Consider the following 72089-nt stretch of genomic DNA (forward strand, 5'->3'; position numbering starts at 1 on the left):
CCTTTTGTTTATCTCTATTATTGCAGATTCCAGTCTTTGGAGATTGAAATGGAGCAGGAAATCAAGCAGGAAGAGGATTTAAGTGAAGACCTATTTCGATAAACAAGTAAGTCATGTTAAAACTTTAATAGAGAAAGATAGTATGCATTGTCCCGTTTGTTCTAGATTTGATTTGTAACTCTAAGGAGATCTCTCTTGTCTGCAAGAGTGATTTTCCCACCAAACCCCAGGTCATATATTGTGTTATTATGGCTACGAGTGATTGTATTTTCATTTGTTCTCTATTTTTTGCATTTTCTATATTACATGCATAAAAATAGTAACTTGATAAATCTAAAGTCTAAGGAAAATAACCCTCATTATAGATTTAATATTTTTAGTACAAATTTATTAGATTATTATCACGAGATATCTAGTGGAATGTCCACAATAGTTTACAGATCAAATATTCAAGGGGATGGGGGGTAGACATTTACATAGTGAATTTGGGATATGAATATTATTATTTTTCTAATGCCCTTTTCCTTGTTCAAGGTTGTGATCCCAAATCTAGCACTCCAATGGGCTTCCTAAGACAAACATATTTTGTTGGATATTGGCTCATAAAAAAAACACTCATGATGGAAAGTATGGCCAAAAGAGGAATACAAGGACCCTTAAGGTGTTCCCTTAGTCAAAATAATAATGAAACCATTTTACATATTTTCGTAGAATGTCAATACACCAATAAAATATGGGTACAAGCTCTGTAAGGGATGTTGCCCCACGTTCAATGGCCTAAATCACCTCTCCAATTTTTTAAGCTTAGGACCAATACTATCTAAGTTCATTCAAATGTAAACATTTGTTAAAAATATTGTGAGTGGAAAAGCTGAAATATATTTGTTGGAATATTTGGTTATGCAACATAGTAGTATTTCAAAATATCTAAACCAATCTAGAAATGGTAGTAGAAAGAGCTAAATCCTTTCCTACAAAATATATTCGTAACAAAGGTCCTAAGACACATAGGCTTCACATGATGGACTCCAATGAAGCAAGATGGGTGGGTCAATTCAACATCCAACTTCAAAACTTCGCCTTACCTCCATGGAATAGTCATTATAAACTATCTCTAACTATTGAAAGGTTTCAAAAATGGTTATTAACTTAGGATTCTTTCATCCTTCATTTTGAAGGTACCTAAAAACAAAACCTATGGGTGGTAGGTGTGGGGGTGATATTAGCCCTAGAGGACAAATTGAATTATTGTATTCCTTGATCTTGGGCATAGCATCAAATAATCCAACAAAATTATATGCCTTTCTAACAAGTATAAAGTTAGATAAGTATCTCCTAATTCACAGGTTAATCATAATTGATGACTCTAATAATATCATAAGGCACCAAAATATGGCAACTAATCCTTAGATTTGAAGATACAATTAATCTATAGGAGGATCAAATTTAGCTTATGCTCTATCCCAAAGTTCAAATATATTAATTTCCTTTAAGAGATATATTAATTAGTTGATTCAACAAAAAATTATGCCACTTTGCACCCCCTTTGAACATCGTGGGTGAGTGGTTCCACCTAGATTAAACTAGTGCCTGTTGGCATTATGATACATGTGTTGTCCTTGATGGAAACTGTTAACACCCAGGTTGTTCCCTATGACTCCCAAGGGAATACGGCCGGGGTAACCACTAACCAATCTTTGGATCACAGTTTCTAGCCAAACTGTAATCAGAGAGGGCTCTCTCTTTATGATTTGTCTCTGTTATGATGGTGTTTTAGGCTAGCTATTATGCTCAGGTTTTGGTTTATGTTTTGGTTGAAGGATTTCTTTCAGGTCTTATGATATACTGTTTAGAGAGTAAAATATCATTGGGCAATGGAGTCTGGAGTTATGAAGTGCTTAGAAACGAAATATTGCTGGTGCTTAAACTGCAGGGCCAATTTTGTATTTCAGACAAACAAATTTAGTTTAAATAGTGATGTATGTCAACCAATAGAAAGCAATTAAGAATTTTCTATTAAGCTGGTGAGGTGAAAGTGTAACACGCTGCACAGGAGCAAACTTGAATTCCTGTGACAAAGGCTACTGTGAAAGATGTATTCTGAAAGTGCAGCAATTAAGAATTACACTTATCAAGATTGCATCCGAAGAAAACATTCATTAACAACGCAGATTGAACTCAGGGTATTCATCGAATAAATCCTGAAAGTTATTCTTTTTCCTTGTTGCTAGATATTTAAAGTGAGATAACATATGGATTTTAACAAACAAAATACATAACAGAGAGAGTTACAGAGACTTATTGTATGGCGAAATACACAGGAATCCAACAGTTTCCAACAGACACCAGTACGCATTCAACACTCAAGAAATCCGAGAAATTCCATCACTTTCTTTATTAACTTCTGAAAGGATTACAGCATAAGAACTTCTTCAGGAGAAATCAACAACAACCCTTGCAAGCTCATGCGAAGGGGACTTTATAGAAATGTTTATACAAAATATCTCAGGCATTGAGTCATCTGAGAGAGAAAATATCTTCATAGATTCGTACAGAAAGTAGAAAAGAAGTTATTACAAATTTGAATGCAACATAAATGCTCTTTATGTCTGTCAGAGGATAATTTGACCTTTGGAGGTCATTGAGTCGGTTGAGCCGCTTTGCTTTAATGCTGAATAACGCGTCTTTATTTCTTGCTGCGCTGTATTTTCTCGGGTTTGCCATCTGTGACTGTGATTGCTGCTGTGGCGACCGAATAGCCCTGCTGAGTTGGCTCAGCCTTTCATCTTTTCTCTGTATGCTTATCTATCAAAATTCTGCCTGTGTATGACTTACTTATAAACTGGAAAAAATTAACATTTACAGGTTCTGGCTTGATAATATTATCTGTGTCAAATTCTTCCAGACTTCCTGTGTGGGCAATTGGTGCTTCACAATTGCCTCTATGGTTTCATCTGCTTCTGTATACTTAAAAAAATTTGGAGGCACATCAAACAGATGATTGATCTCATTCATAATAAAAAATAGGTTGTCCACCCTATTGTATAAAGTTTGCCCTGATGCTGGCCCTGATTCTGCTGAAGTGTTGGGCTGTCTTGCAATTTGTCCTGCAGCATAGGCATCAACCCTCTTAGTGTAGTTTTCCAGGGTAAGCAGTCTTCCTACACTGCTTAATATGCTGGGGAGGCCTCTGTTCTGTAATGCCTGAAATCTGTCCATGAACTTGTTGATTTCAGTCTGCATATCCTGGGTTCTTCTTTCCAATGTTCCAATCAGGTTTCGTAGTGTCAGGACCCTTTTAACCATTGAGATTGTCTCAGTCCTGTGAGCAATTCCCATGGTGGCCAGTTGAGAGCTTGTCCTGTTATTTAAAATATTGATCATTCTGGTGGCAGCATCAGGCATGTTGCCAAGGCTTGCTCTAGCTCTGTGTATTTCCCTGTTTGCCTTTGCAATGAGTACTGGTTGTTCATCTATAGTCTCAATGTACTGCCATTGATTGGTGATAGACCGGCCAATATTGGCCCAAAGGACTGCTTTTAGCTCTGCGGTCACCTTTTCTAGTGTGAGCTCCTTCTCAAGCTCAGTTATCCTCTTCTTTAGAGCTTTTATTTCTCGTTCCTTTTCAGCTGCATTCTGTTTGCTCTTATCATATCTCTCATTTACTTTAGCCAAATATTCTTTGGCTGAATTGAGCTCCAACATTTGAGCTTCCAGGACTTGAATTTCATTTTGGAGCTTCTGCATATCCAGACTATGAGTCTGCTCTGTTGTTGGTGCAGTTGTTGATGTAGTTGGTGTTGTAGGCCCTGTTTGCTGAGGAGGAGGGGCAGTTGTTGGAGGAGCTTCCTCAAGATTGATTATTTCAGGAGGAGGCTGGGAGGTTTGACCCTCTTCTCTTTGCTTCAATGCTGCCTGTAGTGCTGCCTTTGCAGCCTCAGATTCTCCTAGTTTGTCTTGAGTCTGGATTAGCTCCTTGTATAGAGATATCAACAGGGTCATGGCCTCTTGATCATGCCTTTGCTGGGCCACCTCATCTGTTTGAGGGTGGATTGTGGCAGGGAGTTTGATCTTTCTCCTCAAGGCTGCCATGTCAGCATCCCTCAACTTCAATACCTCTTGTATCCCTTTGATATCTTTGGGATCATGTCCAATCTCAATGATTATGTCTTCCAAGGACCTTATTCTGTTGTCCTTTGCCTGGGATGATGCCCTCTCCAATTCCAGTTGAGAGGCTGTATTGTTAAGGCTATTTTGTAGCCTATAGTTATCCAAGGTTTGGTCTGCCAGGGAAGCATAGACCATCTCACCCGTTTGCTTGTGCAGTTCTATCTTGTCCATTGGGTGGATATCCTTGGCAAGGACTTGCAAGTTAGTCCTCAAATAATCAGAGGCAGATTGGGGCTGTACTGCTGTTGGCATGAAATGACTCATGATCATTTTGCCTTCCTGCACATCATATGCAGACATGAGTCTTTGCTGATTGGTGGGAGCCAAGTTTAGCAGATGATTGTACAGCTGTCTCTTGATGGGCTCATTTCTCATCTTAATATCGATGAACTGTTCTTTAATACTAGGCCCACTTTCCCTTTGCTGCCTAGAGGAACTCACTTCTCCTCCCATTGCTCTATCCTGTTCCTGTTGAAAGGAACTTGCTGATGTTTCCCCGCTGGGTGGGACCATACCTAGAGGCTGCCTTATTGGCATCTCTTCCTCTGAAAGAGGATTGATTCTCTGCCTCTTCTCCCCATGAGTTGCTGATGTTGTAAGGGGAGTTTCTCTGTCCCTTTTCCTTCTTGTGTCCTCCTTTTGTGGAGTCTGGAGTATTGTTGCATCAGGTGAAACTTCTTGCCTTGGAGGCTCAGTTTGTTTAGTGGATTTAGGGGCTTCCACTGTTTGCTTTTGCTGGGCAGGCTGTTCCTGCCTTTGTTCTTGTTGTTGTTGCTGCTCCTCTTGCTGCTGCCCTTCTCCCTGCTGCTCCATCTCTTCTTGTTGCTGCATTAGGGTTTCCATTTGCTCTTCGGTCATAGGAGGTGGCTGTTCCACCTGCTTTTCTTTGCCTTTGTTGACTGTCTGTGGAGGATTGATGGCAGCTTGATGGTGCATTGTTGAGGACGAGGCAACTGCTCCAAGTTGTTTTTTGTATGAGAGGGGAACCTGTCCACAAGTTTCTAAGTCAGCTTTCTTTTGAATATTTCTAGCCTCTCTCTCTAGCAGCTCCTCACTAGTAATTTCTTCTTCTAGGGTACCTTCTTCCCAGCTTAATTTATTGGCATACTGCTCAATCTCAGGCTGCCTTACGTGTGAATAGCTGCCCAATTTGTATCTTATCCTCCTGAGGGAGACAAAGTGATTAGGATCATAGGGTATCCATTCAAAGCTAGTTTGCAGTTTGAGGGCCTCTAGGATACTGTTTGCCTCTTTCCACCCATCCTCTTTTCTGTTGTATAGGAAAGGGCCCAGCTGGCTACTTACCTTCAACTGTGCCTTCTTGTTCTTGCGTTGAAAGTGGAGGTATTCGGCATTCCCAAATTGCCTGAAATATTCTAAGGCAAAAAGCCTCATGGGGACATACCTTGGCAACCTAAAAGGCTTCAACTCACAGCCATATACTCTGATGACTGTGTGGTCTTGGTAGAGGTACCAATTACCAATGCTGTAGGTTTTGTTCAGGTGGAGAATTCTCCTCATGTCATCAGTTAACCTTGGAGGAGGAACACCATCCAATACTGTCATGGCTGGATGAATGAATAAGTCTATGAACTCAGAGTATGTGTATGGTGATACAGAGGCACAATGAAAAACAGAGGTCCAAAACACAACTGACCTTGGATTCCCCTGGGTATTGACTTGTTTCAAGGGAATAGAGAAGCTGGCTGGCTGATAAAACAAGAATAGGTGGTATATGTATGAAGTATACCTGAACAGTCTTTCCCTCTTCAAGTTCATGAACTGGTCATGGATCTTATCTGAAATGTATGTGGCATAATCATAATGTACAGCTGGGGGTTTTCCAGGAGAGAATATAGACAGTATTGCCATTATGATTTCATCCACCTCCTCCATTCCCTTGAAGCCTAGGACATAGCTGATCAAATCCACTAGCATTCTGCCCAATTCATTCAAGTAATGATATCCAATAGGAGGAGTTCTGATGGCTTCAGACCCTGGTTGTACAAACAGCTGGTTGATTTTGATGGTCTGGTCATTTGACAACTTATTCCCCTTCTTTATCAAGTCCTGCATGTGGAGGGGGGTCAATGGCTCGCATTTATGCTTTCTGGGGTGATATGAAACAGAATTGCGCCTGTAGGGCTGAGGACAGCTTTTTGGCCTGGATCATAGCACTCCTGGCATCTGTAGATCAACTCTGGCATAGGATTTACCTGGGGGAGGTTGTAGATGGGCAAGTTTGAGTCCCAAACCCCTAGGATGTCAGCTCCACTAAGGTGCTGGGCTCTCAACTCATTCAGCATCTGGATATTATATTTGGAGCCTAATGGAAACCAGTCTAGCATTTGATAATCCATATCTCCCAGGGCTTTCCATTCTAATTCCTGGTGAGGGGCATTGAGAGGCTTGATGTTCAGTGCAATTGGAGTCTCCATGGTCTATTCAGTTTCTGTCTTGCAGGTGAATTAGTTCAAGTGAGTAGTACAGCACAGAAGTGACTTTTTGCAATGCAACTGTGAATTACAGGGACCAGAGGGTGGAGAGGACACGCAGCAATTGAAATACTGCTCGAATTATGAATAAGACCAATGCCTGGTCTCCCTCTGTCTTCTTTGGTAGGTTTAAATAGCTTGACCATCTGTCTCACGTTTGCGCGAGCAGTTTACAGTTTTTTACCAAAACTCGGGAAATGAAGGCTCAACTGGTGGTTTTAAGGTTGCAGTTGTAATTTAGAAGTGTTGCAGAGGAAAACTGTCGGTGAAATAGTGAGTTTCAGTGTTCCTTAAGCGTTCTGAGCAATTTACAGTGAATTTAGGCGTATGGAGGATGAACTATGAGAAATACCTGGCTAACCGCAAACAAAGGTCGTAACTGTGGGTGGAATTGGTGCTCTGGAGGTCTTTAGGTCGTTTCCCGCAGGTGGCGCAGTTCAGGACGTGAAATAGCATGCAGAGGAAATAATAGCAAATGAGCGAAAAGTATGAAAAAAACGCGTTTTTTGGCTAAAATATGGACCTTTTGCAATTTGGCGCTTTTTCTGTGATGACGTCCGCATGACGTCATAGGGTGAGGTCAGCGTCGGATGACGTCAGCATGACATCATCGGACGAGATGGCGGGCAGCCATTGGTCCACGGGGTAATGAGGTGGCAGGCACGTTGGCACAGATGCGGACAAAAGTGTGATGCGGTGGCAGGCACGGTGATGTCGTGGGGATGGCGCTGGACCCGAAAACCGGGCGGTGAATGACCTAACGGTTACGGTTTAGCCCTAACAGTTGCGGTTTCTTGGGGCGGTTATGATACGGCCCCGCACTTGTCAGAGATTGCTCCGAGAGCCCTCAACGGGCGACGCGTGGCCGCGCCCTGACGTAACGCAACGTCACTTTCTCGGGCGCTAAACCTCTGTCGCGGGGACCGCTCCGACATCCATAAGGACCGTCGGATCTCTTGGATCTGATCCGACGGTGGACGGGATGATGACATGATAGGTGGATACGGCCACGGGCGGAGGAATAAATATATATTTTTTAATGTCTTTTCAATATATTCCGAAAAATTGAATATATGCGCAAACTTTGGTTTAAGCAGCGGAAAGTGGGTTTTTCGGGGTTTTTTGGTAGTTTCAAAGGGGTTTCATGGATAAAGGGGTTTTGTAAGGTTTTCCGATGCGCAATAAGACAGCCCCAATACTTTGGATAAGAGAACAAAGTGGGTATTTTGGGTTATTTTTGCAAATGAAGCGGGTATGGGTAAAACAAGGTCATTTATGAGGCTCTTTTGGCAAATGAAGTTTTCTAAGGGGCCAAATGACTTCAGAAGAGGGGAGGGGGTTGGACTTAGGTTCATCAAGATGACCAGGTGTCATTTTATCCCTGACACAGAACTTATTGGCTATAATGCCAAGGGGAGGGGTATTTATACAAAATTTGGGGTTTATACACCATGGTGTTAATACTAGTAGGGGAAAGGTAATGTAGGGGATTTACATAGTAAAGTTAGAGTTAATATGGGGGGAATGAGTGAAGGGAGAAAACACTAAGTTTGTTTGAGACTAACTTAGTTTAAGGAGTAGATCAAAATGAAAAGATTTTTACATAGGAAATGTGGCTTTTAGAGTCATAAGAACCATCATAACACTTCAGATTTTTCATAACTCTCCATGGATGAAGGGATATTAGTAATAGGAGTGGAAGGGGATTTGGGGAATTAGACATGCTCCTTTGCCTTGTTTTCTTATCTGAACCAGCAAGATTCACCCTGGAAATGAATATCACTTCTGCAACCCCATCTACTTACCCAGCTACTTTGCCTAGCATTTTTTATTCCTTCTTGGAGGGTGCATTTGGACTTGCAGACCCTTGCTTGCCTTTTCTTTTCTTTGGCTTTTTTTCTTTTGTTTTCTATCTACTTCTGCCCTTATTTCTTCCAAGGTCCCAGATTAAGTTGTTGGGAGCCTTATTTTCTCTACCTGAACTACTTTGTCTGCCAAGATTAGACAGTTTGGACAGACTTCTTTCTCTATTCTACAACTGGAAATTTAAACCATGGAATGATCCAGATTAGACTGTTGGACCATCCATCAAAATTGAGACACATTAAGCTATTTACACACCTTGTACTCCTTTGGAAATATGGGATCTTTGCATAATCAAAGCAGAGCATATTTGGAACTTCTATAGCCATCATGAAATATGAAACCTATTGGTATAGGTAGCTAACAGTGGCTCCACATGGGGATGGTTTTTCATTCGAAAGACCAAGAACAGCAGGTCAGATTGCCTTGGCCCTTAACATGTTTTATCCAAAACTTGCCGTATGCTGCTTTGAAATGCCAAAATTGTGCTTTTCCTTCTTGGTTTATCTCTGATTCTATGTGCCTTCTGCTGATAGTCAATAATCTTCAAAAAACTGCATTTTTACAATCTAAACAGAAAATAATATATACATCTGCATATATACAAGGGAACCTCAGGCTGTACTCATGGGTAATAGTCAAAATAATGCTTCAGCATCCTGCCATTCACAGGACCTTCATCCAAGTCAGTTTCAATTAGACTTTTAAGGAAATAGGTATTGTTACCTTGCACTGCTTGGACAGTAAATGGTCCTCTCCATAAGGAATCAAATTTTCCATGCTTTCCCTTCTCTTCTCTCCTTGCATCCCACTTGAGGACTTTATCACCAACATTAAAATCTTCTGCCTTAGTTCTTCTGTCAAAGGCCTTCTTCAGTTTTTCTTGTAATACCTGAACTCTGCTGCAAACTTGATCTCTGGTTTGCTGCAGACATATGATTTGATTTATCCTTCTTTGCATGTCATTTGGTTCAGCTTGGCTTTCTTGGAGAAGCTTCATAACAGGCACTCCTAAGGATGAGGGGAACTTGGCCTCTAATCCATAAACCAACTCATATGGGCTGGTCCCAATTGATCTTTTGGTTGTTAGTCTATCTGCCCATAGGGCATTCACAAGCTTCTTGTGCCAATTCTTTTTATTTTCTTCCAACACCTTCTTTATGATGTTCACCAGGCTTTTGTTTGATGATTCAGAAAGGCCATTTCCTTGGGGATAGTATGCAGTAGAATGGCCCAAGGTAATATGAAATTTATGGCAGAAATTCACCATCTTTTTAGATCTGAAAGCAGCAGCATTGTCTGTAATTATTTTGTCAGGGCAGCCAAATCTAGCCAATATGTTGTTCTCCAAGAACTGAATAATTATTGAATCATTGGCTTGTCTGCATGGGGCAGCTTCAATCCACTTAGTGAAGTAGTCTGTGGCTGTTAAGATCCATCTGTGTTGGCCTGAAGATGAGGGATGAATTTCCCCAATGAAGTCCAATCCCCATTGTTGAAAAGGTCTCTCTGTTGCAATAGGCCTTAAAGGAAGTGGCAACAACTGTCTCTTTCCTTCAAACACTTGACATTTATGACATGAGGTGATGAATTTCTTGACATCAGAGAACATGGTGGGCCAGTAGTATCCAGCCCTTAGTATCTTATCCACAGTGGACTTCCAGTACAAGTGTCCACCACAGTCACCTGCATGAAATTCTTTGATGATATTGTCAGCTTCATTTTCAATTAAACAGTGCAGCAATATACCTTCATGGTTTTTCCAAAGCAGATTGCCATCCATCACACAAAATCTTGATGTTTTCATTTTCAAGAACCTACACTTAGTTTTGGACAGTCCTGGGGGAGCACACAGGTTTTGCAAGACATAACAGATATCAGAGTACCAAGGAGATTGTTCAAAGGCTACATTGATCTTTGGAGTCGCCAGCTCCGGTTCACTGTCCAGCTGATTGATGTCTAAGGCTTGAAAATTTGTATCTGTCATTAATTTGGCCAAGCCTTGCCCTTTTATTAGTTTTGTAGGTTTTATCTCAATGTCAAATTCCAAGATGTTGGCAATCCATTTTCCTCTTCTGCCTTCTAAGTTTTCTTGAGTGAGAATGTCTTTGACAATTGGACTTGGCACATATGCTATAACATGGGAATAAAGGATGTAAATCCTAAAGTCTTTAATTGCTTTGACTAAAGCATAAGCTTGCTTTTCCATGATTTGATACTTTAAAGGTGCATCTCTAAGAGCTCTGCTAAAGAAAGCAATTGGCTTTTCATTTCCTTGGTCATCTTTTTGTAATAGAACAACAGCAATAGTGTGTTGGGAGGCAAAAGAGAAAATGATAAATTCTCTGTCAAACTGAGGATTGGTCAAGACTGGAGTTTGGGTAAGGGCCAATTTTATACCTTCAAAGGCTTGATTGGCTTCAACAGTCCATTTGACTTTTGAATCCTTTTTTAGCATGTTATTCAATAATCTGATTAGTTCTGCTAGGTTTGGGATAAACCTTCTTAAGAAATTGATTTTTCCCAAGAATCCTTGCAACTCTTTGACATTTATTGGGTGAGGCATTTGTAGGATAGCTTGTATCCTATCTGGGTCAATTCTAATGCCATCTTTAGAAATGATATGGCCCAATAGTTTACCTTCCTCTAAACCAAACAGGGATTTCTTAGGATTCAAGGAGATTCCATATTTTCTGCATTTTAGGAAGATCTGTCTCAGATGTCTTATATGTTCTTGGTCTGACTTTGAGAATGGTGTAAGGTCATCTAGGTAAATGACTAAAAAGTCATGAATCTCCTTTGCAAAAGCAATATCCATTGCTCTTTGAAATGTTGCCCCTGCATTTTTCAATCCAAAAGGCATCTTTACATATTTGAAAGTTCCCCATGGGGTTGTAAATGCTGTTTTGTCCTGATCATCAGGGTGCACTAGGATTTGATTGAAGCCTGAAAATCCATCAAGTAGAGAAATTCTGGAAGCCCCCACTACTCTCTGCAAAATGTGATCCATCTTGGGTAAGGGGTAATTGTCTTTAAGGGATACTTGGTTCAGATTCCTCAAATCCACACACAGCCTAATTTCACCGGTCTTTTTTCTTGTAGGGACTAAGTTGGAGATCCAGTCAGAGAATCTGATTGGTGCTATGATGCCTGCCTTAAACATTTTCTGTACTTCTTGTTCCATTGCTGGGAGAAGCATAGGATTTATTCTCCTCAGTTTTTGTTTAAAGGGCTTTTGATCAGGTTTGAGAGGGATAGTGTGCTGGATTACAGAGGTATCATAGGACTTTAGGTCCTCATATCTCCATGCAAAAACATCCTGGAACTCTTTAAAGAGGTCAATGTATTTGGGCTTTTGATCAGGAGGTAAGGAAGCAGATAATTTAATTATCTTGGGTTTGTCAATTGTACCTATGTTACATTCTTCAATGGCCGCATTCAAGGGCTGCATTTTTGGTTTTCTGGGAATATCATTTGAGTCAAAGATGTCTTCTAGAGGAGTTAGGCCTGTTGGTAGGAAATTGTCTTTCAGCTCTATGATTTCAGTTTCAGCATTGGCCACCTCTTCATAGTTGATTTGTTGAATTTGCTGAATGTTTTCTATGTTGAAAATAGTTGGATTTAGTATTTGCTTTGCTGTTCTGGGTGATATTGGCTGAGTAGTCTGTTGAAACTGTATTTGTGATGGACTTGCTCCATCAAATATTTGTGATTGACTTGTTGTCTCAAGTATTTGTGATTGACTTGCTCTGTCATTGTCAATATTTAGTCCTGAAAATTCTTGCTGCATAGTTAAAAAATGATTTATTTGCTTGTCATCCTCAAATACTTGCCAATCATTGATATTGTTTGGAATGGAGGGTCTGTGTTTTATCTCAGTTGTAAAACAATGATGGGGCTCAAAAGGCAGCTTGCAGGTACTTGCAAAGGTGGCTAAACTATGAGCATGTAGATTGTGGGTCCTAGAAATCTTGGTGATTTGGAATTCAAAGAAGGAGTTTAGTACCTCAGCAACAGCAGACCTATAAGTCCTTAGTCTTTTGTCATTGGTGACAAAGTTTCCCTTCACTTGTTGAATAACTAAATCTGAATCACCCATGATTGAAACCCTGGCAGCTTTTAAGAACTTTACTAACTTGAGGCCTAGTAAAAGAGCTTCATATTCTGCCATGTTATTAGTACATCTGAAATTCAATCTATAGGCTCTACCTTCTGCATAGCTACTTTCTTTATTATGTACCCAAACTCCAGCTCCTGCTCCTAATTTGTTAACTGCACCATCAAATTCAAGGAACCATAGAATGTCCTGTTGGGAAGGAGATTTGATGATATGTTCATGGGCTGGTAATGTGAGTAGCAATTGTGGTTTTTTCTCTAGCTTGTCTTCTAGGACAGTCTCATCATTTGTGTTATCACAAAATCAGTACTAAGGGCTGCTACCTAGCAAGATCTCATGTAACTATTTCAACCAGGCTTTAGACTAAGGCTTAGCCTCCTTAGTCAGAGAGGGCTCTCTCACAAATTTTTGATAAGATTTAATTACAAGAACAGATGGCTAACTCTTCATACAGTTCATGAAAATAAAGCTGGTTGGAACAACAAAATAACACTTCTTCCATTGGGCTCATGGAGTCAAACACCTCTGCAGTAAACTATTAACTACTCAATCATGGAAGCCAAGGCATATAATGTTTAAACACTCAGAACATTTCTCAAAAGGAACCTCAACTCATAAATATACACAGGAAGTCTGAGCACTAGGTGAATTCAGAGTGATTGCATATTTAGTGAGCTATAAAACATAAAAGGATAAAGACAAAGCCACATATATTCTGAGCATTGAACACGTGATGAATCTTGGGAAGAAAAAGTAATCTTTATATTACTGTCAAAGTCTTTTACATGAGCTGATAAAAACTCTGTTTTTTTCATAAATCTCCAACCCTACTTACATCAGAGTTTTCACTATATATAGGAAAACCAAAACTAAACTACCTTGAGTCTCCTCCTCAAGCATGAGGGGAGAGCTCGATGATCATTAACTAACCTTATCTACTTTCAAACAAACTTATTAAATACATAAGGTATTGTGCTGTAAATACACAGAGTCGTAATTACATTGAAAATCCAATTCTATCTCCTCGTATGCATGATGCCTTTCTCGGATCCTTGACAGCTGTACATTTTCTGTTGTGGCTGAGATATGTTGGAGGAACATTCACTGAACGAGCTGGTCTCGGGTGCTAGCTGTGCAGATGACTCATTAACTAGTAAAGATGAGTACCCTATCTTCACGGTCCCTGTCTTCCATTCTTCTTCACTTATTTAAAGACCACGCTCCAAGCTCTTTAATCCTTCAATAACAACGCATAACACCATATGCCTCATGATCTGGATGCCTTATGGACTGAACAGGTGTACAAAACAAAAATCCCGGTAACCCTACCAGAACCCTAGTAATTCGGTCATAAAGTGCCTTTAGGAAGACTTTAGCAAAAAACCAAAATATTTCACTTTTTCTTCAAAACTTACACCTGTCACTATTTGCATTGTTTATGATAGCCTTGTATGATTTCCCTCCTGTCCTCGAGGCATTCCTTTCAAAATTCGCTGACCTCATCATCAAATTTCATTGTTTTCTTATAAAACAGCATCTACAGTAGTTTCGTAGCGCGCTACGAAACTACTGTTTTTGTCAAAACAAAACATACTTATCTTGCAGCGCTTTCTGCTTAAACTCATGATTTCTTCAAACATTTTATCCAGGTGTTAGGGACCTAAATAACTTCAAAATGATGGAAGTTGAACCAAAATTTATCAAAACTTTGAAAAGTACTTTTCCTCTTAAGTCAGTGAGCTAGTTTACCTAGCTTCTTCTTCAAACTGCTAACCTCTTCCTTCAAAGCCTTATTTTCTGATCTCAGACACATGTTCAGCTTTCTTACGTGTTTTGCTTGCTTAAGTGCTGGTACCATCCACGAAAATACATCAGACCCTGAGCCAGCTTGCCTCAGTAGACTTGTGCTGCCTTTTAATACAGCCCTTCTATAACTAGCATATCTCATTGCACGTTCTCTAGAAAAACTTTTTATCTGAGCCACCTCTTCCTGGGTTTTTCCTGCCTGGTTCTTGATAGCTATGACATTCCCTCCTTGGCTAATAATAACCTTTTTACTCTTGTCTTTATTCTTGGCTACATGCACTGCTTTAGTCAAAACTTCAAGAAACTCTGTACTAGGCATTTTTACAGCTGCCTCCTCTTTATGCACTTTCTCGGCCTCTTTCATTTGTCTTCTTGTAATTGGCCTCCGTGGCTTGAACACATATTCTTCACTTGGCTCCTCAAACCGTAACCTTTTCGAAGCCTTTGATTTCTTCATGCTCTCTGGTGAGGATTGGGTTAAGTCAATGTGCATTGGTTGCACTGGCTGGTCCTGCTCAAGCTCCATTGGCTCAATCTGCACTGACTGATCTTGTTCAAGTTCAATTGCTTCAAGTAAATCAGTTAGACTAGCTTTTGACACAGGACTTTCTTCCACAGCAATTGACTTACCCTTCTCCTTGCTTAACTGACCTCTGGTTTTTACTCTTGATACCCTTTCAACTCCACTTGATGCAGGTGCATCCTTCTTCTGTTTGATATTCTCTTTTGATGATGATTGAGGTGTCTCCTTGATCACCAAAGGCTTCACTGGTTTCTTCAACTTGGTTTTGGACTTCTTCTGATCTTTCACCTCCTTTCTGAGCTCAGCAAGAGTAGGCTCTTCAATTGCTTTTTCTCTTTCCTTAACAGGCAATGGAGTAAGGCCTGTCTTGCTCTGAAAGCCAGCCATAAAAATAAAGGAGTCCAATCCTTACCAATCTTCTGCAAACCATCTAACACTAACAACTTCACCAAACCATGATGGAACAGTGATGTTTCACAGTCATCTTTTTTCAGCTGAATTTTATCACACATTTTACTTAGGCTTCTGAACAAGTAGAAAGGGATATCTATTGATGCTTTGCCTGTGAAATGTAACAAAAGTTTAAAATGATATGAGTAAACTTTGTTATACCTCCCTTCGCATGTTAAATATTTTTGGATGCATGTGAGGAGCAGGGCAAAATGTTCCTTCACGTAACTCCTTGGCACAGCTTTTGTGAGATCCTCGTTTACATAAGGCTCCTTCAAAAATTCCTTACAGGGGCTCATGTCGAATTTAAAATTTTTGAACCATTCATGTCCACCTCTAGGAATCTCAGTCACATTAGAAATGGCTTCTGGGGATACAGGGAATTCTAGCATTGACACCTTAGAGTTTAAACCAGTAAAATTCAATGCAAAAGCTTTTGTTACCTCTGCGTGCCCTCCTTGCAACTTCTCACAAAACCTCCAGCAACCAGCACTTTTAAAAGCTCTTGCCACACCTTCATCTTTTAACGTAATATCAAGCCCCTCCGGTTCTGTTCTTTGGCACCTACCGGATCGATGTTCCCTTTTCTCCATTTTTCTTTGAAAACTTTCGGACAGAGAACTAACAGCAGCTTCAACTTAGAATGCAACTTCAAACTTTGGAATGCAGGCTCGCTTGCAATTAGATCCTTTTAAAAGAAAACTCGGGCTCCCTTTGCGCTTCAACAGTCTTGTCATACAAGCAAATCAGTTTACGCACAAATAACAAATATCATGACACTACCATACATCATCAAATCACTTTGAATGATGTTTATGTGCGTGGTTCTGAACCTCATGGCGGAATGATGACCCATAATGACCTGGAGAGGACATCAACTGACAACATATGGACGGACCTAATGACTCATCCCCCCAGACTTGACATTTCAAGAAAACGCGCTGCAAAATCCCCGAATCCCCGATTTAGTAGCGCAGACAATTTAAAATTAACGAAATGCGCTACGAAATGGCTGATAGATGACACGCTACGAAAAAACAGAAACATCATTGCGCTGCCAAATTGGCCAATCAGACTGCGCTGCGAAACTGCGCAAAGGACCAATGACGCAAACAAGACAAGACATGCCTTAAAGAATTATGATGGAGGATGACTAACGGTTTTTGAAAATGATTCACATCAATACCTTTTTAAAACATAACCCCTAAGTAACACACATAAGACCATAACCATTTGACACATTTTTTGAAAATGAAAATTTTTGGACAACATTACATACATTGACTGCAATTTTCAGTGATAACAGTGGCTCCACTTGGGATAGTGTGCTCCTGTAGTGCACTAAGAACTCGTAGAACCAGTGCCTTTGTCCATTTTATTACACTTCCACACGGCTGACAAGCATTCCCTTCAAACTTTGTGGGCCTTCACCTCGGGCTAAAGTTTTCTTGTTCAGCTTGTCATTTATTTTTAACAGAAAACATTCACAAAATGGTTATATACAATGTTCATGAGATACTTGGTAGACTTTTACTGATTGTAATGTTTTAAGAACCTGCCATTAACAGGTCCTCCAGCATATGATGATCCATCAACTTCTTGCAAAATATAGGTGTTGTTCCCATGGAAAGCAGAAATCAGATATGGTCCCTTCCATAAATTCTCAAATTTGCCATGCTTACCTTTTTCTTCAATTCTAGCTTCCCACTTCAAGACTTTGTCATTAATCTGAAATGTAACATCCTTAATCTTCTTGTCAAAAGCTCTCTTGACCCGATTCTGATTCTGTTGATGGCCTTCAAACACCTCATTCCTTTTTTCTTGCAGAGCTATCAACTGGTTTATCCTTCGTTGTATGGCATTCGGTTCCTCTTCTAGCCCTTGAATCAGCTTCATAACTGGTACCCCAAGAGATGTTGGGAAAATAGCTTCTGCTCCATACACAAGCTCATAAGGTGATGTTCCAATAGATCTTTTTGTGCAAATGCGATCAGCCCACAAGGCATACTTCAACTTTAAGTGCCAAGCCTTTTTGTTTTCTTGCAGCAGTTTTTTGATAATCCTCACAAGACTTTTATTTGAACTTTCAGCTAGACCATTACCCTGTGGATAATAAGCTGTGGAGTGACCAAGGGAAATATGGTATTGATAACAAAAATTTATCAGCCTTTTAGATTTAAAAGCCTGGGCATTATCTGTGATAATCTTGATTGGACAACCAAACCTTGATAAAATGTTATTTTCTAGAAAAGATATTATCACTGAATCATTAGCTTGCCTGGTAGGTATTGCCTCTATCCACTTTGTAAAATAATCAGTGGCTGTGAGTATCCACCGATGTTGTCCTGATGAAGGAGGATGTATCTCACCTATAAAATCTAACCCCCACTGTTGAAAGGGTGCTTCTACATAGATAGGAACCAATGGCATAGGCATAAGCTTTCTTTTGCCCTCAAACATCTGACATTCATGGCAGGCTGCTATTTTCTTGTAAATGTCTTTGAACATAGTGGGCCAAAAATACCCAGCTCTCAATATTTTATTTGCAGTGGCCTTCCAATAATGATGGCCTCCACAATCTCCCTTATGAAATTCATCAATCACCCTATCAGCCTCTTCTTCAATCAGACAATTTAATAGAATCCCTCCAACATCCTTCCAAAATAAATTCTGCTCATATACAAAGTATCTAAGGGATTTCAGCTTGGTGAACCGAGCTTTAGACTTGGAAAGGTTATCAGGAGCTCTGTTGTGTTGTAAAACAAATGACACATCCCTATACCATTCTGATGTCAAAAATTTTTCATTGATCTGAACCAACTCTTCTTCTTCTTCAAAAATTTCTGATATTTCTGCATTAAAATTGATATCACTGCTGTCCAGATTTGAATGAGTTAACAACTCTGCCAAACCTTGACCCTTCACCAACTTGGTGGGCCTAATTTCAATGTCATATTCTAACAATTTGGCTATCCATTTTCCTCTTTTTCCATCCGGGTCTGCTTGTGTAAGGATGTCTTTAATAACAGCACTTGGCACATATGCAACAATATGAGAATGTAACACATAAATTCTAAAATCCTTGATTGCCTTTACCAATGCATATGCCTGCTTCTCTAAAATGTTATACTTCAATTCAGCATTAGCCAATGTCTTACTAAAGAATGAAATAGGCTGTTCAGTACCTTGACTTCCTTTCTGCAATAAAACTCCAGCAATTGTATCTTCAGAAGCAAATGTGAAGATTAGAAATTCCTTAGTGAAATCAGGGCTGATGAGGACTGGTGCTTGAGTAAGTGATTTCTTAATTTCTTCAAATGACTTCCTTGCCTCAGCTGTCCACTTAAAGTCTGCTCCTTTCCTTAGCATTTTTGTGATATGTTTAACCACTTCAGCAAAGTTAGGGATAAACCTTCTAACAAAATTAACTTTACCAAGGAAAGATTGAATCTCTTTCTTGCTCCTTGGCAAATCTAACTTTTGGATAGCACTGACTCTATTAGGATCAATCCTAATTCCTTCTTCAGAAATAATATGCCCAAGCAATTTACCAGAAGTCAAAGCAAAGATACTTTTGGTTGGGTTTAAAGAAATACCAAACCTCCTACACTTCAGTAGTATCTTTTCAAGGTGCTTTAAATGATCTTCCTCCCTCTTTGAAAAGACTGTGATATCATCAAGATATACCACAACTGATTTATCTTTTTCCTCTGCAAAAGCAATGTCCATAGCCCTCTGGAAAGTCGCCCCTGCATTCATGAGGCCAAAAGGGATCTTTGCATACATAAATGTGCCCCATGGTGTAGTGAAAGCTGTCTTCTCCTGATCATCTGGATGAACAAGGATCTGATTGTACCCTGAGAAGCCATCTAACATTGACATTCTTTGAGAGCCAACAATATTCTGCAAAATAAGATCCATTTTAGGAAGAGGATAATTGTCTTTCAATGAAGCCTTGTTCAAATTCCTGAAGTCTATGCAAATCCTTATCTCTCCATTCTTTTTCCTAACTGGTACCAAGTTAGCAAGCCAATTTGAAAATCTGATTGGAACAATAATCTTTGCATCAAAAAGCTTCTTCACTTCCTTTTCAATTAATGGCATTAAGAGAGGATTAATTCTTCTTAATTTTTGCTTAAAAGGCTTCTCATTTTGCTTATTTGGGATAGTATGTTGTATGATTGAAGAATCATACTGCTTCAAATCAGCATAGCTCCATGCAAAAACATCAATAAACTTCTTCATCAGTTCAACATATTTGACTTTTATATCAGCTGATAAAAACTTTGAAATTTTGACTAATTTAGGCACAACTGAGTCACCTAAATTGCAACTCTCTATTTCTTCTTCATCGGCTTGCAACCTTGGTGCTTTAAACACATCATTCTGATCAAATAGTTTCTCAAGTGGAATAAGACCTTTAGGAATTAGATTATTTTGCAGCTGCAATACCTCAGGCTTTTCTTTTGTCTCCACTAACATGTTCTGCTGATCAATTTGACTATGCTCAAATTCTCCTTTCAACTCTAGGAAACTTCTCACCTGCTGATCATCTTCAAAGACTTGCCAATGTAAGATATTATCTGGGATGACTGGCCTATGACGAACTTTCACTTCATAGCTATCAGAAGAATGCTTAGGGATAACAAAAAGACTAGCTGCAACAGCAAGGGAATCTGCAATTGAATTCTGATCTCTGGTTTTTATATTGAAAGTATAGGACTGAAACTTTTCCAACAATTCCAACACCAAGTTTCTATAAGCTCTCATCCTTGCATCCTTTGTTTGATAAGTGCCTTGAACTTGCTTTATGACTAATTCAGAATCTCCATAAACAACAATGTTTTTTGCCTTCAATTCTATCAAGGTTTCTAAGCCTAATACCAGAGACTCATACTCCGCCATATTATTAGTACAATCAAAATTAAGTTTATATGACAGAAACTTACTTTCTTCAGTTGGACTCATGACCCAAATCCCAGCTCCTGCACCTTCTTTTCCTGCTGCTCCATCAAAGTATAAAGACCAGCAACCAGTGATGTCTTCTTCATTACTTTGCTGCACCTCTTGACACTGATTTTCTGCATGTTCTTCTTGTGGTTCCTTTCCAACTGCTTCATTGAAGAGAATGGCTGATCCAAGGCTTGTATCACAAGAATAAATAGGGAAATTCTGTGGTTTGTCCTTGCTGCTCACCATATATGCCATCCTTGTCTCACGATATAACCTTCTTTGCTCACCAAACACTGGAATGGTAGCATAAGTCAGATCCATTTGCATGGTACCCTTTATTTTTGCTGCCCATGACCTTGAGAGTAACATCCCAAATTTAGGTGGAACATCTGCAACAACAATATCCATGACAGTGGTTTTGGCTGGGATTTGTGTGAGTGCCACAACCACATCCTTTATTAGCCCAATACAATGAACCCTCTTTGAATCAAAAGAAAATAAGTCCTTGTATGGTCTAGTCACTTCCAATCCTAACGTTTCCATAATGACTTTAGGCATGAGGTTATGGGATGCCCCTGAATCCAGCATGGCATTATGTAGAGTCATCTCATGTATATTGATGCTTATATAGAAAGGAGGAAACTCATCATTTTGCTCATCTTCCAGTCTTGGACCTAAACAAATAACAGGATTATCCTCTTGCACATTCAAAATATCAGCCCCTCCTGGTGGAGAATTAAGCATTTCCACAATCTTACTTCTATACTTGTCTACTTTCAAGATTTCATTAAATGGGACTGATATTTTAATTTTAGCAATCTCATTTTCTATATTAAACACAGAAGTAGACCTTTCAATTTCTTTAGGAGGAGCAGGGATTTGATTATCCTTTTTCTCAAGAGAAGAATCACTTTTTCCATCAGCTTGTTTTGGCTTTTCCTTTTTGTCTTCCACTGCTTTTGAAACATTTTTCTTGGGCTGAGCCTTGTTTGCTGTAATAGGGACATCTCTGTTTCTGAGGTTGTATTGCTTTTGGATTTCAAATATGGCATGTTGATAACCCTTTAAGAAATCTGAGGGTTCCTCTTCGGCTTTTAGTTGGCTGGACTCATCATGTTCCTCCTTTGTTAAGAAGATCTCTGAATCTTCTTCACCAAGACAATGAATAGATTCCTCAGGTTCCTCAGGTTCTTCTTCCTCATCCACCATGTTTTGTTGAAAAGAAGGTCTCACAGGAGGATCAACTTGCTGATTTCTATTTTCTCTTGGCCTTTGCTGATTTTGAGGCCTTCTAAATTGAGGATTCCTGAACCTAGGTTCTTGTTGTGCTTGAGGAGCAGCAGTATTCCCAAGTGCTAATTGATCCATCAATTTCTCCATGGTCTTCATCATGGTTTCAAATTTATCTTCTTGAGCAGAGGTAGAAGGCCTCTCCTCTTCCTTTATCTTAGCCTTAGCCATCTTGGACTTTTTAGCAGCAAGTATATTCACCTCTACTTTGATAGCATCATTTTGCATTTCGGCTAAATTTGCAGACTCTCTTTCTCTGAGTAACAGAGAGAAATCCGAATCAAAAGACTCAGCATATCTCAACTGTGCCAAGGCTCCAGGAGGTTTCAAATGTGCTGGAATGGAATTATAAATTTTGTTAAACCTCTTAGAAAAACTTTGAACAGTCTCATCTGGAGCTCTTCTTAAATTATTATATTCAGTGAGGGCCTGAACAGGGTTAGTTCTATTTCCCCACTTCCTCAAAAAACTATCTTCAAACTCAGCCCAACTATGAATGCTACCAGCTCCCAAGGCTTTAAACCATTTTCGGACTTCTCCAATAAAAGTTTGTGCAAATAGTCTTAACTTTACATCTTCATCATCCACCTCTTCTCTGTCAGCAAAGTCATTGAATCTATCCACATGTTCTTCAGCAGTAATGTCTTCATCTCCTCCCCATGTTGGAATCCTAGCAGCATATTTGCTAGGAAGATCATGCAAAACAGCAGGGAGAGCTAGAGGAGCATACCTAGCAGGTACATCCATAATTAATGGAGGAACAGTGACAATAGGTACTGTATGACCAGAGGGACCAGAACTAGTATGAGATGTTGTCTGAGGGCTGTTTGGACTAGCAGAAGCAGAGGACAAAGTATGACTACGAAAAGGACTATTGGGGCTTTGTAAACCACTGACAAAAGTACTCCAATTTGGGAGAGGTAAACCAGTCTTTGAGTTAAGCAAAATTTCAAAAGGGTCAAGCTCCTTGAGCTGTTTCAAGTCCTCTTCCTCTAATAACAATTCAGCAGTAACAATTTCCCAAAACTCCTCTTTATCTTTTTGTGATACTAGAGATGAAGTATCAATACCTCTCTTTTGTAGATCCAAAATGATACCAATCAATTCTTCTTCATTCTCAGACCTTAATAAAACCTCTTGAACTTTATCATCAACAAGTTTATCCTCAAGACTTCTAGAAAACTCAGGAAATAAAGACTTTGAAATACTTGAAGTACCTGGTATATCAGAGAATCTTTGTTTACTCCTTGAGATGATATTAGGATTCTCCACAGGACTAGGTGGGTTTGGGTCAGGATTGCTCCTTGTATATCTTCCTCTCGAAGCCACCTTTAAGCTTTAAGAAAGAATGGAGTCACCAAGGTAGAATGCAGCCTCGAAAATCATTTTGAACTCCTGCTACCTTCAGAAATTCAATCTTCAAACTTCGGGAATAAGTAATCATCAGGCTCCCGGCAGACGCACCAAAATGTTATCAGAAAATCAGTACTAAGGGCTGCTACCTAGCAAGATCTCATGTAACTATTTCAACCAGGCTTTAGACTAAGGCTTAGCCTCCTTAGTCAGAGAGGGCTCTCTCACAAATTTTTGATAAGATTTAATTACAAGAACAAATGGCTAACTCTTCATACAGTTCATGAAAATAAAGCTGGTTGGAACAACAAAATAACACTTCTTCCATTGGGCTCATGGAGTCAAACACCTCTGCAGTAAACTATTAACTACTCAATCATGGAAGCCAAGGCATATAATGTTTAAACACTCAGAACATTTCTCAAAAGGAACCTCAACTCATAAATATACACAGGAAGTCTGAGCACTAGGTGAATTCAGAGTGATTGCATATTTAGTGAGCTATAAAACATAAAAGGATAAAGACAAAGCCACATATATTCTGAGCATTGAACACGAGATGAATCTTGGGAAGAAAAAGTAATCTTTATATTACTGTCAAAGTCTTTTTACATGAGCTGATAAAAACTCTGTTTTTTTCATAAATCTCCAACCCTACTTACATCAGAGTTTTCACTATATATAGGAAAACCAAAACTAAAACTACCTTGAGTCTCCTCCTCAAGCATGAGGGGAGAGCTCGATGATCATTAACTAACCTTATCTACTTTCAAACAAACTTATTAAATACATAAGGTATTGTGCTGTAAATACACAGAGTCGTAATTACATTGAAAATCCAATTCTATCTCCTCGTATGCATGATGCCTTTCTCGGATCCTTGACAGCTGGTACATTTTCTGTTGTGGCTGAGATATGTTGGAGGAACATTCACTGAATGAGCTGGTCTCGGGTGCTAGCTGTGCAGATGAATCATTAACTAGTAAAGATGAGTACCCTATCTTCACGGTCCCTGTCTTCCATTCTTCTTCACTTATTTAAAGACCACGCTCCAAGCTCTTTAATCCTTCAATAACAACGCATAACACCATATGCCTCATGATCTGGATGCCTTATGGACTGAACAGGTGTACAAAACAAAAATCCCGGTAACCCTACCAGAAACCTAGTAATTCGGTCATAAAGTGCCTTTAGGAAGACTTTAGCAAAAAACCAAAATATTTCATTTTTTCTTCAAAACTTACACCTGTCACTATTTGCATTGTTTATGATAGCCTTGTATGATTTCCCTCCTGTCCTCGAGGCATTCCTTCAAAATTCGCTGACCTCATCATCAAATTTCATTGTTTTCTTATAAAACAGCATCTACAGTAGTTTCGTAGCGCGCTACGAAACTACTGTTTTTGTCAAAACAAAACATACTTATCTTGCAGCGCTTTCTGCTTAAACTCATGATTTGTTTGAGCTACGAAACTACTGTTTTTGTCAAAACAAAACATACTTATCTTGCAGCGCTTTCTGCTTAAACTCATGATTTCTTCAAACATTTTATCCAGGTGTTAGGGACCTAAAAAACTTCAAAATGATGGAAGTTGAACCAAAATTTATCAAAACTTTGAAAAGTACTTTTCCTCTTAAGTCAGTGAGCTAGTTTACCTAGCTTCTTCTTCAAACTGCTAACCTCTTCCTTCAAAGCCTTATTTTCTGATCTCAGACACATGTTCAGCTTTCTTACGTGTTTTGCCTGCTTAAGTGCTGGTACCATCCACGAAAATACATCAGACCCTGAGCCAGCTTGCCTCAGTAGACTTGTGCTGCCTTTTAATACAGCCCTTCTATAACTAGCATATCTCATTGCACGTTCTCTAGAAAAACTTTTTATCTAAGCCACCTCTTCCTGGGTTTTTCCTGCCTGGTTCTTGATAGCTATGACATTCCCTCCTTGGCTAATAATAACCTTTTTACTCTTGTCTTTATTCTTGGCTACCTGCACTGCTTTAGTCAAAACTTCAAGAAACTCTGTACTAGGCATTTTTACAGCTGCCTCCTCTTTATGCACTTTCTCGGCCTCTTTCATTTGTCTTCTTGTAATTGGCCTCCGTGGCTTGAACACATATTCTTCACTTGGCTCCTCAAACCGTAACCTTTTCGAAGCCTTTGATTTCTTCATGCTCTCTGGTGAGGATTGGGTTAAGTCAATGTGCATTGGTTGCACTGGCTGGTCCTGCTCAAGCTCCATTGGCTCAATCTGCACTGACTGATCTTGTTCAAGTTCAATTGCTTCAAGTAAATCAGTTAAACTAGCTTTTGACACAGGACTTTCTTCCACAGCAATTGACTTACCCTTCTCCTTGCTTAACTGACCTCTGGTTTTTACTCTTGATACCTTTTCAACTCCACTTGATGCAGGTGCATCCTTCTTCTGTTTGACCTTCTCTTTTGATGATGATTGAGGTGTCTCCTTGATCACCAAAGGCTTCACTGGTTTCTTCAACTTGGTTTTGGACTTCTTCTGATCTTTCACCTCCTTTCTGAGCTCAGCAAGAGTAGGCTCTTCAATTGCTTTTTCTCTTTCCTTAACAGGCAATGGAGTAAGGCCTGTCTTGCTCTGAAAGCCAGCCATAAAAATAAAGGAGTCCCAATCCTTACCAATCTTCTGCAAACCATCTAACACTAACAACTTCACCAAACCATGATGGAACAGTGATGTTTCACAGTCATCTTTTTTCAGCTGAATTTTATCACACATTTTACTTAGGCTTCTGAACAAGTAGAAAGGGATATCTATTGATGCTTTGCCTGTGAAATGTAACAAAAGTTTAAAATGATATGAGTAAACTTTGTTATACCTCCCTTTGCATGTTAAATATTTTTGGATGCATGTGAGGAGCAGGGCAAAATGTTCCTTCACGTAACTCCTTGGCACAGCTTTTGTGAGATCCTCGTTTACATAAGGCTCCTTCAAAAATTCCTTACAGGGGCTCATGTCGAATTTAAAATTTTTGAACCATTCATGTCCACCTCTAGGAATCTCAGTCACATTAGAAATGGCTTCTGGGGATACAGGGAATTCTAGCATTGACACCTTAGAGTTTAAACCAGTAAAATTCAATGCAAAAGCTTTTGTTACCTCTGCGTGCCCTCCTTGCAACTTCTCACAAAACCTCCAGCAACCAGCACTTTTAAAAGCTCTTGCCACACCTTCATCTTTTAACGTAATATCAAGCCCCTCCGGTTCTGTTCTTTGGCACCTACCGGATCGATGTTCCCTTTTCTCCATTTTTCTTTGAAAACTTTCGGACAGAGAACTAACAGCAGCTTCAACTTAGAATGCAACTTCAAACTTTGGAATGCAGGCTCGCTTGCAATTAGATCCTTTTAAAAGAAAACTCGGGCTCCCTTTGCGCTTCAACAGTCTTGTCATACAAGCAAATCAGTTTACGCACAAATAACAAATATCATGACACTACCATACATCATCAAATCACTTTGAATGATGTTTATGTGCGTGGTTCTGAACCTCATGGCGGAATGATGACCCATAATGACCTGGAGAGGACATCAACTGACAACATATGGACGGACCTAATGACTCATCCCCCCAGACTTGACATTTCAAGAAAACGCGCTACAAAATCCCCGAATCCCCGATTTAGTAGCGCAGACAGTTTAAAATTAACGAAATGCGCTACGAAATGGCTGATAGATGACACGCTACGAAAAAACAGAAACATCATTGCGCTGCCAAATTGGCCAATCAGACTGCGCTGCGAAACTGCGCAAAGGACCAATGACGCAAACAAGACAAGACATGCCTTAAAGAATTATGATGGAGGATGACTAACGGTTTTTGAAAATGATTCACATCAATACCTTTTTAAAACATAACCCCTAAGTAACACACATAAGACCATAACCATTTGACACATTTTTTGAAAATGAAAATTTTTGGACAACATTACATACATTGACTGCAATTTTCAGTGATAACAATTTGATTGGATGTTCTGGACAACTAGGGCAGCAACAACATCTAGTGTTTGATTGGTTGTTGTTTCATGGGTGGTGAAACTTTCCCTTGAGTCTTTCTCTTGTATGAATATCCTGGTTTCATCCTCATCCTTTGAGGGAGTTGTGGTGTCATTGAAGAGAATGTATGAGTCTATGTCTGAATGGATAGCATATATGGGAAAGTTTTGAGGCTTTTCTTCACTGCTGACCATGTATTTCATTAGTGTTTCTCTGTACAGTCTTTTTGGTTGCCCAAAAACAGAGATGGTGGCATATGACATGTCTAATTGCAGGGAACCTTGGAGTTTAGCTCCCCATGATCTTGATAACAGCATCCCATACTTAGGTGGGATATCAAAAACTACCACATCCATTAGGATTGTCTTGTTTGGGTATTGAACCAAAGACACACATAAATCTTTTATGAGACCTAGGCACTTGACTTGGCTGGAATCAAAGGAAAACAGGTCCTTGTATGGTCTTGTTATGTCCAAATTCAGTCTTTCCATGACTGCTTTTGGCATGAGGTTGTGAGAAGCACCTGAATCAAACATTGCATTGTGTAATATTTTGTCATGAATATGTAAACTGACATAGAAAGGCAGTACCCCTGTGACTACTATTTTTCCATCCACTTCTGGGCCAAACAGGAGTTCTGGGGTGTCATCCATCACATTGACATCATCTTTGTTGCTAGTGAGTTGAAGGGATCTTTTGATCTGTAGTTTATAGATGTCATGCTTGGCTAGTTCCACGAGAGGAATAGCTATCTTCATTTTGCCAATTTCAGTTTCTAGATCAAAGGATTTTTCAGATTGGGTCCTGGGGTTATAGGTGATAGTCCTCTCCTTATTCATTAAATCTTCTTCTTGATTTCTATCTTGATTTTGGGACTTATCCTTTTTACTCATCTCTTGAGGAGAAATAGTTGAATGAGGATGAGCAGGGGGAGTGACCATAGGGTGTTGTTTTAAGGACAATGGTTTAGTGATCTCCTCAACAATCACTTCTTGTGTATGTGAATTTATTTTGTCATTAGGTTCTGTGACTGTAACTCTTTCGGGCTGCTGATTATCCTTTTTCTTTTCAGGCTGTTTAACATTCACAGTTCTGCTCCTCAGCTTGTATTGTTTATGGACTTCATAAACAGCAGTGTCATAGCCTTGTTTAAAGTCAAAGGATTCACCTGATTTAGTTTGGAACAGTTTGATTTCATCATCCTCATGATCCTCTTGTGTTAAGAAAACTTGACTTTCACCGTCTAGACCCATTAAATTAATCTCAGGATCTTCATTGGGCTCAGTTGATGTGGAAGTTTCTGCATAATTTTCTTGGAAAGGGGGTCTTATGTCTTGGTCAGCACTGGTCTTGCCAATGTTTGGGTTTGGATTTCTCCTAAAATTTGGATTCCTAGGAGGATTGTTTTGTGGTGCTTCCCATGATGCTTTTCTCTCAACTGATTCTACCCTATCACCCAACCTTTTCATACCATTAAGTATTGCATCAAGTTTTTGGTCAAAGGCTGTAGGTTCTTCTTTGTATATATTTCTCTTTTCCAACCTTGCCCTGTTTCTTTTGGCAGTCAGGTTTGCTTCCACTGTGACAGCAGCCTTTTGAGCGTCTTCAAGGGTTTCAGGTTCTCTTTCCTTCAACTGATATGCCATGTCAGGATCAAATCCATCAGGGAATTTGTACAAGGCCAAATCAGGAGGGGGTCTTAGGTTTTGTGGTATTGCATTGTACACATTGTTGAATCTAGCACAATACTCCAGAACGGTCTCTTGAGGACCTCTCTTGATTGTTTCATATTCACCAAGTATGTGCAGAGGATCTTTCTTCTTTTCCCATCTAGTAGTAAAGGCTTGATACAGTTCATCAGGAGTTGTAATGGAGTTTGCATTCAGGGATCTAAACCAAGTTCTTACATCCCCGGTTAGGCTTTGAACAAACATCCTCATTCTGACACTGTCATCATCTATTTCATAGGTCTCAAAATGGTCTTGCATCTTCTTCGCATGCTGGACAGCTGTCAGAGGGCCATTGGAGTCAAAATATGAGATTTTGCTTTGGTAATCTTGAGGTAAAGCTGCAGCATTAGCTGGTATCTGCAAGGGTGCATATCTGTTAGCCATATTTACAGGATTTAGAGGATTAACAAGGGCAGCTGGGATAATAGGAACAACGGGTACGACAGGGGTGGCAAGTGAGGATGAACCTAGAGTGTTGTTCAAGGGGATATGAGCAGTGGATGAGGATGTGAGAGGAGGAGTTTGAGATGTGGACGGTGAGCTAGGGGAACTAGGGGTAGACCGGAAAAGGACCTTGCATGGAGTAGGGATGAGGCTGGGATGATCTGACTCTGAGGTCAAATCAGCAGGCTGCTCCTGCCTTTGCTGCCTCCTAATGTTTCTAGGGATGGTATTTGGATTATCAACAATGATGGGTGGATTAGGGTCAGGATTTGCTCTAGTGTGCCGGGGATTCTTCTTAGGAGCCAGTTTCTAACTGTTTTTATTTTTTTTAGGATTTTGTGGGAAGCTTTTATATCTGCAAGGACTGAATGGAGATTTTAGAATGGCTATATATTCTCAGAGCTAAGATGAAGATTCCCTAAACAAGCTCCTCCTTAAAGCTGTTAATGTGATACAGAAACAGATTAAAGGCCTCTTGGCTGATTTCAGGCTTGATAGTAGCTATGAAAATATATGGTAATTGAAAAAACTCAAGCACTCCCCAGTGGAGTCGCCAATTATGTTAACACCCAGGTTGTTCCCTATGACTCCCAAGGGAATACGGCCGGGGTAACCACTAACCAATCTTTGGATCACAGTTTCTAGCCAAACTGTAATCAGAGAGGGCTCTCTCTTTATGATTTGTCTCTGTTATGATGGTGTTTTAGGCTAGCTATTATGCTCAGGTTTTGGTTGAAGGATTTATTTCAGGTCTTATGATATACTGTTTAGAGAGTAAAATATCATTGGGCAATGGAGTCTGGAGTTATGAAGTGCTTAGAAACGAAAGATTGCTGGTGCTTAAACTGCAGGGCCAATTTTGTATTTCAGACAAACAAATTTAGTTTAAATAGTGATGTATGTCAACCAATAGAAAGCAATTAAGAATTTTCTATTAAGCTGGTGAGGTGAAAGTGTAACACGCTGCACAGGAGCAAACTTGAATTCCTGTGACAAAGGCTACTGTGAAAGATGTATTCTGAAAGTGCAGCAATTAAGAATTACACTTATCAAGATTGCATCCGAAGAAAACATTCATTAACAATGCAGATTGAACTCAGGGTATTTATCGAATAAATCTTGAAAGTTATTCTTTTTCCTTGTTGCTAGATATTTAAAGTGAGATAACATATGGATTTTAACAAACAAAATACATAATAGAGAGAGTTACAAAGACTTATTGTATGGCGAAATACACAGGAATCCAACAGTTTCCAACAGACACCAGTACGCATTCAACACTCCAGAAATCCGAGAAATTCCATCACTTTCTTTATTAACTTCTGAAAGGATTACAGCATAAGAACTTCTTCAGGAGAAATCAACAACAACCCTTGCAAGCTCATGCGAAGGGGACTTTATAGAAATGTTTATACAAAATATCTCAGGCATTGAGTCATCTGAGAGAGAAAATATCTTCATAGATTCGTACAGAAAGTAGAAAAGAAGTTATTACAACTTTGAATGCAGCATAAATGCTCTTTATGTCTGTCAGAGGATAATTTGACCTTTGGAGGTCATTGAGTCGGTTGAGCCGCTTTGCTTTAATGCTGAATAACGCGTCTTTATTTCTTGCTGCGCTGTATTTTCTCGGGTTTGCCATCTGTGACTGTGATTGCTGCTGTGGCGACCGAATAGCCCTGCTGAGTTGGCTCAGCCTTTCATCTTTGCTCTGTATGCTTATCTATCAAAATTCTGCCTGTGTATGACTTACTTATAAACTGGAAAAAATTAACATTTACAGGTTCTGGCTTGATAATATTATCTGTGTCAAATTCTTCCAGACTTCTTGTGTGGGCAATTAGTGCTTCACAATTGCCTCTATGGTTTCATCTGCTTCTGTATACTTAAAAAAATTTGGAGGCACATCAAACAGATGATTGATCTCATTCATAATAAAAAATAGGTTGTCCACCCTATTGTATAAAGTTTGCCCTGATGCTGGCCCTGATTCTGCTGAAGTGCTGGGCTGTCTTGCAATTTGTCCTGCAGCATAGGCATCAACCCTCTTAGTGTAGTTTTCCAGGGTAAGCAGTCTTCCTACACTGCTTAATATGCTGGGGAGGCCTCTGTTCTGTAATGCCTGAAATCTGTCCATGAACTTGTTGATTTCAGTCTGCATATCCTGGGTTCTTCTTTCCAATGTTCCAATCAGGTTTCGTAGTGTCAGGACCCTTTTAACCATTGAGATTGTCTCAGTCCTGTGAGCAATTCCCATCGTGGCCAGTTGAGAGCTTTTCCTGTTATTTAAAATATTGATCATTCTGGTGGCAGCATCAGGCATGTTGCCAAGGCTTGCTCTAGCTCTATGTATTTCTCTGTTTGCCTTTGCAATGAGTACTGATTGTTCATCTATAGTCTCAATGTACTGCCACTGATTGGTGATAGACCGGCCAATATTGGCCCAAAGGACTGCTTTTAGCTCTGCGGTCACCTTTTCTAGTGTGAGCTCCTTCTCAAGCTCAGTTATCCTCTTCTTTAGAGATTTTATTTCTCGTTCCTTTTCAGCTGCATTCTGTTTGCTCTTATCATATCTCTCATTTACTTTAGCCAAAGATTCTTTGGCTGAATTGAGCTCCAACATTTGAGCTTCCAGGACTTGAATTTCATTTTGGAGCTTCTGCATATCCAGACTATGAGTCTGCTCTGTTGTTGGTGCAGTTGTTGATGTAGTTGGTGTTGTAGGCCCTGTTTGCTGAGGAGGAGGGGCAGTTGTTGGAGGAGCTTCCTCAAGATTGATTATTTTAGGAGGAGGCTGGGAGGTTTGACCCTCTTCTCTTTGCTTCAATGCTGCCTGTAGTGCTACCTTTGCAGCCTCAGATTCTCCTAGTTTGTCTTGAGTCCGGATTAGCTCCTTGTATAGAGATATCAACAGGGTCGTGGCCTCTTGATCATGCCTTTGCTGGGCCACCTCATCTATTTGAGGGTGGATTGTGGCAGGGAGTTTGATCTTTCTCCTCAAGGCTGCCATGTCAGCATCCCTCAACTTCAATACCTCTTGTATCCCTTTGATATCTTTGGGATCATGTCCAATCTTAATGATTATGTCTTCCAAGGACCTTATTCTGTTGTCCTTTGCCTGGGATGATGCCCTCTCCAATTCCAGTTGAGAGGCTGTATTGTTAAGGCTATTTTGTAGCCTATAGTTATCCAAGGTTTGGTCTGCCAGGGAAGCATAGACCATCTCACCCGTTTGCTTGTGCAGTTCTATCTTGTCCATTGGGTGGATATCCTTGGCAAGGACTTGCAAGTTAGTCCTCAAATAATCAGAGGCAGATTGGGGCTGTACTGCTGTTGGCATGAAATGACTCATGATCATTTTGCCTTCCTGCACATCATATGCAGACATGAGTCTTTGCTGATTGGTGGGAGCCAAGTTTAGCAGATGGTTGTACAGCTGTCTCTTGATGGGCTCATTTCTCATCTTAATATCGATGAACTGTTGTTTAATACTAGGCCAACTTTCCCTTTGCTGCCTAGAGGAACTCACTTCTCCTCCCATTGCTCTATCCTGTTCCTGTTGAAAGGAACTTGCTGATGTTTCCCCGCTGGGTGGGACCATACCTAGAGGCTGCCTTATTGGCATCTCTTCCTCTGAAAGAGGATTGATTCTCTGCCTCTTCTCCCCATGAGTTGCTGATGTTGTAAGGGGAGTTTCTCTGTCCCTTTTCCTGCTTGTGTCCTCCTTTTGTGGAGTCTAGAGTATTGTTGCATCAGGTGAAACTTCTTGCCTTGGAGGCTCAGTTTGTTTAGTGGATTTAGGGGCTTCCACTGTTTGCTTTTGCTGGGCAGGCTGTTCCTGCCTTTGTTCTTGTTGTTGTTGCTGCTCCTCTTGCTGCTGCCCTTCTCCCTGCTGCTCCATCTCTTCTTGTTGCTGCATTAGGGTTTCCATTTGCTCTTCGGTCATAGGAGGTGGCTGTTCCACCTGCTTTTCTTTGCCTTTGTTGACTGTCTGTGGAGGATTGATGGCAGCTTGATGGTGCGTTGTTGAGGACGAGGCAGCTGCTCCAAGTTGTTTTTTGTATGAGAGGGGAACCTGTCCACAAGTTTCTAAGTCAGCTTTCTTTTGAATATTTCTAGCCTCTCTCTCTAGCAGCTCCTCACTAGTAATTTCTTCTTCTAGGGTACCTTCTTCCCAGCTTAATTTATTGGCATACTGCTCAATCTCAGGCTGCCTTACGTGTGAATAGCTGCCCAATTTGTATCTTATCCTCCTGAGGGAGACAAAGTGATTAGGATCATAGGGTATCCATTCAAAGCTAGTTTGCAGTTTGAGGGCCTCTAGGATACTGTTTGCCTCTTTCCACCCATCCTCTTTTATGTTGTATAGGAAAGGGCCCAGCTGGCTACTTACCTTCAACTGTGCCTTCTTGTTCTTGCGTTGAAAGTGGAGGTAGTCGGCATTCCCAAATTGCCTGAAATATTCTAAGGCAAAAAGCCTCATGGGGACATACCTTGGCAACCTAAAAGGCTTCAACTCACAGCCATATACTCTGATGACTGTGTGGTCTTGGTAGAGGTACCAATTACCAATGCTGTAGGTTTTGTTCAGGTGGAGAATTCTCCTCATGTCATCAGTTAACCTTGGAGGAGGAACACCATCCAATACTGTCATGGCTGGATGAATGAATAAGTCTATGAACTCAGAGTATGTGTATGGTGATACAGAGGCACAATGAAAAACAGAGGTCCAAAACACAACTGACCTTGGATTCCCCTGGGCATTGACTTGTTTCAAGGGAATAGAGAAGCTGGCTGGCTGATAAAACAAGAATAGGTGGTATATGTATGAAGTATACCTGAACAGTCTTTCCCTCTTCAAGTTCATGAACTGGTCATGGATCTTATCTGAAATGTATGTGGCATAATCATAATGTACAGCTGGGGGTTTTCTAGGAGAGAATATAGACAGTATTGCCATTATGATTTCATCCACCTCCTCCATTCCCTTGAAGCCTAGGACATAGCTGATCAAATCCACTAGCATTCTGCCCAATTCATTCAAGTAATGATATCCAATAGGAGGAGTTCTGATGGCTTCAGACCCTGGTTGTACAAACAGCTGGTTGATTTTGATGGTCTGGTCATTTGACAACTTATTCCCCTTCTTTATCAAGTCCTGCATGTGGAGGGGGGTCAATGGCTTTGCAGTGTGGAAGTGCAGCATCTCATTTATGCTTTCTGGGGTGATATGAAACAGAATTGCGCCTGTAGGGCTGAGGACAGCTTTTTGGCCTGGATCATAGCACTCCTGGCATCTGTAGATCAACTCTGGCATAGGATTTACCTGGGGGAGGTTGTAGATGGGCAAGTTTGAGTCCCAAACCCCTAGGATGTCAGCTCCACTAAGGTGCTGGGCTCTCAACTCATTCAGCATCTGGATATTATATTTGGAGCCTAATGGAAACCAGTCTAGCATTTGATAATCCATATCTCCCAGGGCTTTCCATTCTAATTCCTGGTGAGGGGCATTGAGAGGCTTGATGTTCAGTGCAATTGGAGTCTCCATGGTCTATTCAGTTTCTGTCTTGCAGGTGAATTAGTTCAAGTGAGTAGTACAGCACAGAAGTGACTTTTTGCAATGCAACTGTGAATTACAGGGACCAGAGGGTGGAGAGGACACGCAGCAATTGAAATACTGCTCGAATTATGAATAAGACCAATGCCTGGTCTCCCTCTGTCTTCTTTGGCAGGTTTAAATAGCTTGACCATCTGTCTCACATTTGCGCGAGCAGTTTACAGTTTTTTACCAAAACTCGGGAAATGAAGGCTCAGCTGGTGGTTTCAAGGTTGCAGTTGTAATTTAGAAGTGTTGCAGAGGAAAACTGTCGGTGAAATAGTGAGTTTCAGCGTTCCTTAAGAGTTCTGAGCAATTTACAGTGAATTTAGGCGTATGGAGGATGAATTATGAGAAATACCTAGCTAACCGCAAACAGAGGTCATAACTGTGGGTGGAATTGGTGCTCTGGAGGTCTTCAGGTCGTTTCCCGCAGGTGGCGCAGTTCAGGACGTGAAATAGCATGCAGAGGAAATAATAGCAAATGAGCGAAAAGTATGAAAAAAACGCGTTTTTTGGCTAAAATATGGACCTTTTGCAATTTGGCGCTTTTTCTGTGATGACGTCCGCATGACGTCATAGGGTGAGGTCAGCCTCGGATGACGTCAGCATGACGTCATCGGACGAGATGGCGGGCAGCCATTGGTCCACGGGGTAATGAGGTGGCAGGCACGTTGGCACAGATGCGGACAAAAGTGTGATGCGGTGACAGGCACGGTGATGTCGTGGGGATGGCGCTGGACCCGCAAACCGGGCGGTGAATAACCTAACGGTTATGGTTTAGCCCTAACAATTGCGGTTTCTTGGGGCAGTTATGATACGGCCCCGCACTTGTCAGAGATTGCTCCGAGAGCCCTCAACGGGCGACGCGTGGCCGCGCCCTGACGTAACGCAACGTCACTTTCTCGGGCGCTAAACCTCTGTCGCGGGGACCGCTCCGACATCCATAAGGACCGTCGGATCTCTTGGATCTGATCCGACGGTGGACGAGATGATGACATGATAGGTGGATACGGCCATGGGCGGAGGAATAAATATATATATTTTTTAATGTCTTTTCAATATATTCCGAAAAATTGAATATATGCGCAAACTTTGGTTTAAGCAGCGGAAAGTGGGTTTTTCGGGGTTTTTTGGTAGTTTCAAAGGGGTTTCATGGATAAAGGGGTTTTGTAAGGTTTTCCGATGCGTAATAAGACAGCCCCAATACTTTGGATAAGAGAACAAAGTGGGTATTTTGGGTTATTTTTGCAAATGAAGCGGGTATGGGTAAAACAAGGTCATTTATGAGGCTCTTTTGGCAAATAAAGTTTTCTAAGGGGCCAAATGACTTCAGAAGAGGGGAGGGGGTTGGACTTAGGTTCATCAAGATGACCAGGTGTCATTTGATCCCTGACACAGAACTTATTGGCTATAATGCCAAGGGGAGGGGTATTTATACAAAATTTGGGGTTTATACACCATGGTGTTAATACTAGTAGGGGAAAGGTAATGTAGGGGATTTACATAGTAAAGTTAGAGTTAATATGGGGGGAATGAGTGAAGGGAGAAAACACTAAGTTTGTTTGAGACTAACTTAGTTTAAGGAGTAGATCAAAATGAAAAGATTTTTACATAGGAAATGTGGCTTTTAGAGTCATAAGAACCATCATAACACTTCAGATTTTTCATAACTCTCCATGGATGAAGGGATATTAGTAATAGGTGTGGAAGGGGATTTGGGGAATTAGACATGCTCCTTTGCCTTGTTTTCTTATCTGAACCAGCAAGATTCACTCTGGAAATGAATATCACTTCTGCAACCCCATCTACTTACCCAGCTACTTTGCCTAGCATTTTTTATTCCTTCTTGGAGGGTGCATTTGGACTTGCAGACCCTTGCTTGCCTTTTCTTTTCTTTGGCTTTTTTTCTTTTGTTTTCTATCTACTTCTGCCCTTATTTCTTCCAAGGTCCCAGATTAAGCTGTTGGGAGCCTTCTTTTCTCTACCTGAACTACTTTGTCTGCCAAGATTAGACAATTTGGACAGACTTCTTTCTCTATTCTACAACTGGAAATTTAAACCATGGAATGATCCAGATTAGACTGTTGGACCATCCATCAAAATTGAGACACATTAAGCTATTTACACACCTTGTACTCCTTTGGAAATATGGGATCTTTGCATAATCAAAGCAGAGCATATTTGGAACTTCTATAGCCATCATGAAATATGAAACCTATTGGTATAGGTAGCTAACAGAAACTCGCTCAGATGAAAGATCACGATGCGGCATGTCAACAGCAAAGAATTACATATCAGACTACAGAGAATGAAGAAAGAAACATATACGAGGTTCACTTTGACAAAGCTGTGTATACATGCAGGTTCACTAAACACAAGTAGCATATATGTACACGTGCATTTTCATAGAAGGAAAAGTGTGTATATGTTGGAAAACTAAGTTTTTGGTCCGAGGTATTTGGTCCAAGGTATTTGGTCCGAGGTATTGACCCTAGGTATTTGGTCCAAGGTATTGGTCCTAAGTGGTTTTGATCCATGGTATTGAGAAAGGCCTAAAACTATATAAGGAGGAGAAGATCATTAGGCCAGTATGTGCAAGTATTGAATATCCCATGAAGTGTAAGATCTAGTATGCAGGTTATTGGCTTATGGTTCTTTGTTTGATCTGAACCAAGGATGAACCTTAGCGGTTGATGAGAGATAAGGTCTAATGATGGATCGAGATCTTTAGACTTGAAATGAATTATCATTATGTGGTTTGATCACGTATAGTCTAGATCTGAATACTAACGCATGTGTTATTCTGTAAATGTTATGATCTGGGTATAACCAAAGTCTGGAATAGCTGCAAAATTATGAATTAATATTTACAGATGTGTACGTTTGTTGGCTTTGATAAAAGTGCATATACATGCTGATTCGACACATGGAAGTAGTGTATGCCTTATGAAGTATATTTCAGTTGTTTTTGTTTGTTGTTGCAAAGTTCTGGGTTCTATTTTGGTGACTGTATTCTAGTGACAGTGTTCTGAATGATCAGATTCAGGTTATGGTGATTGAGTTTCAGTGATTGGTTGATGCCGAAATACTTGATGATTGTATTACAGTTATGATGTTGTTGATGGGTCCATTATGAAAATTAAATGAACGTGGCCTTCAGATTGTGGTGTTGTGTTCCAGGAGTATCCAGTTTGAAAATTCATGAAATGTGGTCCCTAGTAGAAGAGTGGAGTTTTCTGTAGGCTAGCACCTACGTACTAGTAAACATATTGGCTAGTACAAGAGCTAGGGGGTTGTAGCTCCCTTCCAGTAGTAGCTAGAGAATGAGAGAAGGTTGTAGCCTTCTGCAGGTGGGTGTCTGCGTACTGGTATGAGTCTGCACCAGTACAAGATTGTAAATAGATTTTCTTATTATTAAAAGAAGACAAAGACGACAACAGCAGGTGGTTTTTACCCACATTGGGTTTCCACCTTATATCTTGGTGTTCATGTGTGTTTCTTATGTGTGATGCTTTATTATGCTTTTACTGCACTGTCTAATAAATCTCTGATATACTGGTTAAAGTTCAATACATGATAAACTGTCTAAATCAAAAGTTCTCTGCATATACGCTGGTTGCTTTAAGTACAGTCGCGTGTACACGCTAGTTCACTTAGCTGAACTATCATATATAAATCTGTTTGGGAAATTAAAACATTGATTTGATAATACTGATTCACCCCCCTCTCAGTATTATTTCCAACAATTGGTATCAGAGCAAGTCCTTTAGAAGAAGCTTGATCGCTTGAAGGGAGATCCATCATCATGAGTAATCAAGAAAGCGTGGGATCCATCAGACCGCCAATATTTGATGGGATCAACTTTGTTTATTGGAAAATAAGAACCACTTCCTATCTACAATCACTTGGAACGAATGTCTAGGAAATTGTGGAAGGAGGATATACATTTCCAACAACAATTCCTATAGATACGACAGGTAAAAAGCAATATGAAACCAATGCCAGAGCTGTCACTAACTTATTGGGAAGTTTGTCACATTCAGAGTTTTTCAAATTCATGCAGGTCAAATCAGCCAAAGAAATATGGGACAAAATCGTTCTAAGCTACGAAGGAGACTCTCAGCTAAAATGTGCTAAACTTCAAACTCTCAGAATTCAGTATGAAACTATTAAGATGCACAGTGATGAAAGTATAGCTAGTTACTTTTTACATATAGATGAGGTTGTTAATTGTATGAAGAATCTGGGTTAAGATATAAAGGAATTTACCTTAGTTGAGAAAGTTTTGAGATCCTTATCTATTAAATTTGAATCAAAAGTTTCTGCCATAGAAGAAAAATAGGATCTGCAGACTATCACTATGACACAGCTTCACAGAATCTTAACTGCCTTTGATATGAGAAAAGGAGGTCCATCAGATATGAGAGAAGCTGCATTTAAAGCTTCAGCAAAAGGAAAGGAAGAACACAATGGATCAAGACATATTTCAGAAGAAGAAGATGAGGTAAACTTTGTTAAGAAGCTTCAACGGGGTTCCGAAAGATTTAGAGGTAAGATACCCTTCAAATGCTTTTCCTACGGTAGGGTTGGTCATTATGCTGCCAAATGTCCTCATAAAGATAAACATGAAAAAGGGAAGGAACATGCAAAATGGAATAGAAAACAAGTTGTAAATAAAAGAAGTTACTATACTCATGAAGATAACGATGGTTTATCAAATAGTGATGAAGATGAAAATAGTAATGATTATAGACTTCTAATGGATTATGACGATGATAATTTTTGGGATGCTTTAGAAGAAGATGACCTTCATGAAAAAATTTATAAACTCAAAATCTGTTTAGAAGAAAAGAATATGATTATAGATACCTTGACATACTAACTTACTGAAAAAGAAAAACAAAATGAAAAAGTAGAATGTGAAATTGTGGGTATCAGAAAGGATCTTGAGAAAACGAAATCTCTCAATCTTATATTTGCTAAAGGATCAGAAACCTTAGATGAAATTATCAAAGTACAATGTTCTCCTCTGATAAAGACAGGTCTTGGATATACTAAAGAAGCATCTCAATCACAGAAGTCGTCAACTTCCACTAAAAGCTATCTTAATGCAGCAAAGACCAGTGAACAGTATGACAATCGTCAGCAAAGGCATAAAGCAGATCACCAGGTAAATCAGACTCAATTCATTCCAAGGATGAATAGAAGCCACAACTAATCTCAGGTAAATCATGCGCAATTTTCTCCAAAGATGAATATCAATAGAAACTACAATCACCAGGTCAATAGATTCGATAATCGCAGGAACTTCTTTAATGGGAAATGTTTTTCATGTCATAATTTTGGACACAAAGCTATTCAATGTGTTGCTTACAAAACCATCATGACTAGAGAAGCACGAAATAAAAGGAATGTAACAGGGGTCAAGAAAAGTTCTTGTAATAACTTTTCTCTTCTTGAAAATGAAATAAAATGTTCAATCTGTAACAACTTTGGTCATGAAGAATCTGAATGCAAGATAAAATTTCGGTAATCATCTCAAAAGGAGAAAAATCCATTAAATCCCAAGATATGGAGAAGGAAATAATCTCAAAAAGAAAGATGTGGTATAGCCTTGTATGCAGAAGGACAAGAAAATTAATGGTACATCGACAGTGGATGCTCAAAGCACACGACAGGTGACAAAGAAAAACTTCACTCATATAATTCCTTAGAAAAGGAAAAGAATGTCTCATTTGGAAATAACACTCCTGCTGTCATAAAAGGTAAAGGATCTGTTTTCTTGAAAGAAAAGGTTAAAGTTGGAAACGTTATGTATGTAGATGGTTTAAATCATAACCTATTGAGTGTCAGTCAAATGTATGATCAAGGAAATGAAGTGGTGTTTCGATCAAACAGATGTGTTGTTCGTGAACTTGAGACAGGGGAGACCGTGATCAAAGGTACAAGAACTCCTAACACCTTATACATACTCAAGGGAGGAAAACAACAGTGTTATCTAATAAAAAATGATGAAAACTAGCTATGGCATAGAAGATTGGGACATATAATATTTTCTCAAATAAGAAAAGCATGCATATTCAAGGTTGTTCATGATCTTCCAGATATCAACATCCCTGAAAATACAATATGCAAACCATGTCAATTCGGTAAGCAAACCAGAGCTCACTTCATTGAAAAAGAAGGGTCAACTAGTAAGCCTCTTATGCTTGTTCATACTGATTTATGTGGACCATCAAGGAAAAAGTCACCTCGCGGAGAAGAATACTTTATTTTGTTCATTGATGATTTTTCCAGAATATGTTGGATAGGTCTGCTAAAGCATAAAGATGAAGCATTTAAAAAGTTCCAAGCCTTCAAATATTTGGTTTAAAATGAATCAGATCGAAAAATCAAATGCCTTAGATTTGATCGAGGAGGGAAATTTACCTCGGATGAATTCTTTGAATTTTGTGAACAACATTGAATAAAAAAGCAATTCTCCACCACAAGGACTCCTCAGCAAAATGGAGTGGTAGAAAGAATGAACAGAACTATTCAACAAATGGCTCGAGCTATGCTAGATGAATCTGGAACTCCTGCAACCTTCTAGGGTGAAGTTGCATTCGCCGCCGTAACTATTCTCAACCAAGCAAATGTTCGGGTAAATAGCACTCAAACTCCACATGAACTTTGGTATGGTAAGACTCCTACTGTAAAATACTTTAAAGTTTTTGGAAGAAAATGTTATATCAAAAGGACTAATGAAAAACTTGGTAAGTTTGAGCCCAGAGCAGATGAAGGTATTCTTCTTGGTTACTCTTCCCGAAGTAAAGGATATAAATGTTATAATAAAAGACTTGGGAAAATTGTTGAAAGTATTGATGTTGTAGTTGATGAAGCATGCAAAAATCCAAAACAAACAAAAACAGAAGATTATGACAATGAAGAAGATGGGGAGTATTTTCCCACATCAAATCACAATGATATTGAAGAAGAAACCAATGAAGCACCAGAAGAAGAGATAATGATAGAAGAAAAGACTCCATCCAGGTATGTTCAGAAAAATCATCAAGAAACTCAAATTTTAGGGGAAAAAGAGGCAAGTGTACAGACAAGAAGGACTATTACCGAAACCTCAAGCTATCTAGCATTACTATCCTCCACCGAACTTCAAAATGCAAATGAAGCATGCAAATATGAATGTTGGGTCAAGGCCATGAATGAAGAACTTGAGCAAATTGAAAAGAATAATACTTGGGAATTAGTTCCTAGACCTCATGATAAAAATATTGTAGGAACTAAAGGGATATTCAAAAACAACCTGAATGAAAATGGAGAAGTCATTAGAAACAAAGCCAGACTTGTTTGTAAAGGGTATGCTCAACAAGAAGGTATAGATTTTGAAGAAACTTTTGCACATGTTGCTAGAATTAAAGCCATAAGGATGTTTCTTGCTCTTTCTAGCTTTCAAAAATTCAAATTATACCAAATGGATGTAAAATCTGCCTTCCTTAATGGAGATTTAGGAGAATAAGTTTATATTGAACAACCAGAAGGATTAATTCTTGGAAATGATGCAAAACTTGTATGTAGACTCAAAAAGGCTCTCTATGTTCTGAAACAGGCTCCAAGGACCTGGTATTACCGTCTTGAAAAATATCTACACCAACAAGGTTTTTCAAAAGATTCAACAGATAGCAATCTATATACAAAGATTGACACTGATAAATTGCTAATTATTGTTGTTTATGTTCATGATATCATTTTTGGTAGAAATGAGGAATTCATGAGTCAGAAATTTGCTTCAGTAATGCAGCAAGAATTTGAAATGTCCTTCCTTGGTGAGCTTACCTATTTTCTTGGTCTACAAGTTCAACAAAAGAAATATGGTATTTTTCTTTCACAAACCAAATATCTCAAACAAATCTTGAAAAGGTACGACATGGAAGATTCTAAAACTATATGTACCCCAATGGTAATAGGATGCAGTCTTAGCTCAAATGATGAATTAGTAGCAGTACATCAACCAACTTACAGATCCATGATTGGCAGTGTGCTTTATCTAATAGGTACCCGACCTAACATCATGCATGCAGTAGGAATAGTTGGAAGATTCCAAGCAAATCCAAAGGAATCACACCTTCAAGCAGTCAAAAGTATTTTCAAATATCTTCAAGGAACATAGAACTTTGGTTTATGGTATCCTAGAGATACAGATCTCACTCTTCATGCATATGCAGATGCAGATTGGGCAGGAAGTGTTGATGACAGGAAAAGCACTAGTGGTGGTGCCTTCTATATGGGTTCCAGGTTAGTGTCTTGGTTTAGCAATAAAAAAAGTTCAATTGCGCTATCTACAGCTGAAGCAGAATATGTGGCTGCTGCATCTTGCTACACACAACTTCTTTGGATGATGCAAACCTTTCAAGACATTCAGATCACATGCACTCCACCCATCTCCATTCTATGTGATAATACAAGTGCCACCAGCATTTCAAAGAATCCAGTCATGCACTCCAAGACCAATCACAGACCCATCAAATACCATTTTCTACGTGAACAAGTGCTTGAACAAAAGGTCAAATTGGAGTATGTTCCCTCCAAAGAACAAGTTGTTGATATATTCACTAAACCACTGCCCAGAGAGACATTTGAATATCTCAGACAAAAGCTGGGAGTAGGTGGTGCATCATCTTGCTGTTAAATCCAACTTTTTTAGAAAAACGCTATTATACGTGTGTTTCATGAAGTATAGTCATGTACACACGTGGGTTTCTATGGGTAAAGGAGTGTATATGTGTTTTAGACAAGAAAATAGTGGGGCAGGATCTGATATGGGTGCTCTGACTGATATTGATGATTAATGTCTATATGCTTTGTTCATTAATTTTATCTAACTGACAAAGATTCCTTGATCATTGACCTATTAACAATGCACAGGTAGCACAGGTTCAGGGGGAGCATTAGCCTTCACGTACATTCAGCATTGTTGTCATTATGTTTGATGAGTCCAGTTATGGCTTCAAATATTTATACAATTTGTTACTCAAGTCATGTAAAAGTCTAGGAAGTGATATGAGTCCTCTTGGACAAATGATGTAATTTGTATCCCCACTTTACATGGGATGGATGATGTAATATTTCTTGTTTTTGCCATGTATAAACAATTGGTATATCCCCACTTGGTTGGGTGGATGAGTCAAATTTGGTATATCCCCACTCGGTTGGGAGATGGATGTATGTATGAGTCATTGGTGATAGGAAGGTCATCCACACATAGTTGAGTTATAGAGTCATGTTAGAAAATATTTTTTGCAAACTCTCCTTGTACCCAGGAAGAGCATGGACAGTTTCAATGCATCTCAACATGTACAAAAGGGAAGCTCAATCAGAGATTTTAGTGTATACTCAGGGGGAGCATGACCAGCATAATATATGTCAAAGGGAGAAATTATCTTGGCCCACCCTTTTCCCTTGATTTCAAAGGGGGAGAGTGACTTGGTGTTGTTGTTGCCATCAAGTCCAAAGGGGGAGATTGTTGGCATTATGATACAACTGTTGTCCTTGATGGCAACTTACTCAAATGAAAGATCAAGGTGCAGCATGTCAACAACAAATAATTACAGATCAGATTACAAAGAATGAAGAAAGATAGGTATATGCATATTCACCTTGACCAAGCTGTGTATACACATAGATTCACTGAACACAAGTAGCGTATACGTACACACGCATTTTCACAGAAGGAAAAGTGTGTATATGTTAGAAAACTAAGTTTTTGGTCTGAGGTATTTTGATCCATGGTATTGGTCCAAGGTATTTGGTCCGAGGTATTGACCCTAGGTATTTGGTCCAAGGTATTGGTCCTAAGTGGTTTTGATCCATGGTATTGAGAAAGGACTAAAACTATATAAGGCTGATAAGATCATTAGGCCAGTGTGTGCAAGTATCGAATATCTGATGAAGTGTGAGATCTAGTATGCAAGTTATTGGCTTATGCTACTTTGCTTGATCTGAACCAAGGATGAACCTTAGCGGTTGATGAGGGATAATATCTAATGATGGATCAGGATCTTTAGACTTGAAATGGATTATCATTATGTGGTTTGATCATGTATAATATAGATATGAATACTGGCGCATTGTGCTATTCTATAAATGCTATGATCTGGGTATAACTGAAGTCTGGAATAGTTGAAAAATTATGAATTAATATTTATAGATGTGTACACTGGTTGGCTCTAATAAAAGCACGTATACATGCTAGTTCGACACGTGGAAGTAGTGTATACCTTATGAAGTATGTTTCAGTTGTTTCTGTTTGTTGTTGCAGAGTTCTGGGTTTTGTTCTTGTGACTGTATTCTAGTGATAGTGTTTTGAATGATCAGATTCAGGTTATGGTGATTGAGTTTCAGTGATTGGTTGATGCAGATGTACTTGATGATTGTATTACAGTTATGATGTTGTTGATGGGTCCAGTATGAAAATTAAATGAAACGTGGCCTTCAGATTGTGGTGTTGTGTTCCAGGAGTATCCAGTCTGAAAATTCATGAAACGTGGTCCCTGGTAGAAGAGTGGAGTTTTCTGTAGGCTGGCACCTATGTACTAGTAAACATATTGGCTAGTACAAGAGCTAGGGGGTTGTAGCTCCCTTCCAGTAGTAGCTGGAGAATGAAAGAAGGTTGTATACTTCTGCAGGTGGGTGCCTGTGTATTGGTATGAGTCTGCAGTAGTACAAGATTGTAAACAGGTTTTATTATTATTAAAAGAAGACAGAGACGACAGCAGAAGGTGGTTTTTACCCACATTGGGATTCCACCTTATATCTTGGCATTCATGTGTGTTGTTTATGTGTGATGCTTTATTCTTCTTTTACTGCACTGTCCAATAAATATCTGATATACTAGTTAAAGTTCAATACATGATAAACTGTCTAAATCAAAAGTTCTCTGCATATACGTTGGTTGCTTTAAGTACAGTCGCATGTACACACTAGTTCACTTAGCTGAAGTAGTGTATATAAATCTGTTTGGGAAATTAAAATATTGATCTTATAATACTGATTCACCCCCCTCTCAATATTATTTCCAACAGTGCCATGTTCCAAGAAAAAGAGGCTCAAGGAGTGAGATTGATTACTACAATGTTACATTAAATGGATCTATTTAAAAGGTTTCGGGTGCACCAATTAAACTCCACCTGCCAAGGCATCCTTAAAACGTTATGTAATATTATGTTGACTTGGTCAAATTAAAACAAGAAAAATAAAAATTCTGTGTTATGTAATGTAATCTTATATATCAATTTTGAATTTATATTATTTTTTGTTGGTGTTAGTATAGAAATTTTTGGAAGGTGTATCAAAAGTCTCCACTTTAGATATTGGTCACAAATAGACCTAACAACCATGGAAATAAAAGGAAAAGTTTCTAATGCTCTTTAGATCTGCAAAACATTGTTAGAAAATCCTACCAAGAATAACATGCAAAATAGAAAAGAAAATAACAACATATAAAAAAATGCAACCCCAATGGAAGAAATTATTTTATTATTGAGATTATTATAACAAATTACACTTGATGGAGAGAAATACCGATATGGATCTATAACATCCCCCTTCGTGAGACAAGTTATTTTGTTCCCTTGCACTTCAACAATTGTTCCCTCTCTCAACAGGTTGCAATGAGCAAAATGGAGAATGGATGTGTGAACTCAAAGTGGCAGCTCAAGAGTCATAAGACAATAGTGACGATGATGAAATGGTCATGTGTAGAGAGTGAGGAAAAACCTCTCTATTTATAAAAAAATGCTAGGATATATCTAGTTCTAGAAAAATAAAAAATATTATTAGATTTAATCTAGATTTAGTTGTTAGAAATATTTTATTATATTTTATAGAGGGAAAGATTATTTGAAATGGTCAAATATCTTTATTTAGTAAACTAACTCAAAAAAATAATGATTAATTGAGTTAATTAAGGAAAGTGGTTAAAGTAAAAAATAAATAAAAATGATTTATTAATTACTTTAAGGGGATAAAGTCAAAGTGAGTTGGAAATAATTATTAAATAATGATTTAATAATTATTTCATGAGAGAAATAAGGGATACATAAGGAATAATAAATAAATAATGATTTATTTAATTATTCTTATGGGTTTTAATCATAAATAATTTAGGAAAATGGTTCTCTAAATTATTTCCTAAGGTGAAAGTGGGTTTTAATGTGTAAAAACCCATACTACATGGTGTATTTCAACCAACCTAGTACAAAATGGCTAGGTGATCATTTTTTAGGTGATAACAGTGGGGTAGTTCAGATAAACTTGACTTAGTCAAGTCACCAATAGTTTTTGAAACCCAAGTTTATAAGAACCCATGATATTCATGTGGAAAATAACCTATTTAAAGGGGGGAAGACTCCAAGTAAATGTGTCCTTTGGTACCATTGGATGAAAAATCTAAATTTATAATTGTCATTTGTGTTTTGGTGGGTAATATTTTAAAATTTACTATAATATTTTTTTCCATATCATATATTTAAATATAAAAATTATAGAATTTTAACTTTACACTTTATTTATGGAAATTAAACCAACCTAGATCCATCTTAACTGTAGATCATGAAGTGTTGAGAGGGATCAAATCTCTCAAGGTAAAAATCTTTCCTCAAGTTTTGCACTCGAAAAAGAGATTTGCACCTCAATAAATTTGATCCCTCTTAGCGCTTAATAGATTCTGAGTTAAGATGGATCTAGGTTGGTTACTATAATTTATACATAACTTAAAATTGATCGAGACTTAAATCTTCATAAAAATATATATGGCATCATGAATAGCTTAAAATTGAAATCATGTGTAAATAATATAAAACTTTATACATAAAATTTACTGTACAATTTTAATTATCAATAATTATTAGATGGATGGTAGGGATTTAATATTCTAGAATATTGATAGTAGTATTCATAAATCAAAGGTTAATATTTAACTCCAAAGTATTTATGTCCCTTTTTCCATTTTAATTAAATTGATTAATTAAGCCCACAAGGCATAGAGCAAACAGTAACATATGTTTTGTCAAGGCAGTATGTCATGGTGTAAAGGTCACCGGTTTGAAACTTCGTGGGTAAAAATCCAGCCATACTAAGGGTTGGTGTGGCCCAGGCCGAGTGCAATCTCTGTGTGATTTTGACGACTTCGATGCCCCTGAGTCATGGCTACTTGAGCCATAGGTTATTAATGCAATCATATTGGGACTCACATAAACTAGCAAAAAAAATTGATTATTTAACCAACCTAGGTCCTTCTAACTCCCAAGCTATCATGCTTTGAGAGAGATCAAATCCCTTGAGGTGCACACCTTACTTTTGGAGTGTAGAACTTGAGGAAAGGTTTGCACCTCAAGGGATTTGATCTCTCTTGGCGCATGATAGATATGGAGTTAGATGAATCTAGGATGGTTCCATTTATGGGAAACAATGTCACATTTTCATATTATCATTATTATGTATATGTTTGAGATAAACTTCATACTTTGAAATTTACATGTTTATTATTATCTATCTCTTTGAAGATTTAAAACAATTACGTGTCAATACAATGTTCATTGGACTTGAATTCATACAGATCAATTCATAAATTTGAATCTGGCCATTATACATAAAGCAAGTAGGCGATTTTTGTACATTAGGTCATTGTTTAAAAGCTATATGATGAGCCTATGACTTTAAATCGTGTTTTTATTTTTCTACATTTGGCCATTGCTAAAAATATCTAAAGTGGATTTACATCATGTTTTGTTTTTTCTTTGTTTTTTATTGTTAAAAAGTTATGTGGTGGCTTTACATTATATTTTTTTTCCTAAGATGAACTTACCATTATATTCTTTAATCTAGTCCCTATTGGATGCTTTGAATGGTTTGTGTGTTTGTTTTTGGATTGTTTGAGTGGTTTGTGTGTTTGGATTGGGATGACAATGTTTGTGGATGTTATAGTTCTTGTGTTGTATTTCAAATTTGATCCATATCAAATTTAATTAATATTTATAAATTTAAATTTTAAAATTTAAATGGAGGAAATCGATACGCGTGCCATTCACTTGCAATCACTCCATCTATATGGAGTTGAGAAACTCATCAAATGAAGGAGAGGAGTTCACATGGGACAATAAAAAATAAAGAAACTTTTCTTCATGTAAGCGTCCAAGAAAAACAATTACTCCCACTAGTGAGGTTGTTTGAGATTCGGGGGTCATGGTTTTCAAATTACTCTTAGCACTCAAAAACACCCACTTCCACTCATTGTTATTATTTGTTGTTGGTTGGGGAAACCATAATTGAAGGTAGAGTCATCCTAATAAAAATAAATATCAACTTGTGGAAAATGACCACCTTTCAAAAACTTAACCATGGGAGTGATGACATTATATATTACATCAATGAAGACAATGTAATCAAAAAAGGAGGAGTGGGAGTTGTGTATCAAGGAATCTTACTCAGTGACTAAGGAATTTCAATGAGGAAGATAATGGTGATTGGGAAAGCCTCTTTCAAGAATTATGGCTTCTCTGCAGAGATCGATACTATGAGAAAATTATGTCATAGACACATAGTTAAATCACTAGCCTTTTGCTCCTATCATCATGTTATCTTCTACTCTATCAGTACATGCCCAACGAAATCTTGGGGTGGGTGATCCACGGAAATACTGGAGGACTCCTTTGGCTACATAGATCTAGCTAATTTGCTTCATTCTTTCTCAACTTTTATTTTTTGTGTTCATATGTAATTTTGTTATCACTTATTTTAAACACAGTTAGATTTTAACCTAGAGATAAATTCTGGCATTAATATAAATAGACCTTGCATCTAAAACATTACTATATTTACATCTTATCTTACACTCATCTTGGTATTTATATTTATTGAATTTGTAGAGTATGCATAAACTATTAAAGTAGACGAAGAAGACCCATTATTGTCGAAGCTACAATGCCCTCCAAATTTTGTGTACCTTCAAATTTTGGAGCCTCCTTATGATCATGTCATCAATCCATTAAGGTGACGCTCGATCAATTGGTCTAAGTGTTCAAGTCTTCCTTTAGTGATCTAGATTCTCCCTGTTACTGGAATTAACCAAGATCTTTTCTTCTATGATGTATTCAGAATTGCATGTAAAAATATCTTGAAAACCACATGTGCATACGCTTTAAAGAAGAGGAAACATAAAGGAGATCATAAAATAATGCACACAATAGAATTTGATAACAGAGTTCATTCAATGTGGACTATGTCTTCTCATCCTCGGTTAAGAGTGGGGAGGCCACTTCATTTGTCTCTGCAAGAAGATGAGTACATAATTCAATCTTTGTTAATACAAGGATGAATCCCTTATCTAGAGTGACATGTCTCTCCCAAGAGACATTCTTATGCAAATAACTCACAAGACGTTCTCCTTCAACATGATAGAGGAATGATCTCTCACAAAGTGGCATAAATGGGCTCACACAAAAGTGGCATAAAATGGACTTCTTGAATCCACTACTTAGATTCAAGAAATACTCATCATTATTACATTCATCTAGAAATTCTAAGACTAAAGGTTGTAAACACAACTACTTTCTGGAAAAAACAAGCAAAGTGGTCAAAAGCATCAATATAGCTCACATTTTGATGATGGCCTAAAAATTGGCTACTCAAATGAAGAAATGGGTTGTGTCATCGCTTTCCTTGCGAAAAATTGTGAAATTTGAGTACAAAGTTGACCATGTTATGAAACTATAAAATCTGGGCCTCTAGGGTCTCCAGAAGATTCCTTGTAGATTCTTGCTTCAAGGTTCCACTACTCAATGTTTTGCCTCTGTAAAATTAGCTTCTCAGATTAGAAAATTATCAGCTCCATCAGACTCCTATTGAAATTTCAGTTAAAATGAGTATAAACTTAACATGTTTCTAACACAGTTAAAATTATGCCCCTAAGGAATCTAAAGATTCCTCAAAGATTCTGCTTGAGGAATATTCTAAGGAATATTCCCCTAGAATATTCTCTCCTCGGTATGCACATCACATAGCTCCCAACCCTAGGTTCTTATCCCCGCTTATGGATCTGCTTAACCTTCATTCCCTTCTCTTGTTGAATGAAAATGGCGTGTTTTTATACAAGTCACTCGACAGAGTAACCAAAGCTTGATGGTTGGGCCCTTGGTTGGAAAGCCTAGTTTATGTTTTTGGTTACAGTCAGGTCTGGGGGTCAAATAATGCATGTTGCATATCATACAGTGTTTTTGTTTTATTTAATGTCGGTGTATTATTTTTTTTAACAGTTACAATGGTTTTCGTTTGTATTTGGTTCGCGGTGTTAAATGGGGTTGTCAGCGGGAGGGTCGACCATCGCCCTACATAGGTCTGACTCTTGCCAACCCTGACATATATAATGTTCGTTTGGCTGTGGGAAATTTCTGCAACCTCGACTCTTTTTATTCAATATATATTGTTATATATATGCAGTGGTTGGCAAGGGTGGTGGCTCAACACCCCATTTTATTTTTGATTTTAAAATAACCAATAAAAAATATTAGCTTGGAATTTAGGGGTCACTGGAAATATTAAGTAGGTTAAAATTTGACCAACTTTGTCTATCGTTAAGTGCCAAAATTTCTCTTAGTTAGTTGTTGCCAATTTTAGCGGATTCCACAAGATTTAGTTAGACCACCATATTTAGTGAGCCTCCAAATTTAACTTGCAACAAAAGTATTGCTCACTTTGACTTGAACTTTGACTGCCAATAACTTGCACATACAAAATCATATATGAGTGTCACTTGCACTGTTGGAATAAAGATGACGAGATATTCATTCTAGTCCTAGTTTCAATGAAATTTTGGTAAACGATCCGGATCAAGTTTTGTATCAGAGAAATCTTCTCGCTGTTGTGAATTGTGAGTGTGAATGATAACCAGAGATTGAACGTGGAACAAGAAGGAAAATGGAGAAGAATAAATATCTCTACGAGGCCTTCTACAGGATGGAAAACATGGTAGATATATAATTTGCATATTATGAGGAGAAAATGGAAAAATAGGAAAAGGAGAAAGAGAGAAAAGAGGATGATGCTACATCTCCATCTTCAGGTGAATATTCTTCTTCTTCATATTCTTCTCATGATTCAAATGAAGAGATCAACCAAAGCCTTCAAGCATAGAATGTTGAATTGAAGAGACTTCTACAAGAAGCAGAGATTGCAGCTTCAATTATGAGCCATGGAAGAGGCCTTGGAAAAGTTGAAGTGTAATGAAGGCTTAGCGAAGCCATCCTCACCCACTTGAAAATCAACAGTTGAGGTAAATAGTGCTGGTAATTCTTCAGTTTAATTTTCACATTATGATGATGATTTGGGTGCTTTTGAAAATCACACTATATGCATTGGTTTGAGATTAATGGCCAAGGAATTATCAATCCAATCCAAGTGGTGGAATTACCAAGACATGTAGGATTGGGCTATGTCAAAAAGGAGGAGACAAGAGAGTCTTCAAGTGATAATTCTGATACAATGAAAGATATTGAGAGTGCATAACAACCTTCCATTAATCGTGATTGTGGATCATCTCCAAAGGGAGGTGAGAATTTCAAAGGAAGAGCTAAGGAAAGCTCTCATCGCTAGTCTTGCACCAAATACAACCAAGAAAGCTATAAAAATTATCGGTATTCTAATGTTCTTTTGATTACAAGCAAATTGATAGTGATGAGCAAAACTTATGGCTTAGAAAAACTTGTACCTTTTGTGGCTTGTATAACCATGTTGTTGCCAAATGTTGGAAAATAATGGCAGCGAGAAAGAGGACAAGACATGAAGACCCTTCTCACATGAAGTTAGGAAGAAGGTTAAGAAAGACTGGAGGAAGAAGAGTTTTTGCAGCCATTACAAACAGAGTGGACATCAAGGAGCCACATGCTGGGAAATCCATAACCAGAAAGAACATGTGAAGGAACTAGTCAATGAAGTTATTCAACAAGAGAGTCTGTTATAGGAAGAAGATCCATTGACCCGATTGGATGAGAAATCATGGCATCATAACATTTTTTTTAGCATGGCCACATTTGTAAACCACATGTTGCAATTGTTTGTAAAAGTGGTGAAGTGTTTGCCATCACTTAAGAATGCAACATGGTGATATTTTTGGCCTTTTAGTTTATAATTTGGGAAATGGTTTCTGATGTAAACTTGACCATGGGCATGTTATAAACTCTTAGCAAGTATGGGGTTTGATTGGGTCATGATTGGTCTTATAATTAAACATGTATTAGCATTTATGGGTTTGCATGTGATACAAGTGTCAGTTTCATCATTTCGAGTTGCAAAGTACAAAGGTGAAGGAAATGGTAGGTGGCTATTCAAGGAAGTTGTTATGCAAATCGAGAATGTAGTCATTTTTGTTCTTTTGGAGGACCAAAACCTCCTCAGTGGGGAGGAATGATCCAAGTGGCTCTAGAGAGGCCCAAAAATCAAATTCTTTGGATTTTGCTGAAACCGCGACTAGAACAAAGAGCTCGTCATCATGATTCCAACGATGCAAAATGACACTTAAAACCAACTTTGTATGCACAATTTATTCACATTCAAATCTCAAGTCAAAGGGAGCAGTAATTTTGTTGCCAAAGAAATTTGGAGGCTCACTAAATTTGGCAGTCTGATCTCATAAATCTGCTAAAATTGGCAGCATATAAAAAAGTGACATTTTGACACTTAACAACAGACGAATGTGGTCAAATTATTTCCTATTTAATTTAGTTGGAGACCCCTAAAATCCGGCTAACAATTTTGTATTGGTTTTTTTTAAATCAAAAATAAAATGGGGTGGCGGGCCATCACCCCCACTAACCCCTTCCAACTGTTGTATATATATATAAATATATATTAAATAAGAAGGGTCGGGACCGTGGACCCTACCCATTAACAAATGACCACTGTGTATGTCGAGGCTAATGGGAGTCAGACCTGCATCGGCCAGTGGTTGGCCCTCCCGCCGACAACCCCATTTAACACCACCAACCACATACAAATGAAAACCATCATAACTATTAAAACAAACCATATGTAAAATTTAAATAAAACCAAAACGTTGTATGATATGTGGTGGATGGTATTTGAGCCCCATACCAAACCGTAACCAATAGCATAAACTAGGCCTTCCAACCAAGAGCCCAACCATCAAGCTTTGGTTACTTCGCTTAGTGAATTGTATAAAAACATACCATTAGACAATGAGAGGAGGGAACAGAGTCCGAATGGAGACACGAATGGGGAGCGAAACTAGGAGTTTGGAACCATGTGGCATGCAAAATGAGGAGAGAATATTTTAGGGGAATATTACAAAGAATATTCCTCATGAAAAATCTTTGAGGAATCTTTAGATTCTTTGGGGGCAGAATTTTGACAGTGTTAGAAACATGTCAAGTTTATACTCATCTTAACCAAAATTTCATGAGGATTTTGATGGTGCGGAAAAGTTTCTAATCAAAGTTGCCGATTTTCCAGTGGTAGAATATTGAGCAGTGGAACCTTGATGCAAGAATCTACAAGGAATCTTTTAGATTCCCTAGAGGCCCAGATTTGACAGTTTCATAATAGGGTCAACTTTATACTCAAACAATTTTTCACGAGGAACACGATGGAGCAACCTGTTTCTTCATTTGAGTATCCAATTTTCAGGCCATCGTTAGAATGGGAGGTATATTTATGCTTTTGGCCCCTTTGCTAGTTTTTTCTAGAAAGTAGTCATGTTTACAGCCTTTAGTCTCAAAATTTTGAGATGAATGTAATGATGATGAGTATGCCTTGAAACTGAGCAATATATTCAAGTGGTCCATTTTATGCCACTTATGTGTGATCCCATTTATGCCACTTTGTGAGAGATGATTCCTTTTTCATGCTGAAGGAGAATGTCATGTGAGTGAGAGTTCTTTGTAGATGAACGTCTCTTGGGAGAGACATGCCGCTCTAGATAAGGGATTCATCCTTGTATTGACAAAGATAGCATTATGTACTCATCCTCTTGTAGATACTAATGAAGCGACGTCCTCACTCTTGACCCAGGGCCTAGAGACACAGTCCACACTAGACGAACTCTATTATGAAATTCCATTATGTTCATTTTTAATGATCTCCTTTATGTTTTATCTTCTTTAAAGTGTATGCACATGTCATTTTCATGCTCTTTTTACATGCAATTCTGAATACATTATAGAAGAAAAGATCTTGATTAATTCTAGTAACTGAGAAAATCCATATAATTTAGGGATCCTAAGTCTCGATCTACTTTCTTAAGCATGTCCATCTCTTGTCTTTACAAGCTAATGGTTGCCTTAGTGATTGCACAGTCTCTAACAACAGTGATTGCGCAGTCCCTAGAGATAGTGACTGCGCAATCCTCTCCAACAATGATTTCACAATTTCTAGTGACATCCACTGCACAATCCTTCCTCATAGCCACTTTGCAATCCTTTCTCACAGTGATTTTGTAGTCCTTACCATCATTGATTACATAGTCCTAGACCATAATGATTGTTACACCTCTTAGTGACATGCATTTCACTCTTTACTCCTAGTTTCCTGACATGCACTAATAACCCTAACAAATCCTAACCCTAATTGCATGTATGCTCTCCCTATATAAAGAATCCAACCTAGAGCTCACCTCACGTCCATCTTTTGCTTTTGAACTTTGTGAAATCTTGAGCACAAGGATAGTTCTCTCACTTGTGTTTGCAATTGTGCCATCATCCAGGTGAGTTTCTCAACTATCACTTTTTCTTTTAGAATTATCACTTTAGATTTATTTTTCCCTTGAAAGTGTTGATTTTACTTGTTTTAATTCTTGCATGTGTCGTTGGTTTTTTCTTTTATTTTCGCATGTGTCACTTTCACTCTTTCATGTGTCTCTTTCTTTATCCTAATAGCACCTTGACACACCTTTTAGAGGCATCTCCAATGCAATCTCTTGCACTAGTTGATCTTATCTATCATAAGATCATGTGTTAGACACTCTCCCATAGCATACACATCTTTTGGTTACAGTCGACACATGTGTCGTAATGATATACATTTTAAGTGTCACACTTGGAGATAAGTGTTGTTTTATTTTCATTTCATTGTATGCATGTTGGTTTTGGTACTGTGTATCTTCTTGTCATGTGCTTAGGTGTATATGTATGCATGATCATGTTCAAGACCTATTATATTCTCTTATTCTCTTGTCTCATTGATCTAACACTTAGTCAATTTTGGAGTTCTTCCCTCTCCTCACATCTTGTACAACTCATGCACACAATCAACTTATAGCCAATTGATGATCGCATTGCACATTCCTAAACATCAATGATGGGACCCTTACCTCCTAGACCTACACACTATGCCCATCTTGAGGACAACCTCCTTCAACTACCCATTGAGCAACCTTATAGCACAAACCCTCATTCTTGTTGCTTACACTTTCCCACTACGCAATCCTTGATCAAATATTCCTTGTATTGCACATCGTGCAATCTCAGTGGATAATGGGGTCATCTCTTGTCCCTTGCAGTGGAAAAATATGTAATCACTTGAACCTCCTCTTCAATCATTACGCACTACACATTCATAGTGTTCAAGCCACGAGGGCTTCACTGGGGGATAAATACCATACCACGTGTATTCATATTGTGAGATATATATTGAGGAAAAAATGAGATAATATATTGATAATATAGTAGGGGGTAAAGGGTTTTTATATTGGTAAGTTTAAAAATAGAGCTCAAAGTTAATGAAAAAATATAAAGGGGTATAAAAAATGTTAATGAAAAAATTGATATTTACAATATCTAGTGAAAGGAGGGATTTTTTAAATTGGGAAGGTGTATTGGATTCATATTGGTAGGGGGTTAAACAATATGATTTTTAGAGGTATTTTTCAATATGTAGTAAAATTAAGGGTATTGTTTAGTATGCCATGAATGAACAAGATATGTCAAAGGTTCATTGAGTGAAGCCCATGTGGTTCAAGCCTATCACTCTTGTCTCTTACATTTGCTCTCTACACAATGCCTTGGACGATCTTGCACTCACTGTGCATTGTGCAGTCTCAATGGAAAGTGGGGTTCATTCTTCATCCCTTGCAGTTCTCACCTACACAATATCTTAACATTCCTCCTTAATGATTGCACACTATGTAGTATTAGTGATCAAGCTTGTCACCTTTGTCTCTTGGACTTTCCCACTGCGCAAAGCCTTGCCTCTACTTGTAGCCACTGCGCATTACACATCCCTAGTTCCCAAACCTCCTACCCCTTTCCTCCTGATGTTGTGCACTGCACATCGCCATGCCTATCTCTTAGTCCTTGCGCATTGTCCCATCATGGTCAACATATTAAATGAGCATAAGGTAGAATAGGTGATTTCAGGATTGTATTGTCTTACCATGAGTGAATTACATTTGCAGGTACTATCATCTTAACATGGCATATAATGTTCAAGGAGGTTATCAAGAATATGTTTCAAAAGGAAACTTGTGGAGACAAGACATAAAGTTTCCATCATGCAAGGGGAAAGGAATCTTAGACCACAACAAAGAGATGAAAATTCATGTTGACCTAGAAGGTTCCAATACTTATCCAGACCCTTTGGAGGGTGAGGATGAAGTACAAGTCATATCTATCATGAAGAACTAAATACATGGCAGCAAAGAGAGGAACTTTGCATTGATATAGTACAATGAACCCTTATGTCATAGTCACCAAATTAAGGCTTCTAAAAGTGTCATCACAAAAGTCTCATGTTTTCCATGTATTTTTCCACAATTTGTGGAATGTAATTTTGTATTTCCAAAAATGAGAAAATGTAAAATGTGTGGAATCCCAAAGGTCACACATGGAATGTGGAAAGTCACTAGGAAGTCCTAGAGTTATGTAGGAGATCAAAGGTCACATAGAAGCTCAAAAGTCATATGGTATCTCAAGAGTCACGAGGGAAATCAAGATTCACATGGGAGGTGAAATATCACCTCATTTGCTATAAATAAACCCTCATAGCTCAAGCAAAGGACCTTTCAGCTTGCCTTCTCTAGCTCAAGATAGGAGAGAAGATTATTCTTTGGAGGATAAAGTAGTGGCTTAATGTTCCACTATTGGGGCTAGTGTTGCATCATTGTAATTGTGTATCTTGGAAATTTCACTTAATATTTGAAGCTCTCTAACCTGACACACTTTCATGTGTGTATCGTGGATGTTGTATGACTATTCTTTTAATGTTTGTGGTATATTTTTATGTTCATACATATTAAAGAAAATCAAAATTTTGTTTGCTTTGGTATATATCTTGTTGAATTTCTGTTGTTACTTGCTTTCATGATCGTTGTTACTTTGTGAACTATTTTGCAGGGTAATTAATGATCCTTTCTATGCTCTCGTGTGTCTTTATTAGGATAAAACTATTACTTTTCTTCTAAAGATCCACTTTCTCTCTTCTCATCTATGAAAGACCTTATATACATTGCAGTTGTATGCTTCATAGTGTCAACATACTTGCTTGTTTCGAAGGTTGTGTCCATACTCTCTTATGTTGTTTATTGCAACCAAGGAAAATTTCTAAGTGTAAATTGTGGTCGGGCCTTTATTCCAGATTGGAATCCTATCCCAAATGGTGTGAAGTCTAGTTGGGACTTTGTATCAGGTAGAACCCCTACTGTTGGTGGTATCCAACACCATTAACACCCATGTATATAGTTTTGGAGTGGTTTTTCTTTAGCTTTGGAATGGTTTTTATTGAGCTGATTATGGGTAAAAGGTCAGTCAAAGAATGTGAATTTAAGGAGTGAATGAACATTGGAGGTTAGGTGAATAAGATTATCCACTTAAACAGAAGAGGAGTTATGAATATTACAAATATGAGGTTGAGCAACATCTTTGTGGATGATACCTTACATGCGTTCTTCATGACTCTACTCAACATACAAAAACATGGCATCCACAGACCCAACTTGTGCGAGATAATCTACATACTCACACATTATGGGAGGAAACAAGTTTCACTTTGGCACATAAAAGCTATTGTGAAAAAAAAATGACAACTTCAATTTAACATTGCAATTTTTTTTTTGAAATACTTGAATCCCACAGAAATCACAGTTCAAATTTAAAATCATAATTTAACTTTGTGACTGCACCAAATTTCTACCATGGACAAATTTAACCCATAAATATGTCCCAAAAACCTTAATTAGAATACGACTTAGAAATCCTTGAAATAATACCCCACTCCTCTAGAAAAAATTATCCTAAACCAGAACATGCAACCTATAAGTCAAATGAGATATGGAATTCCATATGCATATAGAAGAAAGGAATGTTTGTAATCCTATGAATCCATATTTCGATGTTATGTGTAGATTTCCAATCATTGAATTATTGTATACATATAATTGTGTTTACTGCTATAGCCAATAACAATAAATATCCCCATTTGTTGGCCATCCCATTGTCTGTACAACACCAATTGATTCCCTTTCTCAAATTTTCTTATCGAACAACATCCCATGGAATCTCCATCACCATTCTCACAACCTGATCTCATTCCCCTCCCTTGCAAGATCTCTTACAATGAATAAAAATGGAGACCCATGACATTCGACCTCTCTAGATCCTCGTCCCATCCCATCAAATGAATTCGAAGAATATATTCCTCGGAAATCCATCTCTCTTCTCATCTACTTGTTTTGATTATTAGTAGATCCATTCAAACAGTGGATCCAACAACAAATTTCACGTCCTACATGCATCATCAACGACCTCTTCCTCTAGTGGACTCAACAAATATCTACCAAACTCGTGATTCCTAGAGAGTGAATTTGGAGCTTGCATAAAGAATTTCCTATGGAGACACATGTCGCATCTCATATTCGGTATCTCATCAAGACTGATGATGAGTATTTTATAATGCTCAACCTTGCATTGCAAATCGTACTTCCCCTGACCTATATTTTTTGAACGACAAGAATGTTGAAGAGATTCGATCCATGTAGGAGTTCACATGAGAGAACAAGTTGTTGAATCTCCAGATTTGGGGACCTCATTTAGACCTTCTACGATATGGAAATTGGTCATATCGATCACCTACACATGACCATGTACAAACCTATTTCTCCTATTGACCTAATTTTCCCACCTAAGGATTTTAACAATTATGAACATTGTTGTAAGATTAATTATATTGTGTACACATATATTTATTTTTTGTTTAGTGAGAGGCATTTTTTTCCATTAGTTATATATATATATATATATATAAAGACATGTGTCAACTCTAGGTTGAGCACAAACAAAATTACACATCGCCCTCATATTGGGTTATAGGATGCCCCTTTGAGTACAAAAACATATCATGTGAACAATTGTCATATGAAAAGAGTTATGGTTTTCTGTGAATGTAGTATTTGACAAGCCATGGTATTGACCCATGGTATTGTAACAAAGCCTATTTATAGATCAAGAATATCCATGATAAAATGTGGGTGAATCTCACGTGAAGGATCTTGTTACATGCTTTCTAAAAATGTATATATGTTTAACTTATATAAATTCTTCTTATCATTAATAATAATAATAATAAGTTATAAATGATTTTTTTCATGATTTTTTTATTTTTTTTATTTTTTTTTTATTTTAGCAATGTGAGATGTATCATGAAATAAATATTTTGATGCATATTATGTATTGATTCTTATCGAAATTTACTAGCTATTTAATTTATATGGTTTTGCTAATAGATAATATTATGGGGAAAAATGTTTACTCCATTTAATAAAAACAAATAAAACATAAATAGTGATTCTTATATTATCTATATCTACCATAAATGTAATCATATACTTTTTTTTTATCAAGTAAGAGTAGGAACTTCTATTAAACTTAACCGAATATACATAATTTACAAGGAGCCACATACCCGCTCTGTGAGCATTCAATAGTCAGCGGGTAGGCCAAGCCAAACCAATCACCCAAAACTAAGAGAAACCTAAACCGGAAATCCGGGGAGAACCGCCAAACAGAGCACAAGGTCATCCGGCAGTGTTTTCGTGCAACAAATGAGCCTAGAAAACCATGGAGGGCAAGCCCATAACTTATTGTGGGTTCACAAGGGGACCCACCACAGGCCAACTTGAAAACTAACTAACGGACCCAACGGAAGTTAAAAGCATAACACTCTAAACATATTTCGGTTCCAACCAAAATGCACAAAAAATCACCACCGTTGATCCACAGATGAAGATCCAATGGTCATCGTGGATATCGAAAGGACAAGAAGCACGTGAGTTAACCACCCGATGGGGGCAGTTTTCTCTCACCTCGCTCCACCACGCGTCGCTCAAAGAGTGGAATCAGAGCCAAACATAGAAAAACCGGAAACCATTCAGACCCGCCTGATATACTGCTTGTGGTATTGGACCGGTTGACTCACAGAAAAACCAAACACGTCCTTTCGTCACGTGTTGTCCCTTAATTCCGTCTAGGCAGTACTTGAGTCAATCCCATTCACCTGGATTCTCTGTCAACCACCACCTAAGCCAAATGACGAGGGCTACCCCATCCTGTGGAGCTGTCCGAGTCAAACCTTTCATCATTCAAACAAAGGGAATCCGAACTTTGGAAGAAAAAAACCGAACCAAGGCGGGTTAGATTGTGTGGAGTTCTCCAACCTCCCGCTGTTCTTCAGGGTCCCTTTGATCCAACCTGTTAGTCCATTGTTCCATATCCTGGGTAGCCTGACAGAGATAGTCCTCCCACAATTTACCTGGGGGAAGCGAATCCCAGGCATACCTAGAATCCCTGTCCCTATTTATGACTCCTTCATTCGCCAAACGATCCGCTAACATGTTAGCCTTCCTTTTCACATGAGAAAATATGACAGTTTTAAGGGTTCGTAGGTGAGAATAGATGTGGTAAAAAACCTGCAAGAGCTTCCAGTGCTTCGACACTTTATCTTGAGAGGTTCCATTGCTAATTTTCTTAGCAGCTCTAATAATTAGTTCCGAATCCGCTTCAATTATAACATTGTGTAAACTTGAATTCACCAGGATTTCCAAGCATTTCTCTAATGCCATGAGCTCAGCCATGTTGTTTGTGGCCTTCCCCAAGTGGCCATGGAATATTATCTGTATTTGTCCCTGATCATCTCTTATGGCACCCCCAAAGCCCGATAAACCTGGGTTGCCCTTAGCTGCTCCATCAATGTTAACCTTTAAGAAACCATAAGGAGGACGCTTCCAAATGGTAGTACACTTGTTTATAAGGCTCGCTACCTTTATTATTCCCAGAGGATTGATATACTAGAGACCCAAGTGAAGTAAAATTCTCTCCTCATGGGGCAGGGGAGGATCTTTAGGAAGGGTCCTCAACAAGCTTCTTACTGTGTCTTTGAGCTGCCTCAGAATTTGCTCAATTATATGTTGGGGCCTGTTTGATTTGTTTTTGAAGATTCAACTATTGCATTCTTTCCACACATTCCAAATGATAAAACCTGGAACCAGAATCTAGGCTTTATTAACTATCTCATTCCCTGAGAAGTTCGTCCTCCAGTTCTTTAGAGTGCTGGATATGTTGAGACTATCCCTATCAGTTTGTCTAAAAATAATCGCTACCCATTCCCACACCTTTGAAGTGAAAGGACAAAGGTTGAGAAGGTGTTCAATCATCTCCTCATGAGCGCCACAAAGGTAACACCTTGAAGGACCAATGAAGCCTTTCTTGAGGAGATTCTCCCAAGTTAAGATCTTCCTTTGATGCACTAGCCAGATGAAAAGCTTTATCTTCATCCAATGTAGACTTTGCCAAAGTTTCTTCCAGATCTGATCAAGATTCACAAAGTTAAATCTTATGGCTTCCTGTTTGGCTTCTTTGAGGTTAAAGTTGCCTTCAGTGTTCTTAACCCATCTTAATTGATCCGTTGAGGAAGAAACAAAATCCTTCTATGCTCTAGCTCCTGGGTGAGGGCTTCTGCCTTGGTCTTCAGCTGGTTTTCATCACTGTATCCAAGATCCTTCTACTCCCTCCAGTTTCCATTATTCCTTCCCTGATCCCAGAATTATTTTACCAGAACCATACCTTTGTTGTCTATGTCACTTTTGAGATCTGCAAATTCATCCCTATAAAGGTTGCGTTCTTGTTGCCAGTTGTCCTCCCAAAATCGAGCAAGATCCCTTGCTCAAATTTCCCAAAAACACTGGTGCTAAACAATGTTTTTATTATCCCAGGCAAGGTTCCAAATATGGAAGCCCCTGATTTGCCCTGACATTCTAATGTGATCCTTCGCCTGCCAGTGCTTGGCATATTTTTGTTTCAAAAGCTTAGCCCAGGGGGCATTCGGTTCCTTAATCCATCTCCACCAAAGCTTGGCTCCCGAGACTCTGCTAAGTGTCTCAAGATCATGAAGCCCCAATCCACCATGGCTCTTGGGATTGCAAAGCTTGTCCCAGGCTACTAAATCCCACTTATTTTTCTCCTCCCCTCTGCCCCACAGAAATTCCCTTTGTATGCTTCTTATTTGCTACTTAATACCTTGAGGAGCCGGAAGAGCTGAAAACATAAAAATGGGAATGGCCTACAAGACCGCCTTTGTGAGCACAAGGCACCCTGCCAAATTTAAAGATCTACATGTCCATTTTCTGATCTTGTCCTGAAGTTTATTTAAAATTGGTTCCCACACTTTCTTGCTTAGTGGTTTTTCAGTAAGGGGAATGCCAAGATATTTGGAAGGTAGTTGTTCTCTTTGAAATCCAAGATTTCTGGTAATATTTCTCTGAATAGAAACATTAGTGTTAAAGAAAAAAAACTTTGGACTTGTGAAGGATTACCTCAGTCCCTGTTGCCATAGCAAAGTCATTTAAGATGCTTTTGATTGCTCTGGCCTCCCTGACTATAAGTATGCCCTGCAACATTGTTTCATCAACAAATTGTTGATGAGTGTTTTCCTCTCCATTCGCGGTGAGTTTGATACCCTGAATTCTTCCTTCAGCATTTGCCATTTTAATCACTCTACCTAGCCCTTCCATCATGAGGATGAAGAGGAATGGTGAAAGCAGGTTTCCTTGTCTGAGCCCTCTGGAGGGAGTGAAGGTCCTTAATGGAGCTCCATTAAGCAGTATGGAAAAACTGGTGGAGGTAACTAAAGCCATGACCCATCTTATCCAATTCTGATCAAAACCATAGGCTTTTAGAATCGCTCTTATGTAAGCCCAACTCGATTTGTCATAGGCTTTCGCGAGGTCCAACTGAATGACCATACCAGCTTGTTTGTTGTTTTTGAGATAGTGTACTACCTCATGAGCTTGGATGATATTGTTGAGGATTTGTCTTCCCTCCACACAACCTGTTTACTCCTCCGATATGAGAGAGGGTAGAAGTGGTTTGAGTCAATTGGCTATAACTTTGGAGATAATTTTATACACCACATTACACAAGGCTATGGGCCAAAATGCATCCAGAGTCATGGCATTTTCCTGCTTTGGAATCAAAGCTATGAATGATGCATTTAGAGCCTTCAAAACTATTTTGGATCTTCTTGAGTCTTCCACAACCTCAAGGATGTCATGTTTGACAGTTTCCCAACAGGCTTTGAAGAAGTCTACATTGAATCCATTCGGGCTTGGTGCTTTTCCACTCTGCATTTCATTTATCACTTCACTGACCTCCCCTTCCAATACTGGCCTGTTGAGATTGTGGTTTTCCTCTCTGGTAAACAACTGAGGGATGCACTGAATGAAATGATCAATGAACCTAGATCTGTCCTCCAGTGGCTCCTTTGCAATTTTGCAGAAATGTTGCACAAGGACCGATTCCATATCATTGTAAGAAACAAGCTCAATGCCTTGAGCATCTTTGATTTTTGTGATTCTGTTGTGTGCCCTGTGAGCCATAGTGGTTTTGTGGAAGAATTTTGTGTTTCTTTCTCCCTCTTTGATCCATTGTATCCTTGATTTCTGCCCCCAAACAATTTCTTCTTGTAAGCATCGATCCTCCCATTCTTCCTGCAGAGAGTTAGTTAATTTTTGCCGCTCTTCGGTGAAGCCATCTGTGATGTTGATCTGATTGACCTCCTGGAGCTTCAGTTTAGTTTCTCTTTTGGCTTTGAAGATGTCTCCAAATTCATTTTTGTTCCAAACTTTAAGATGAGATTTTATATGCTTAAGTTTCTGGTGGAACATATACATTTTTGTGCCCTGAATATTCAACTCCTCTCTCCACCATTTATCAACGTAATTAGTGAAATTAGGGTGTGAGAGCCAGGCATTTTCAAACCTGAAAGGTCTGTTTCTCAGAGTGCCCATAAAGGTAGCTTCCAGCTGTACAGGCCAATGATCTGATCCTCCAAAGGGAAGAATGGAGGTTATCATGGCAGGTCCTAAGAGAAGAAGGTCCTCTGAAATCATGAACCTATCGAGTTTGGGAGAAACTTGATGAGCCCCTCCACTTTTGTTGTTCCAAGTGAAGGTTCCATTAATTGTCTCAGTGTCCACTGGCCTCATGTTCATAATGAAGTTCTGGAAAGCCATGGAGTCACTGCCTAGTTGTCTAGTACGTCCTTTTTTTTTCGAAAGAGATCTTATCATATTGAAATCTCCTACAATGATCCAGGGCAAGATGGGATGTCTTGCTCTTAGTTTTTCCATGGAAGTGAGAAGCTTGAGTTTGTCTGCTTGCTTTTGAGGTCCATAAACATTTGTAATCATGTATATCTCCTTGTCCCCTACGGGTTGACATATCAGGGAGAGATAGTTCCTAGATGCTTCAACATCCAGAATTCCAAATTTCAGTGGGTCCCACAAGGCAAGAATCCCCCCCGCCAAGTGATTTGCCTTAACCTCTAAATAGTCATATTTAAATAACCACTTATTATGAATATCTCTTATCTTCTCCATTGAACATTTTTCCTCCTGAATGAAAACCATGTCTGGTTTTTCTTCTTTCATTCTGTTACTAAGATTTATTTGTTTCCTCCTATTCCCTATTCCTCTAATGTTCCAGGTTGTGAACTTCATTAAGAAAGGTTAGTAAAGGAATAACTGGTAAGATCTTTCATCTTACCTAAGTTGATCAACAGTTTTCCACATTTGTTCAGCAGTTCATTTTGTCTCTTTCTTCCTCTTTTCCTACCCGAGTTCTTTGGAGATTGTTCCTGAGAATTCTCCATCATCTTGACCCCGCTTGGCTCCTGGATTTCATGATTTCTTTTGACTCCAGCTCCCTTCACTTGTGACCTCCAGAGAAAGAGTTGTTGTACTCTATCATAGTCCTCTTTTGGCAGGGAGTCCACCCCTATGTTTTTTCCCTGTTCCAGAAATTTCTCTAGATCCAGATTTTCCCTATCTAGGATCTCCTGTAACTCATGGTCCTCTGTTCCTACTTCACTTGGAGTCATTTCCTGGTCCCTATTGATCTCCATCAGGCTTGGTAGATCATCCTTTTGTTGGTTGTCTATTGTGATATCCTCCATGTCAACTACCTTATCCTATTCCTTTGTTGCATTCTCCATGTCCTGGACTGTCTCCTTATTCCCCTCTTCTTCCTCCAGGATCTTGAAGTTGTTTTGTCTTGTATGTCTGTCCTCATTTGCCTTCTTGTATGGATGCTTACCCCCTTTTCCTTTACTTCTGACTTTGGTGAAACCCTCGTGATCTCTCTCCACAATGGTTTTATGGTTATCTCCCCTATTGATTGTGGGGCAGTCTCTATATAGATGTCCATGTTCATGGCATTTGCAGCATCTAAATTGTATGTGCTCATAGTCCACTGTCTGCACCCATTCTTCATCATATGCTTCTAAAATGATCGCTTCTAGAAGGGCTCAAGATAGATCCATTTCCACACATATTCGGGCAAAGGAGGTGTATCTTCCTTTCAGAGTTGCCTCTGAGATCTTTAGAAAATGTCCCAGCTTGTTGTCTATGGTTTTCAACAATTCTAGCAGCCAATAATCCAGAGGAAGGGAATATAGTTTGATCCAAACCGGTACTACTGTGAATGTTTCACATTCTGGGACAAAGTTCATCATCCATGGCCGCATGTAAAGCCCTGTTGCAGCATAGAAATAGGGCTCCCCTTCAAACACTCTATCTTTGTTCTCTAGGCTTGTGAACACTACTGTGAAAAAGCCCTTAGAACCCATATGTAAATGTGTTTCTCCCTTTAGCTTCCAATGGCTCCTTATCCAGACATGTAACTCCCTCTCTGTCGGCCATAACCCCATGAACTTGCATATGATTTCATGCTCCGTCATATGATCTCTATGAGCTTGTATCGTTGGGTCGCTCAATGCGACCCGTGGAATAATGCCTGACTTGGGCTTGCAGACTACAGTGGTCTTACTGGAAGCCGGTCTTTCACTATTGCCTCCATTCCCCTTTTCTTTTCTCGTTTCATGTTGATGCTCTTCCCGATCCTGATCTCCGCTTCTTCCAGATGTCCCCTGACTTTGTGTTTTTGAGATCTTGTCCAGTGGTTTTTTGAAATGTTTATTTCTCGCATCCTGACTCCCTCCTGAGACTGCTCGGCCGTAGGAGGGAGCAGCACTCCCCCATGCGCTCCCCGCCATGGTAACTTGAATCCAAAACCCTGTCTTCAACTCCAACCCTAGCTTCTCCTTCCTTCCAGTTGTCACCTCCTTAACACCATCGTTGTTCGGTGTCAAATGTAATCATATACTTGTTTAAACTTAATGATACAATCGTTTTTATTAAAATTAAACTTAATAATATACATGTTTTATCTAATTGTTTCTAGAACATTAAATAGAAGTTGAAAACTTTGAAACTATGTGACTACGAAGTGGAGAATTGGGATAAGAGAGTTTATTTGCCTAGAACATTTGAACATAAAAACTCGTGTATAGCATAAATATGGTATTTGCATTTAAATTGCATAAATGAAAAATAATGTAGCTCACTTAGTTAGAGGTAATTTAAATTATTGGAAATTTGTTTATACACCTATGTCATTTCACTTGTCAATATACCAATATTTTTGTCAAACTATAGTTAACAATTTTTCTATTGATATATAAAACATTTTCAGAAGAAATAACATTAACAATTTTGGTTGACGTGTTTCGAACCAACCAGTGTGGTTCATCTTCAAAACAAGATGAAGAAGCAAATCTAGGTAGTAGGTTAAATAGGAAGACATACCATCCTAACGGCTAGAAAAAAACAACTATATCTGACTAGGGGAGAAAAGGGAAATATTTAATATTATTTAAATAATTTTATTATTATTATTATTATATATATAACCATTATTTTATTAACTTTGGATCTTACTAGGAAAAAGGTATACATAAATAACAAAGATTATAACAAATTTTTAATTTGGGGGAATAATAAGCATTAATTCTAGAAGAAATATTTACGATAAAGTAGGAATAAAATAATTAATTATAGATTATTAAAAATATATAATAATAATAATAATAAAATAAATAAATAAATGAGGGTATTCTTCTCTACCTAATTATAAAGGATTAAATATGAGAATCTAATATTTTAGTTATAAATTAGATGGAAAATATGTATAAATTAAAGGAAAATATGACTTATGAATTAACTAAGAGAAATAAGAATAAAAATAAATGATATGGATTAGAACAAAATTATGAATCAAGGAAAAAAAAACATTTAACAAAGAATCAAGATGAAAATTACACAAAAAAGGAAGAATGAAAAAAGGGATTAGTAAATAATACAAACAAGAAACGGTACAAAAAAAAACAGACAACGTCAGAGAAAAACTAAGAAGAAAGGGTGGGAATCCAATAGCTACCAATTTTCCATTCGTCATCCCTATTAATATTACTGGAAGACCTCTCAATTTCAATGGCTCCCCTAAACTTACGGTGATGAAAATGAGAAATCTTCGCAATAACCATAGCCTCCTCAATGCATATATGATGCTTGGTCTTCTCTGCATGTTCCAACAAAGCTGAAGATCTGGTCCTCCCGTGCTTGATATCAGCAGTCTGCTCCTTAATCCTCTAGTTAATAGATCGACCCATTTCACCAATGTATGAGGTTCCACAAGAACACGACATTATATAAACACCTTTCATATCCATAGGGTTCACATGGTATTTAACAAATTTTAGGGAACTTATAATGGTGTTGAGGGGTATAAAGGTTGAGGGAACATTATGCTTCTTCAGGATTCTCACAATCTTGTCTGTCGTCCCTTGGATGAAGGGGAGGTGAACTCTTGAATTACAATCAATGGTGTCTTTCTTAATCTTAGTACCTTTACTTGCTTTGAGGAAGCTTTAATACCCTGCTACCTACTATAACCATTATGGACAAAAACATTAAGGACATGGGACTTTTCTGTAGAATTTTCTACAAATCTTGCTCTGATAACATGTAGAAAATTTTCTATAGGTTAAACCAATAATGCAGTATAAATCAAAGTAGAATACTATAACCTACTTCTACTATTAATTTGCGGAAGCTTAAAGATCGAGCTAAACAATATAACCAGAAGAAGAAGAATCAATGGCACAATACACATGAAAATGCTTTGGGGAAAGCCTCAACTAAAAACCCCACACTATTGTATTATCATACATGGTGGAAATACATAGGAATTATACAAAGCCTTAGCTCTCATAGCTAGCCAGCTCTCAGTACAACCCTCACAGATGCTCACAGGCAATCTTGGCTTCTCTCCAGCCTTCCTCTCTGCCCTCCAAGCTCTTATTTCCTTGTGTTGTTCCTTGTGGATGATTCTCCTTTATCGAGTGGATGATCTTCTTCCAAAACTGCGCAATCCTCAAGGATAAATCCTTGACTGCATGCATGAGTTTTATCCATGAGAAAACACATGCAACCGATAGTACACTGTCCTTGACATTAATCTAAACTGGGCCTTTCTCAGAATAGACATGCATGAGTTTATGATGAGGGAATCTTCAGTTAACTGGAGTAGCACTAGTTGAGTGCATTAATGCATCAACTGACTGTTAACTCACTATTAGTTCCTCAAACAGTTTAGAACTAATTTAACTGTTCTTAACTCAATAAATTGATTTAACTAATTACAACTCAAATATAACTCAATCTTATCTCCTTAATTTAGGGGATAACTCTTGCATGACTTCAGAAAGACTTCTAACTTGAATTTCTTCAACTAATTAAGTTAAAATAAATTAATTAATTATTTCCAAGTAGCTGTTAAGACTAAATTCGATTTTAATTCAAGGACAAATTAAATTGGAATATTCTTGTTTCCATATTTCAACACTCCCTCTCAACAAGAAAGGGATTATCTGGAGGGGTGCTCCTGGGTTTCGTTGCCACGACCTCTTGCGGAACATAGCCATGCAAGCACACCTACACCTTCCCCCTTAACCAGCTTTCAACCCTTACACCCACCAGCATTTTTTACCTACTCCGGTTATCTGCCTTGACCACTATTAGATGTTTGTGGTCTTCCCTCTCCCACTCTGGTTTACAGACCTTTCCAGTGACTAACCATGGTTTGTTGTTGTTTTTCTGTCCTCTTCTGGCAGTTGTCATAACTTCCACTGACAATCATGGATAACTTGGGTGATTTCCTGGACCCTTTGGAGGATGTGCCCTCATGGACCCCCACCAGGACCACTAATGCCGGTCTCTTCCCCTTCATGTCTGACTTGACCAACGAGGTTGAAGCCCTTCCTCCGATAACTCGTCCTCACATCTTGCCGGTTACCCTTCCTGAAGGAGCATCCTCTCCCCCGTTGCTTATTACTCAGACTATCTTGTTGTGTTCCCAGGCACTCTCTGCTCCGCCGCTCAAACCTGTTGTCCAAACCCTAGCATCTGATAATGTTCTGAACTCACATTTGGTGGTGTACGATTTCATTTCCCCTGACCTCCCTCAAGGCTCAACAGTTTTTGGTTCGGCTCATACTACTCTGCGGACCTCCTCAGCTCCCTCTCGAGGGCATGTCATAAGCATCGGTCCCATCTCTGACATTTTTGCTACCATCCCACAGGAGGCGTCGGACAACCCTAGGGTTTCTCCACCGGGACCTTCACTTCCCGCTTCGACACAGGAGGCGATGGACGCTGGGGTTTCAGGGCATTCGAGAAAGAATCGGGGTCCAAAGCTTCGTGCCTATGCAGCGCCCCTTAATATTGCTGAAGACATAAAATTACTAGATGCCATGGACATAGCAGCAAAGGTCTTGGTCGGCCGGGTGCGAGGTAGACATTACAGTGTGGCCAAACTGCAGCAATGGGTCTCGGAGGTTTGGGGAGAAAATCTGAAGGAGATTCCGAAGGTGCAAACCCTGGTCAAAGGGTGGTTCGCATTACATTTCAGTAGCTTGGAGCACACCAACTGGGTGCTGTCCACGGTCTGGCACCTAGATCTTGCCCTGGTTCTCCTCCGCCGATGGACTCCCCTCTTCGACCCGGCGCAGGAGAGGGTGGATGCAGGTCCGATATGGATACGCTTACTCGATCTTCCCTTTAGGAAATGCACTCGGCACTTACCTCACTTTTGATGATTCATACCAGACCTCAGGGAAATTATCATATGCAAGGATATTGGTACATTTGGACCTGTCTGAGGGTTTGCTTGAGTTTATTAACATTCGCTGGAGGAACCACACTAGACGGAAATTACTGGAATACGAGGGCGTTCCTTTTCGATGCCGTCGGTGCCATAATGTCAGGCATCTTTTTAAGGACTGCCCTCTGCTAAAAAAAAAGAAAAATCAGGCCACAGAACAGGATATGGCCTCCCACCAGCATACTCATCAGGAGGCATAGTCCAAGATTCAGGCTCCCTTAACCTCACAGGACCCGGATGCTACTAAGATCCCAGTCAGATAGCAAAAGACTCCAGCAGAAGAGGCAACAGCTCCTCCAAAGCCAAAGAAGCGCGGGGGCCTCCTAACCGTACACAACAGCCTCCTCCATCTCATCCACTATCGCTATCTAAGGGCCTGCCCTCGATGGGTATGAACTCTTCCACTATCCCTATTCCCACTTGCAGCACTTCTCATATTGATTGTTTGTTATCTAGTACTTTCTCTGCACTTCATGTAATAAACCCTTCAATCGATCATCTGGATCACGATTTTGGTGCAATCTCCCCTAAAACTACTCCACTCACCTGCCAGATTACATCCGCCCCCATTTTTTCCCCTACACCCTCCCCAAATCCAACCTCTCAACCCCCGTCTAATACTCCTTCCCTTTTGGTCCCCCCTCCTGGGAGATACATGACCC

Source organism: Pinus tabuliformis, chromosome 9, assembly GCF_031772625.1.
Source record: "Pinus tabuliformis cultivar Carrire ecotype Pingquan chromosome 9, CPIR1, whole genome shotgun sequence".
Lineage (NCBI taxonomy): Eukaryota > Viridiplantae > Streptophyta > Pinopsida > Pinales > Pinaceae > Pinus > Pinus tabuliformis.